Consider the following 71,670-nt stretch of genomic DNA (forward strand, 5'->3'; position numbering starts at 1 on the left):
TCGACTGTTTCTTTGTCAGGTATAACAGTCTCTAGTTTCTCATCGGCTGGGATGTCTTGGGTTTTCTCCTTTGTACTCGTGATGGTGATCTGCAATGTTGTGGCACTGGAAATATCTTGTGCGCAAACTTCCTGTTCTGTGACTCCTTCGTCTGTTTGGAGGTTCAATTTCAACACGGGTTGTCTCTTGGTCTTGTAGTGATTGTGATACCTGGGGATCAAACAATATGAGTTTGCAGTTCACTTTCTTTCCTGCCATTATGAGTTTCCGGTGTGGGGTGTAGTGGGCTGTGAAAGTTTACCTCCTCTTCGTTGTTTTCTTTTTCTTTATCATTTGTTATGCTAACGGTTGATTGTGGGTCAGCCTCTTGCATTTGGTTGATGGGACTGCTGACTTGATTGTTCTCCAACTGAGCCTATATTTTGTTGGAGGTTTGTTAGTTAACTTATAACTCTATCCAGTTTTGAAAGCAAAAATGGATGTTCATACTGACCTCTTCACTGGTTCTGACGTCGATCGTATCTTGTGCTTGTGTTGAGGTAGTTGTTGTTGTAGCACTGCCTGTTGTGAGGTTGCTTTGTTTGTTGTGTTCATTCTTGTTTTTGGGGTTGTTGACACCATCCTGCTGTTGGAGTTCATCTTGGCCTGGCGTGCTATTGGTACGTTCCTGAAAGTGTTGAGACAGTTCTTTTTAGTTGAGGTATGAAAACAGGGGTTTGCTTTAGGGTGCGGATGGCACCATGCATTACTATTTATTTACCTGTTTTTGTCGCTTTATCTTCTTCTTGTCAATGCCCACGTCCCTTGATTTTGTTCTTCTCTTCCTCTCTTCGTCTTCTTCTTCTTTCTTTCTTTTTCTCCTTTTCTCTTTGTTCTGTTGTGGCTACGATTTCATTTGTGCGGTTGGTATCGACTAGTCTACTTAATGCTGCTGGATCTGCTTGCTCTAGTGTCTGTAGGGTCGCGTTGTCTGTCAGGTACCTTGTGCAAACTATGTCCTGAAATTGTCTGAGTTGTTCTAGAGAATCCATCAGGGCCATTTTTTGTTGCACGACTTTATCCTTGTTTTTTCATCCAATCTCTCTTCTTTTTCGTTGCATTGGTGTTTAGCCCTGGTGGTTACTGCGGGTAACTGTTCTGCTTCATGGAGCACTTTTTCCAACAATTTGTTTATCCTTTGGAATCTTTCTTCTGGTCCTGTGCTGATGCTTTTGTTTGGTTCCGTGCTTCCACTGGTGCCGATACGTGGTTCGCACCGGCGTTTGGGTGGAGGTGGTAGTAGTTTGGTCGTGTGCTGGTGTTATTGTTCTTTATGATGTTCTCCTGCTATCTGGTGAATTAAAGACAAAGTTGATGTTGTGCTGGTATAGAAGATCCTCTCTGCTATTCCTTTCCATGTCTGCATCGTTTCGGTGGAATGGAGTTGATTAGAATGGAAACTGTTTTCAAAAAGGGAAGGAATGATTTATGTACAACAGAGCTATACCTGTATCTTGCCAAATTCATAGTCATCTGGTCGTGCTTTTCCGTCCATTTTCATGTCTGCTCTAGCTATTTTCGCTAGGTCACTCTCTTTGAGATGGTTTGCTCGTGGTAATGAGGTCGTGTCCATTATCTTTGCAATCTTCCGCATTTCTCTTGTGTCGGTTGGCAGCAGCAGGGAGTCAAGGTACATGATTACTGGTCCCTGTGCCAAACCATTGGCATGCTTTCTGTTCTTTTCTTCCCGAGGCAACATCCTGTGCTTCTGCCATGTCTTGGCTCCTTCCTTAATACTTTCGACGATTACCTCGCAGAAATCCATCTTTGCCATTTCTAGATAGTCTATGTCCTTGTCCATTATAGCTTGTCGGGCGAAGATAGCGGCGCTTGACCCGCAGACAACATTGTGGAAAAAAATAGGGAAAAATATTTTAACTGATTTCCTGTTTGACTGTTCTTCATCTAGTTCCACCGATATTTCTAGCTTCTTGAATAGTTCTTTTGGCGCGAATTTTGTATCTTTGAAGCCAAGGTTTGACATCAATTCTTTCATTGAAGTTGGGCTAGTCTCTGGCCTTGGTGCTGACCTTTGCGTGTCGTTTGGGTATCCAAACACCTTGTGGATAGCTTCCTTGGTAATCTTGATTTTTTGTCTTCGGTACCATCACTGAAGGTTATTGTCATGCTTTCTGTGTCGAGGTTGTCGTAGATGTGTGCTGCAAGCGGTCTGCAGATGGAGCCCTTTATTTTGCAGTTCTCTATGCTGCCAAATCATGCCGTCCTAATATCTTGCTTGTGACGGTCTTTAAGTAAATTACATGCTTTCTTGACATGAGCGAATGCGGCCCCTGCCTTGATTTGGCATTTCTCTTCGTTTGTTTCTTGATGTTCTTCATCAACTGTTGGTGCTGCCAATTCTTTCCCGCTTGTCTTTCTCCTGTTTCTGTCCTTCTTGCCTAATTTGGGCTGTTCCAGAAGAAAAAAAAGAAAGAGTTTTGTTAGAAAGGAACGTTAGATCCCGAGTCCTGAATAGTGGTATTCCAAATTAGTGCATAAGTGTGTTTTTACATCATCGTCATGTTCTGCGTCGCTGTCCTGCTCTTCGGCATCATCGCCGTCTGTAGGAATGAAATCTGCATCATGTTGTCTGTCATCGTCGTCATCATTGGTATCTGAACCTTTGCTATTGGTATCGTCTTGTTCTTTTTCTACCCATTGTTGTTTGTTTTTCTTCTTGCGTTCACCTTCTTTCTTCATGCCGGTTGGTTCTATTGGCGGGAGTACCATTAGAGGTAATGGCTGATGCTGCAAGGTACTAGTGTCGATGATGTTTTCAGCATTGTCCTTTTACTTTTGCATTTTTGCTCCAGGAGTAAAAACAGTGCTGGTATCTGATTTTCTCTTTTTTTTTGCTTGTTGCTAGATGTTTAATCCTGTTGAGCCTGGTGTAAGTTACCATCTCTGCCGTAGGTGAATTGTTCCTCATGTTTTGTTCTGTGTCCTTTTCTGATGAATGAGGAGACATGTTGTGTGTTTGTGTGCTTTCAATATCACCGTCTTCGTGTCCTGTATAATGACCAGGTAACAAAAAAGGATATTGTTTTGTCCGAAAATAATTGATACACATTTAAAATATATATCTTCCACGATTATGCATAAAGAATGTGAAACTCCAAAAGGGGATTTTCAGTTTTCGTTTTTGGGTTAAGAAAGGTTATTTCTACTGTTACCGATTGAGCTAATTAGGGGATGAAAAAAAATAATTATTGTTATGAGTGGAGCTGGGGAAGTCAAGTTAGGGTGAAGCATTTCCTGAGACAAAAATGCACTCTACAGGTGATATTTCATAATGGGAGGAATATCATCAATGGGAGTTGAAGATTTATTGGGTAAATTAAACTATTTTTTAATTAAAAATAAGATGGTGTTCGAACATTTTTAATGTTTTCTATAAAGAAATATATAAAAAGTGGCAGGTAGTTTTATTTGTAGACATAGTTAAGTTATTGTTGTCAAGGATAGCAGTTAAGTTATTAATGTCTCAATATAGTTTTTTGTAGATAGACAGTGGACTCTTTTGGTCAAACCTTTGACAGGAGCTTGCTGGATTGCATGCTCTTCAGCAGGGTCTTCGTTAGTATTTTGCTGGGTTTTAGCTTCTTCGTGAGGATTTCTCATTGCTGCATAAAAAATGGGCAGGTGTTAGAAGCAGAGTTGGTGTCACAGAAAAAACCCTGCATGGTGTGAAAACAAATTTGTATGGATAGAGAGGCACGGGTTGTTTTACCCTAGAAGCACAGGGTACAACTATTCTTTGTTCACGGTTTTTCAGACCAGAGACACTTAATTTGAAAAACGGTTACATTGAAGGGACAAGGGATGTAGAAAATCTCGTATGGTTATCAGGTTTGCCCTCTCAGGATGCTTGCAGGGTTTGGATCTATCGACGTATTCTAGTTAGTGACGTTTCAGGTTTAGTACCTTTGAGCACATATCGTATGGCAAAAATTCCAGGGCGGAGAGCTGTAGCATTTCTATTAAATCTCATCTCTGCGCTAGTTCAATTTGTTGGACAAATTGATTTAGGTTATTGGAAAACTCCTTGGTAGTGGTGGCTAGGGTTGCTGTTCCTAGAAGTGAAAAAATCACTACGATCTACCCGGTGGAATGGAGTGGGATAGAATGATAATTACCTTCAATTAGTTGTGCGGTGTTCTTCGGTTCCATCCGCTTATTGTGTCGTTGCTCTTTTTTGTTGCGATTTTTGCCGCCGCTGTTGAAGTCCTTGCCGTCGGTCGTCGTAGTGGGCGGGGTTATTGGTGTTCTCGCGGGCAGTGTGTGGCCATGTGTATGTCGGATTGGAGGGTGGTTGGCGAACACGGTGGTGGTTTGTCCGGTGACGCGAACTCGATTTCGAATTTGTGTTTGTGTGCAGAAGGAAGGAGGAGAGCGTGCGGGAGTGATGAAGGTTTCGAGGTTTACTTTATGGAAGGGGAAGCAAGCTAGTAGAAGAGGGAGGGAGAGATGGAAACCATCGAACCGTCTCTAATCTTCAACGTATGTTTGTGCATCAAGATCCGTTTTTGTGATGTTAGGCTCGGAAGTGTAGGTTCTACAAGCACGTAGGGTATTACACCACAATGGTGGCCTGAACCAGTATATACCTTGCGTCCCTTGTGTTGTTCATCGTGTAGCCTAGATCCTTTGCGAGGCGAAGAGACGTGAGTTGGTAGAGGAGAGATCTTCACGCGCACCCCAGAGTTTGAACCTTAAGGGTCTGCCGGAACCCGAAATCCAACAGCGAGCAGCAGCGTTTCTATTAAATCTTGTGTGTACGGTGGCAGAGGCAAGTGACCACGGTTGTGAAGTCACGTGGTAGTGCTGAAGTGGGGCCTGTCTACCTACAGGCATGTGGATGCAGACACATGAGACACGGAAGTGCAAGTTCTACAGGCACATAGATGCAGGCACAGGAGGCACGGCAGTGTAGGTTCTACAAGCAGTTAGAGAACCACGGGACAAGCAAGAGTCGCATGAGGCACGTGGATGTAAGCATCAAAGGCACGGAAATGAAGACAATACATGCACGGACTTGCTGCTTTTCGCGCCACGGGTATCAACCATGTCGATGTACAAGAGTGCTGTGGCAGAGGCATGTGTTAGAATGGTCGGTTAAAGAGGCATGGTTGTGAAGTCTCAGGAGCGACGTGGGTGTGGCAGTGGGGCCATGTAAGAGTCACGGCGTATGGTATGTTAGGCATGTGGGGCACGTGGGTTCAGGCACGGAAGGGAGAAAAGGTGAATCCACAACAGTCACATACGTGTGTTTTCTCAAGTCACAGGTGTGCAGCCTCTGGATGCACAAAAGTGTGGTGGCAGAGGCATGGGTCTGACTACTCGGTTATAGAACCACGGTTGTGAAGTCACGTGGGTGTGGCACTACGGGGCACATAAGAGTCTCGGCAAGTGTCACGTTGCGGACGTGGGTGCAGGTACGTAAGGCACAGTAATGGAGGCACTATAGTTACGTACGTGCACTCTCTGGATGCAAAAAAAGTTTTGTGGCAGAGGATGGGTCCGAGTAATCGGTTAGATAACCACAGTTGTGAAGTCACGTTGGTGTGGCACTACGGATCACGGCAAGTGTAACGTTGCGCATGTGGATGTAGGCACAAGAGGCACGGCATTCAAGGCAACGCAGGCACGGACTTGCGGCTTCTCGAGGCATGGGGTATCAACCCTGTGGATGCAAAAATAGTGTTGTGGCAGACCCACGTGTCAGGATGCTTGGTTACAAGGGCACGTTTGTGAAGTCTCAGGAGCCACACATGTCACATTGCGCACGTGGGTGTAGGTACGTGCAGGCACAGAAATGAGGCACCACAGGCACGTACATGCACTCTCTGGATGCACAAAAGTGTGGCGGCAGAGGCATGGGTCCGATTACTCGGTTACAGAACCACAGTTGTGAACTCACGTGGGTGTGGCACTACGGGGTACGTAAGAGTCTCGGCAAGTGTCACATTGTGCACGTGGGTGCAGGTACGTAAGGCACAAAAATGAAGGCACCACAAGCACGTACGTGCATTCTCTGGATGCAAAAAAAGTATGGCGGCAGAGGCATGAGTCCGAGTACTCGGTTAGAGAACCACGGTTGCGAAGTGACGTGGGTGTGGCACTACGGGGCATGTAAGAGTCTCGGCAAGTGTCGCATGAGGCACGTAGGTGCAGGGACGTAAGGCGCAGAAATGAAGGCACCATGGTTGTGAAGTCACGTGGCAGTGCTGTAGTGGAGCCTCTCTACAGGCATGTGGATGCAGGCACATGAGGCACGGAAGTGCAGGTTCTATAGGCACGTAGATGCAGGCACAAGAGGCACGGAAGTGTGGGTTCTACAGGTAGTTAGAGAACCACGGGACAAGCAAGTGTCGCATGAGGCACGTGGCTGTAAGCATCGGAGGCAAGGAAATGAAGCAAACACAGTCACGGACATGCTGCTTCTCGAGGCACGGGTGTCAACCCTGTGGATGTATAAGAGTGCGGTGGCAGAGGCATGTGTTAGAATGCTCGGTTAATGAGGCACGGTTGTGAAGTTTCAGGAGCGACGCGGGCGTGGCAATGGGGCCATGTAAGAGTCACGGCGCATGTTGTTACGTTAGGCACGTGAGGCATGTGGGTGCAGTTACGGAAGGCAGAAATGTTGAATCCACAACAGGCATGTACATGTGTTTTGTGAAGTCACGGGTGTGCACTCTCTGGATGCACAAAAGTGTGGCCGCAGAGGCATGGGTCCGACTACTCGGTTAGAGAACCACGGTTGTGAAGTGACACAGGTGTGGCACGACGGGCCCCGTAGGAGTCACGACCAGTGTCATGCGAGGCGTGTGGATGTAGGCACGTGAGGCACGACATTGAAGGCACAGAAGGCACAGATGCAGACACAGGAGGCACTAAAGTAAAACCACATGCAGTGACGGACATGAGGCACTTAACTTGAAGATAGTTACAATTAAGGGACAATGGGCAGAGAAAATCTGGTGTAATTACCAAGTTTGAGCTCTTAGTATGCTCGCAATATTTGAATCGTTTGAGGTATTCTAGTGAGTGATGTGGCAGGTATAGTACTTTTAAGCACATATCGTGTGGTGAAAATTCCGTAGCGGGGAGTGTCGGCGTTCTGGGAACGGGGGTACCTAGACTTGCCTGCCTGCGGCCTGCAGCGTGGCTCAAGGAGTGGCCCAGTACGGCCCATCTTCGTCAACACAAGCTCAAGACCCTCGCGAGGGGCCAAGCCTCGCGGGGCGGACAACAGGCAGCTTCCTCAGGCACAGCCTCGTCAGGAAGGCTCGCGAGGAGGCGAAGAGATCAAGGCAGGGGTACCTCATGAGGTGCCCGTGACGCAAGCCATGACGACCGAAGCCAAGCGGGCGCCAGGCGGGCGCTGGCCTGTGCAGTGTCCTTGTTTCCTCTTTGGCGCAAAGGGGGCAAGCGCAGGCCAAGGTATCAAGCAAAGACTACCATTTCGGTGCAACAAGACCAAGACCAGCAGAATGGCAGGATGGAGGTCACCGTGGAGCCCAAGACGGTGTCATCGTCAGAGTCTTTGGCAGGCGAGGACCAACTTTAGTCAGGATAAGTGTACTAGATGTTCCCCTTCAAAATGGCCAATTGTTGGTGCCCTTCCCGCTCAATATTTGGGAAGAGGACCAGGGCCTCGCTCTATAAATAGGGCTAGCCACCGCAGTAGAAAGGGGCCGGATCCAGTCCTCCCCAAGAGACAACACCACCACAAGAACATCCCTCGCGAGGTTGTTCTTCCCTTGTACTATTCATCATTAGCCCCAGAAGCAATCCACCACACCACACACTGGAGTAGGGTATTACACCATAATGGTGGCCTGAACCAGTATAAACCTTGCGTCCCTTGTGTTGTTCATCGTGTAGCCTAGATCCTTTGTGAGGCGACGAGATGTGAGTTGGTAGAGGAGAGATCTTCGCGCGCACCCCAGAGTCGAACCTTAAGGGTCTGCCGGAATCCGAAATCCAACATTTGGAGCCAGGTAGGGGTGCGCCGGAATCGTGTCTTCCGCCATCTTGCGTTTCGTCGTTTGTCGCATCCATGTGTGACGCTCGTCGAGCCCGTGCCGAGCGCCGGGCTGCCCTCGCGGCCCATGTCGCCCAGACGGCCCCCGTCCGTGGGCCTCCTCGTCGTTCCCCGTCGCCTGCCGCCCACGCCGCCACCGGCCCGGCGGGAACGAGCAGCAGGCGTCGTCTCTGCATCCCTCGGTGCGGCAGGAAGGCCGCACCGCCACCCCATTGCTAACTCCAGTAGGCTCATCATCGCACGCCCGTCGCGCTCCTGCGGACGCGCACGCCGCGTTGCTCCTGGCGCGAGAGCTCCTGCACTACTGTCCCGTCGACGACCTCTACGACGAGTGGCTCGCTTGCATCACCGAGTTCGTCAGCGCCGCAGGGGGCTCCCCTGCACCATCCCTCTTGCTGCATCGTCCTCCGCCCTGCGCAGGAAACGCAGCTCCGGAGGCGCCTCCGCCGCCTCCCCCTCAAGAAGGCGCCCTGGTCCCAAGGCACACGGCCCTTGGGCGGGACCCGCTGCGTCCAGGGCCCGCGCAGCAGGAGAAGAGCTGCCAAGAGATCCATCGCCCTCAGGAAGGTGCTCGCGTGCTCCCTGCACCAGCACGTCATGACCGCGCTCCTGCTCCAGCGCGCCAAGACCCCACGCTACTCCTGGCGGCAGCGCGCGGAGACCTCCAAGATCAAGCCCTTCATCACCAAAGGCCCCCTATGGCCACTGTGGGCTGCCGTGCCTTCACCGCCGAGCTGTGCAGCGTAGCCTGGCCGGGCAAGTTCAAGCCCGATCTGCCTCCTCGCTACGACGGCACTGCTGACCCTGCGGAGTTCCTCTAGCTCTACGAGTTGGGCATCGAGGCGGCCAACAGGGACGGAAAGGTCATGGCGAACTGGTTTCCCATGGCCCTCAAGGATGGCGCCCATACATGGCTCCTCAACCTGCCTCCCAGCACGATCTCCTCTTGGGACGAGACGCGCACCCGCTTCATCGCCAACTTCCAGGGCACTCGTGACCGGCCCCCGGCCATGAGTGACCTGCGCCGCATCAAGCAACAGCCAGGAGAGACCCTGCAAAAGTACATCCAACACTTCAACAACGCCCGCCTCAAGATCCCCAGGGTGACTGAGGAGGCCATCATCTCGGCCTTCTCCGATGGCGTTCGAGACATCAAGATGAAGGAAGAGCTAGCAATCCACGAGGACCTGTGCACCTCTCTAGAGTTGTTCAACTTGGCAACCAAGTGCGCCAGGGCGAGGAAGGACGCCTCTCTCTTCTCAAGCTTCCAGCTGCTGACCCGGAGGAGAAGAAGCCCAAGACCAAGGATGTGAAGCGCAAAGGAGCAGTTGTGCTCGCAGCCGAGCCAGATACCAAGCATGGCAGAGATCAGCCGGAGTCGTCCAAGGGTAGCCGGTACTGGGTGTACCACGACCTCCACACTCACAACACCAACGAATGTCAAGAGCTCAGGGCCGTGCGAGAAGGACGAGGCGGCTGACGCCCCGAGCGCAACGATCGGGGCTATGGCCGCGGAGGAGGAAGAGGTGGAGGACGATGGGAAGACCGTGGCCCTCACCAAGGGTGGCGTGACCGTCCTTGTGAGGATCGCTGGCAGGACCAGCCTCGCGAGGGGTCTGGAGGGACCAGCCTCGCGAGGATCGCCCACAAGGCAACGCAGGCCTCCCTCCTCTGCCACCACCGCCAAGGAGAAACGAAGACCACCATTAGGACGAGGGGGCTGGGGGCTTCGAGGAGCCGCGAGCTATCGCTTGCATCTTGGGCGGAACTGAGGCTCCAGCCTCTCAGCGTGTCTTCAAACAGTTCGCTCGCGAGGTGAATGCAGTCCTCACGAAGCTCGAGGCCTCGCGCCCTCTCCGGTGGTCCACAAGCGCCATCACGTTCAGCTCGGCGGATCAGCTTAAGTGCGCAGCCACAACCAGGGTCCTCCAGATGCTCTGTTCCCCAGTCATCAGCAATGTACAGGTTACTAGGACCCTCATTGATGGTGGATCAGGCCTCAACGTTCTGTCCGTCGAAACTTTTAAAATCTCCAAGTGTCGTATGATCAGCTTCATCCAACCAAGCCCTTCTCAGGAGTCACTGATGGTTCTACCACCCCGATAGGGCAGGTCTGCCTCCCTGTCACCTTCGGACAGCGCAAGAACTACCGCACAGAGCTCATCGACTTCGACGTCGCCCACATTCGCCTGCCCTACAACGCCATCCTCAGATATCCGGCCCTGGCCAAGTTCATGGCGGTGACTCACCATGGCTACAATGTCCTCTAGATGCCAGGAAGCGGTGGAGTCATCACTGTCCCCTGCAAGGAGAAGGATGCAGTGTGTTCTCTCGAGCGTGCCTTCCAGGCCGCAGCAATCGAAGACCCAGATCACAGGAGCGGAGGTCTCCCCGAGGTAGTCCCTAAGAAGAAGAAAGCATCACCTGATCCGAACCATCAGGAGGCAGGCCCCTCCAGTGGCGTTGTGTCAGGATCCGCGCCCGTTCAAGGGGCACCTCCTTCTGTCGCATAGGAAGGCGCGCCCGGCGCCCTCCTCGGGCAAGGCTCGGGGGCTCTCTCCTGGAGGGCCACCGACTTTGCCAAGGTCACGAGGGAGGCGCTCGGGCACCACTTGGAGGGGTGCTTCAAAGCACGTTTCCCTCAGGAAGGTACGGGGCAAGGAGGGCCGAACCCTCAGGAGATCATCAGTGAGATCATTCAGGAGCTGCAGGAGTCAAGAGTCATGTGTGGCAGCCGCCGCTTACCCGCCATAGCTCCCCATCCAGGCGAGGATGGTGGGCTGCGTGTCTGCATCGACGTACCAGGGCTCAATCGAGCCGCCTCTCAGGAGCGCCTCTGGCCCTCACGCGTGGGACGCTGCGAGGGTCCGCCCCACAGCTATGTTCGCATGCCTTTCGGCCTGCCGAACGCGGCTGCTGCTCATCAGCGTCTTCTGAGGAGCATTCTGGAGGCTCAGGAGGCCAGGCACAACGCGGTCCTGGCAGATATGGAGATGGTCCTCGAGGAGCTGCCTGCGCCCCTGGAGCCTCCCGAGGCTCCTGGACCCGAGAACTCGTGAGGATCGGCTTCCGCGGCGCACGTCGTCCGCTACTTCAGCATTCCACATCTCCGACGTCATCAGGTGACATCTTTCAAGTTTCATTTTCAGCTGGGAGCGCCCTCGGGGCTGCATCATTCCCAGGCCGCGTGGGTCCGTCCCTGCAGCATGTATCCCTTTGGTTCATGTCTTTAGGTTACTTTGTTGGGGGCGCCCCTCGGGCTGCATTATCCCCAAGCCGCTCGGGCCTGACCCAGTGGCGTGTATCACTCTCGCATCTATCCAGGTCGTGCATTTGACCCGCCATGATTATTACCTGATGCCTGCGACGGCGCCCTTCTTCCCTCATGCTAACTGCTTGCACGTTAAAAGGGGGGGGGTACCTGAGCATCACGACTCACGGGCTCTTACTGGCTCTCCAGCCCTCATCTCCTGGCCTTGTCCATGGCACCGCGACCTGGCATACCAGCGACGACTGATCTCGCTCGAGGGCCGGGACCTGAGGACGTAGAGTGTTGGCATCTAACCAATTTTGCAGGAGCACATTACAAACAAAGGCCCAGAGCCAGGCGCAACCCGCCTTGAGGTAGGGCCCCGTGAGTCCCGCGCTAGCTCATGGGTGCCCAGGTACACCTCGTCAATCCCTACCGTGCCGGCCACGTGTCAGGGCGGGGTTGTACACGCCCCAGGGGCTCCTCCCGGAGGGCCCCCCCTCCCACGCACCAGTGGAAGCACCATGCTCCGCGCTGGCTGACAACACTGCCGAGGAGCGGCTATGCCCGTACACATATGGAAGCGCTATGCTCCGCACTGGTGATAAACAACTGAGGGCGGCCCACGGCCGCATCAACCTTAGGGAGCCCAGAGCTCAGTGTCTGGCCCTATCGTAACGCCTCCCCTCGGGAGTGCCCCGCGAGGGGGCTGGACACGGGAGCTACGTCCGGGCCATGCTCGGGTGCACGCCACCCAGCCAGGCCCCTCGGGCCTGGTTCGTCGTGTGCCCCTCCCCGAGCGGAGCCAAGGTACGAAGGCCGTTTGAGCGTCAACAGGGACTCCTGAGCATCTCGACTCAGGAGCCTAACTGGTCATGTAGCCCCTCACTCCTTGGTCTCGTCCTGGTTTCCGGTCGGGGCTAACGGCGGTTGAGGTATGCGCGGGGTCGGGCCCTGCCGACGTAGAACGGCAGATCCACTCCTATGCCTCCCCTCCCTACTTGCTGTTCGCGCGTTAAGGGGGACTCTTGAGCATCGCGACTCAGGAGCCTAACTGGTCATGTAGCCCCTCACTCCTGGGTCCCGTCCTGGTTTCCGGTCGAGGCTAACGGCGGCTGAGGTATCCGCGGGGCCGGGCCATGCCGACGTAGAACACAAGCAAATAGGAAGGAAAAACACAAATCCTAAGGAATTCAAAAGCAAATATTACAGTCCATAGGTTGTTTTCACAATGCCAAACACAAGTTTAAATGCCTCCATGAGGCATGATGCATGTTGCAGGAACTAAAACAGGACAGAAGCCGCGAAGGGACCACTTTCCGGCGGTGCTATCGCTTGTGGTGGGGTTGCGCTGGGCGGCTCCACCTCCCGAAGCCCCGGAGCTAGCAGCATCTCGCCTTGACCTGGTGCTGAAGGTGTGGAACCTTGCCAGCAAGGCTTCTGCTCGACCCTTCACTGCCTCAGCAGCGGCAGCGGCAAGCTCGCCACTCACGGGTTCCAGCAGGCTGTCAAGGTCGACATTGGGGTTGCGAAGATAGACGTGGGTGAGGACACGCGTCAGTGCTGCAGAAGAAAGGACACGCGCCTCGGCCTCGGCTGTGGGACCAAGGCCATCCGCGACATCTTCAAGTGCGCGGACCAGGAAGGGAAGCAGCTTGGCGGGGCCATCCTCGGCGCCAGCTAGCGGCTTTTCCAGGCCGCCATCATAAAGTGTCTTCAGTGCGGCGCGAGCCCTCTCCTCCAGCTGCACGAAGGCCACTCGGTCCTCGACTAGAACCTTCGCCTTGCCGTCCAGCTTGATCCAGCGTCTCCAGCCGGCCACGACGCTCATCAAGCTCGACATCCCGGTCCCTGACGGCAGCTTCTCGAGTCTTCATCTCCTTCTCCTTCTCCTGGTGGTCACGGACCTCCTTGGCGAGCTCGTCGTGCAGGCCTTGCAGTTCGTTCTCCAGCGTCTTGCAGCGGCCCCTGACATCCGCAGCATCACCCAAGGCAGCGTCGCGAGCGGCCTTGGCTTGGAAGGTGGCCTGCTTCTCCTCATCGCAGGCCGTCACGGCCTGGCTCGGCGTCGCTCGAATGGAGGCGTCTGAACGGACCCAGCCAGAGGCCAACTCTAGGCGCCCGGCCACCAGGCGGGGGTCGGCGCCCTGGAGATCTTCTAGCAGCCGGTCTAGCTCGGCAGCAGCACGATCCAAGACGGTGGAAGGAGTCGGAGAAACGGAGGTTGGCGGAGTAGGAGGAGAAGACGGCAACATGATCACAGCATCAAGCGTCGGGACCTTCTGAGCCCCGGCGGCCTCAGCAGTGGCACTGGGCGTGGACGCCTCGGGAGTCGCCTGGGCCATGGGGGCTGGGCCCACGCCAATGCGCCCCACCTGGCCTCGCGAGGACGACCGGGCAGGGGAGGCTCGAGCCTCGCCACCTCCTTCCCCCGCAGATGAAGGCATTGCCCCAAGCGGGGCCGCTGAGGCCCCTTTCAACCTTTTTGCTGCAGGCACCGGCCTAGCCAAAGGATGCAGACGTCAAGCTTTGGCGATAGAAGCGGGAAGCAAAACAAAAATCAAGCACTTACTGGTCATTGTTCACGGACTCAAGCAGCCTCCGGCCGAACTTGAAGCCCGAGAGCCGACTGTTGGGGTCAGCTTCGGGAGGCTCGGAAGTAGGGGGCGCGTCAAAAGAGTTGGGGCTGGCTTCAGGCCGCCTCGGAGCCAGAGCAGACCCGCGGGGAACCAGCCCCGTCCTGTCCTTCCTCGGGACCAAGGGCGAGCTCTGCCCGCCTCGCCCGTCGCCAGCCTCGTCGTCATCCGGCATGAGGCGGAGGGCACGGGACCTGCACTGAGGGAAGGACTCCCCTGACTCTCCGTCGGTCGCCTCAGAGTCGGACTCTTCTTCCTCCTCCTCTTCTTCCTCGTCCCTGCCGGAGTCACCGGAAGACAAGTTCATCACCGCTAGCGCCGCCAGATCCTCGGGAGCTTCCGCAGGCACTAGCCCCTCCCCGTTGAAGGTGGGCATGGAGTTCACCACCTGCGCCCAGTCATCACAAAGGAAAAGGGGGACAGGAGCACCCTCCAGTCTCGCCACATCTCCTCCGACCAAGGAGTGGAGGGCCGCGGCCAGATCTTCGTCGGCCAGAGCTGCGGAGCTCAGGCGGAGGGCGACATCAGCTTCCCCGAGCCTCCACAATGGGAGCGAGTGTTCCCGAAGCGGAGCCACCCGGTGCTCCGGGAACTCCCTCAGGAGCGTAGCCCCGGTCAGCTTCGCCGCCACCAGGTTGCCTGGCTTCAGGTCTGCATTCATCCTCTTCAGCACCACCTTCGTGCGGGGGTCGACAAGCTCCGCGCGAGACCACACGTCGACGGACTTGGGCTGCGCCATGGGCAGTTTCATCCGAGGGTGGATGCGCCCAGCGTCCACCATGACCCACTTGCTCCGAAAGCCCTCGATCCTCTTCCCGGGCTTTGATATGGCATTGGAGTTGGAGTACGCGATGAAGCTCACGTATGCGGTGATGTGAGCGCCAGAAACCCGTAGGGAAAAGTAATGGCGCAGCAGAGCCACTGAGGGCCTCACTCCAACATGAGCCTCGCAATAATAGGCGAAAATCGCCAGGAGGAGAATAGAGTTGGGGTGGAGGTGCAGAGCTTGCAGGTTGTATTGACGAAGAACAGCGAGGAAGAACTCGGAAAAGGGAGGCACCAGACCGGCAACGATGGCGCTCACGAAGAGCGGATAGAAGGTGCTCCCCTTGTCTTCAGGCAGGGCAGAGCTGACCTTGAGCATAGCCGCCCCTCGTTGCCTTGCGCCACCATCATCTGGCGCGTGAGGGCGAGATTCTTCTCCAACACATTCGGAGGATCCAGAGCGCGCGAGTACCAGGCCCTGGCCGGAGTCTTGCGAGGCGCCATGGTTTGCCGAAGGCGAGGGATTGAGGCAGATCTAGGGGATTTCGGAAGCGAGGAGGAGAGCGAGAAAGGGGATCTGGAGCAATGACTGGTGAAGGCAAACAAGGTAAGCCTGGTCCAGGGCCGCCCTTTTGTCAGACAGACAGTTGCCGAGGCGACGTGGGGAAGCGGAGACGCCCACGTCCAATCAACCACCACGCGGCGCCCAAGGCCGCAGGCTGTTGGGGCCCGCGGCGCTTCGCACTTGCCCCTTCGCTTCTCTGCTAAGCCAAGTCCGGGCGTGCCTTGGGCCCGGGGGCTACTGTCAGCGTTTTAGGAATGGGGGTACCCAGACTTGCCTGCTTGCGGCCTACAGCGTGGCTCAAGGAGTGGCCCAGTACGACCCATCTTCGTCAACACAAGCTCAAGACCCTCGCGAGGGGCCAAGCCTCGTGGGGCGGACAACAGGCAGCTTCCTCAGGCACAACCTCGTCAGGAAGGCTCGCGAGGAGGCAGAGATATCAAGTCAAGGGTACCTCACGAGGTGCCCGTGATGCAAGCCATGACGACCGAAGCCAGGCGGGCGCCGGCCTGCGCAGTGTCCTTGTTTCCTCTTTGGTGCAAAGCGGGCAAGCGCAGGCCAAGGTATCAAGCAAAGGCTACCATTTCGGTGCAACGAGACCAAGACCAGCAGAACGGCAGGATGGAGGTCACCGTGGAGCCCAAGACGGCGTCATCGTCAGAGTCTTTGGCAGGCGAGGACCAACTTTAGTCAGGATAAGTGTACTAGATGTTCCCCTTCAAAATGGCCAGTTGTTGGCGTCCTTCCCGCTCAATATTTGGGAAGAGGGCCAGGGCCTCGCTCTATAAATAGGGCTAGCCACCGCAGTAGAAAGGGGCCGGATCCAGTCCTCCCCAAGAGACAACACCACCACAAGAGCATCCCTCGCGAGGCTGTTCTTCCCTTGTACTATTCATCATCAGCCCCAGAGGCAATCTACCACACCACACACTGGAGTAGGGTATTACACCACAATGGTGGCCTGAACCAGTATAAACCTTGCGTCCCTTGCGTTGTTCATCGTGTAGCCTAGATCCTTTGCGAGGCGAAAAGACATGAGTTGGTAGAGGAGAGATCTTCATGCGCACCCCAGAGTTCGAACCTTAGGGGTCTGCCGGAACCCGAAATCCGACAGGGAGCAACGACGTTTCTATTAAATCTCGTGTGTACGGTGACGATGATGATCATGGCGCCCGATGGAGATCAAAAGGAGCAAAATGATATTGGCCATATCATGTCACTATTTGATTGCTTGTGATGTTTATCATGTTTTTGCATCTTATTTTCTTAGAACGGCGGTAGCATAAATAAGATGATCCCTCATAAAATTTCAAGAAAGTGTTCCCCCTAACTGTGCGCCGTTGCGGAAGTTCGTTGTTTCGAAGCACTACATGATGATCGGGTGTGATAGATTCTAACGTTCGCATACAACGGGTGTAAGCCAGATTTACACATGCAAAACACTTAGGTTGACGCCTAGCATGTACAGACATGGCCTCGGTACACAAGAGACGGAAAGGTCAAACATGAGTCGTATAGAAGATACGATCAACATGAAGATGTTCACCGATGATGACTAGTCCGTCTCACGTGATGATCGGACACGACCTAGTTGACTCGGATCATGGATCACATAGATGACTAGAGGGATGTCTATCTGAGTGGGAGTTCATTAAATAGATTAATTAGATGAAATTAATTATCATGAACACAAGCTCAAGGAGTGGCCCAGTACGACCCATCTTCGTCAACACAAGCTCAAGACCCTCGCGAGGGGCCAAGCCTCGCGGGGCGGACAACAGACAGCTTCCTCAGGCACAACCTCGTCAGGAAGGCTCGCGAGGAGGCAGAGATATCAAGTCAGGGGTACCTCGTGAGGTGCCCGTGATGCAAGCCATGACGACCGAAGCCAGGCGGGCGCCGGCCTGCGCAGTGTCCTTGTTTCCTCTTTGGTGCAAAGCGGGCAAGCGCAGGCCAAGGTATCAAGCAAAGGCTACCATTTCGGTGCAACGAGACCAAGACCAGCAGAACGGCAGGATGGAGGTCACCGTGGAGCCCAAGACGGCGTCATCGTCAGAGTCTTTGGCAGGCGAGGACCAACTTTAGTCAGGATAAGTGTACTAGATGTTCCCCTTCAAAATGGCCAGTTGTTGGCGTCCTTCCCGCTTAATATTTGGGAAGAGGGCCAGGGCCTCGCTCTATAAATAGGGCTAGCCACCGCAGTAGAAAGGGGCCGGATCCAGTCCTCCCCAAGAGACAACACCACCACAAGAGCATCCCTCGCGAGGCTGTTCTTCTCTTGTACTATTCATCATCAGCCCCAGAGGCAATCTACCACACCACACACTGGAGTAGGGTATTACACCACAATGGTGGCCTGAACCAGTATAAACCTTGCGTCCCTTGCGTTGTTCATCGTGTAGCCTAGATCCTTTGCGAGGCGAAAAGACATGAGTTGGTAGAGGAGAGATCTTCATGCGCACCCCAGAGTTCGAACCTTAGGGGTCTGCCGGAACCCGAAATCTGACAGGGAGCAACGACGTTTCTATTAAATCTCGTGTGTACGGTGACGATGATGATCATGGCGCCCGATGGAGATCAAAAGGAGCAAAATGATATTGGCCATATCATGTCACTATTTGATTGCTTGTGATGTTTATCATGTTTTTGCATCTTATTTTCTTAGAACGACGGTAGCATAAATAAGATGATCCCTCATAAAATTTCAAGAAAGTGTTCCCCCTAACTGTGCGCCATTGCGAAAGTTCATTGTTTCGAAGCACTACATGATGATCGGGTGTGATAGATTCTAACGTTCGCATACAACGGGTGTAAGCCAGATTTACACATGCAAAACACTTAGGTTGGCTAGACGAGCCTAGCATGTACAGACATGGCCTCGGTACACAAGAGACGGAAAGGTCGAACATGAGTCGTATAGAAGATACGATCAACATGAAGATGTTCACCGATGATGACTAGTCCGTCTCACGTGATGATCGGACATGGCCTAGTTGACTCGGATCATGGATCACATAGATGACTAGAGGGATGTCTATCTGAGTGGGAGTTCATTAAATAGATTGATTAGATGAACTTAATTATCATGAACTTAGTCTAAAATCTTTGCAATATGTCTTTTAGATCAAATGGCCCATGCTAATGTTGCCCTCAACTTCAACGCGTTCCTAGAGAAAACCAAGCTGAAAGACGATGGTAGCAACTATACGGACTGGGTCCGGAACTTGAGGATCATCCTCATAGCTGCCAAGAGAGCTAATGTTCTAGATGCACTGCTAGGTGAAGCACCCATTTTCCCAGCAACTCAAGACGTTATGAACGCCTGGCAGTCGCGTGGTGATGATTACTCCGTGGTTCAGTGCGGCATGCTTTACAGCTTAGAACTGGGGCTCCAAAAGCGTTTTGAGCAGCACGGAGCATATGAGATGTTCCAAGAGCTGGAAATTGTTTTCCAAGCTCATGCCCGGGTCGAGAGATATGAACTCTCCGACAATTTCTATAGTTGTAAGATGGAGGAGAATAGTTCTGTCAGCGAGCACCTACTCAAAATGTCTGGGTTGCACAACCGCTTGTCTCAGCTCAGAGTTAATCTCCCGGATGACGCGGTCATTGACATAATCCTTCAGTCGCTCCCACCTAGTTACAAGAGCTTTGTGATGAATTACAATATGCAGGAGATGATGAAAACCATTCCTGAGGTATTTTCAATGCTGAAATCAGCGGAGGTGGAGATAAAAAAGGAACATCAAGTGTTGATGGTCAATAAAACCACTAGTTTCAAGAAAGGCAAGGGTTAGAAGAACTTCAAGAAGGACGACAAGGGAGTTGCCGCGCCTGGTAAGCTAGTTGTCGGGAAGAAGCCAAAGCATGGACCCAAACCTGAGACTGAGTGCTTTTATTGCAAGGGAAACGGTCACTAGAAGCGGAACTGCCCCAAGTACTTAGCGGACAAGAAAGCCGATAACACCAAAGGTATATGTGATATACATGTTATTGATGTGTACCTTACCAGTACTCGTAGTAGCTCCTGGGTATTTTATACCGGTGCAGTTGCTCATATTTGTAACTCAAAACAGGAGCTGCGGAATAAGCAGAGACTGGCGAAGGACGAGGTGACGATGCACGTCGGGAATGGTTCCAAGGTCGATGTGATCGCCGTCGGCACGCTACCTCTACATTTACCTATGGGATTAGTTTTAAACCTCAATAATTGTTATTTAGTACCAGCTTTGAGCATGAACATTGTATCTGGATCTTGTTTAATACGAGATGGCTACTCATTTAAATCCAAGAATAATGGTTATTCTATTTATATGAGAGATATGTTTTATGGTCATGCCCCGCTGGTCAATGGTTTATTCTTAATGAATCTCGAACGTGATGTTACACATATTCACAGTGTGAATACCAAAAGATGTAAGATTGATAATGATAGTCCCACGTACCTGTGGCACTGTCGCCTTGGTCACATTGGTGTCAAACGCATGAAGAAGCTCCATGCAGATGGACTTTTGGAGTCTCTTGATTATGAATCATTTGACACGTGCGAACCATGCCTCATGGGCAAAATGACCAAGACTCCATTCCCCGGAACAATGGAGCAAGCAACCAACTTATTGGAAATCATACATACTGATGTGTGCGGTCCAATGAGCCTTGAGGCTCGCGGTGGCTATCGTTATGTTATCACCCTCACTAATGACGTAAGTAGATATGGGTATGTCTACTTGATGAAACACAAGTCTGAGACCTTTGAAAAGTTTAAGGAATATCAGAGTGAGGTAGAGAATCAACGTGACAGAAAAATAAAGTTCTTGCGACCAGATCGTGGGGGAGAATATTTAAGTCACGAGTTTGGTACACACTTAAGAAAATGTAGAATTGTTTCACAACTCACGCCGCCTGGAACACCTCAGCGTAATGGTGTGTCCGGACGTCGTAATCGCACTCTATTAGATATGGTGCGATCTATGATGTCTCTTACCGATTTACCGCTATCATTTTGGGGATACGCTTTAGAGACAGCTACATTCACTTTAAATAGGGAACCATCTAAATCCGTTGAGACGACACCATATGAATTATGGTTTGGAAAGAAATCTAAGCTGTCGTTTCTAAAAGTTTGGGGATGCGATGCTTATGTCAAGAAACTTCAACCTGAAAAGCTCGAACCCAAGTCGGAAAAGTGCGTCTTCATAGGATACCCTAAGGAAACCATTGGGTATACTTTCTGGCTCAGATCCGAAGGCAAGATCTTTGTTGCCAAGAACGGGTCCTTTCTGAAGAAAGAGTTTCTCTCGAAAGAAGTAAGTGGGAGAAAGTAGAACTTGATGAAGTACTGCCTCTTGAACCGGAAAGTAGCGCAGCTCAGGAAGATGTTCCTGTGGTGCCTGCATCGACTAGAGAGGAAGTTAATGATGATGATCAAGATACTTCCAATCAAGTTGCTACTGAACTTCGTAGGTCCACAAGAACACGTTTCACGCTAGAATGATATGGCAACCCTATCCTAAAAATCATGGAACATATAAAGAATGAGCCAATGCACCTATCTAGCGGCCGTGGCCACGTCTCCTTTTTTGCGTCTATTAACAGTGGGAGAAAGGGATAAGCCCCGAGCGATCCGTTTGGCTCCACTCCTCTCTCTTTCCCTTTTCCTCTGCCTCGTGCTCTCCTTTCCTCGCCGCCGCCACCCCAACCTAGGCGGCTCCTCTCCTCGTCGAACCAGCAGCCTCCTCTCCATCTTCACGCGCAGCCTCCTTCCCACCGGGCTTCGCCTCTTCGGGCGGCGGGACGCAGTGGCTCTATTGATGGCAGATGGGGCGACAACGGCGACGCTCCTCGTCGCCCATGGCGGTCGGCGGCGCTCTGGCCGTGGAGGCCTGCTCCTCATGCTCCTCCTCTACCCGCTCCACCTCTCCGCGGCCGCGCCCGAGTCCGAGTGCGCCAAGTTCGCCGGCCCGCGCGCGCACCTGCGCTGGCTCCGCTTCATCCGGCCCGTGCCGCGCTGCGTTCGCCGCGTCGCCTCCTCCTGCGCTACGCCGGCTCCGCCGCCCCCGACCACGCCCCTGCGCATGCCGCTGCAGCACCCCCGCGCGATCGTCGGCTCGCTCCGGCCGGCTCCGCCTCTGCCCGGGGCCGGGTGCTCCTCTCCTCGCGCGCCCTCGCGGTCGCAAGAGGCGGATATGTACGGAGGATCCACGAGCTTGGTGCCATCCATCCCGTCCGGCGACGCTCACCCCCTCTTCTCCAACGTGTCTGTGATCTATTCACTTGCGTCTTCACTGCCTCAAGTGCGCAGGTGATTCTGCAAACCCCTCTCTAATTTCTCTCTCTCTCTCTCTCCCTCTCTTGATTCGGTTGTTGCGTTGCAAGAAATATTATTGTGCAGAGGTGGCTGCAGCTATGCACATCTGTTTTTGAGGCTGCAGATGCGACCACCAGTTGTTTGTATAAATGCTCAAGGAGGACTGCTCTGGAGAGGACAACACGTGTGTTTGAAAGAGAGGGATGGAAAAGAGGGGGCTGGAGTAAGAGAAGAGGAAGGAGTGGAGCCACATGTTATTTCTTTGTCATCGACGTCATCCCACCATTATAGAGACTTTCTTGGATGACATGCCTCCCATACTCTCGCCCCTTGTGCTCCATCTGTGTTGGTACCCTTTCATGGTTTCTTGTCTCCTCTTCTTTCATGATTCATTCATTTCAAATACTAATTCAGGTTGTTATACTAATTTGATTGATGTGGATGGTGTAATAATTCAGGTCGTGCATGATGGTGTGCTGATTTCCTTGATGCCTCATCAGGTTTCACTTTTTTGATACATTGATTGGTTACCAATTTGATGCAAATAGCCAAAATGAATGGATATTACTTGTGGTCAGACTAAATTTTCCATGTTCTTTGTGTGTGATTATGCTCAAGTTTTGGAAGAATTGGGCTAAGGGGTGATTGTGCTCAGGTTTTGATGCAGGTTCTTTTGAATTCTGAAACTTTGGTTTGGTATGACAGACAATGCTATTAATATTTGAACAGACAATATAGTTACTAGAGTCACTTCATACTAACACGCAAACTCATTTTGTATTGCAGTGAGATTCAGACAATTTTAGGAAACACATGGAAAGGAGTCCAAATGGGCTCGGCGTACATGGTTTTCAGTTAACATGTCCTATTTTTGCAGTGAGTGATCGACGAGGGAAGCACAAGGAAAAGAGCAAGCCATGAAAGATGCAGTGATTGATGGATTGGGCAACTTGTTCCTGCTAGTTTCTCTATTGGCAAAGAACAAAATCCTATTAATTATTTTTTGTGTATGCATAATGTATAGTTAATCAATTGGCTGTGTATGGTGACATTAGTAATGACCTTGACAGTTACAAGTGAAAGGTCATTCTCAGACCGAAAAAGCAGCTGCGTTGCGCGAATCCCAGATCTTGTAATGACCTCGAACTGTATTTACACCGGCTTAGAGACCCCTCAGCTGGTGAATCGGTTGTCCATGGTGCGTCAGCCATGAAAGATGCAGAAGAAAAATCATGTGAGTTCCTCTAATTTTCTTCCATATTTTTTCTCCCTTGGGTATATATAAATACTGCACAAAAGTTAATTTCTTTACTTCTGGACCACGTCTAATTTTGGGGAAAAGAGAGGGATTTGAGAGAAATAGGCAACATGAAGAGCTTTGTTTTGTCTCTTTGCGTTTTCAACCGCATGTCCGCATCTAATTTTGGAGAAAAGAGAGAGGAATTTGAGAGAGATAGACAATCTGAAGGGATGTTGTGGCTACATCATCCTTGTAGTCACAAGGGATACTTTTTGTGGTATGATTTCTTTGCATGTTGATAAAATCACACACACACACCAGGTTTAGGTTGCTTTTCTTATGTAGATTTGTGTTGCTCTCTTGTTCTGAGGTTCTTCAGTTTTACTTTGTAGGTTGATAAAAGCACACACACTCACCAGGTTCATCAGGTTGCTGTGAGTGTGGCCATCATGGCTATCCCAGGAGCAGGTTCAGCTTCTGTACATCCATTTTTTCGGCTACTTTGCATCTTTCAGATATGCAATTACATATGATGTTAGTTCCCTTCTGCCATACGATGTACTGCTACTTCTTCTCAGATGTGTTGGTTTCTGCAGGTCCATTGGTTGCTTCATTTTCAGCTATATGATAGCTCGGGCATGCTCACCAGTTGTTCCGTTAAAATGACAAAACCGACTGAATTTTATCTCTTATATGTGTTACTAAATACTAGAGGTGATTATTTTCTTTCGGGGGATTACAGTTTTATAAGCTTTATGCCTTTTGAGACTTTGAGGTCCAAACTAATTAGTCTTTGAGATCTCAATGCTTCTATATAGATATAATTAGTATTTCTCACAATGAGCATCTCCGAAGCTGCAGCCTATGCTAAAAGTAGTGCTTATAGCCGTAGTAGGCGATACATCATTAGAACTAATGTGTGACACTTATTTTGCAACAACAACATCCAAGTTTTTCAACATTTTACAATCTTACTAATGTGTGCCGCCAAGTTTCTCTATTTTAGATGGTTCTGTCTTTTTACTTCTGAAAATGGGTGTGTGTTCTATTTAGCTAACTATAATTCATTGTTGTAGTCGAAGATGTTCCCAGGCTACCATCTGGTTTAGAACTCTACAATTCACATCAATACTGAATTTGTTTTGCAACTGAATTTGCATATTATTTCCAATATTGCATCTCATTGCACTTTGAAGATACACCGGACTATCAGTGGCGATTTAATTCCACTTATTTCTTAGCTACAATATTCCATAGAAAAAACATGAACTTTAATATCTGAGTGATTAGTGTGCTTTGTATATCTGATGTATCGGGGAACTCTAATATCTGAGTTATATATATGGTTGTCTGGCAAGATTGGTTTTCACCTATCTAGCTCCTCAGCTCAAGGTTTTTAAGATGATACATTTCTTGATACATCAACTACCCATAAACGTACCTCATGTTTTCTTAAAGGACAACTGATATCTCAATCAGCTCACCCTTTTCTGCCAAAAACCTATCATCATGTTCCTTACAATAAGTTATGCTTCTGTTTGTACATTTGCAGCTTATGGTGCTGCATCTTTGGTTCTTTTTATTCAATTCAGAGCAGGTGACAATGCCTTATATTGATTGTTCTGGATAGGTATTTAGTCGTAAGAGATATCACCTATGTGTCTCCAGAAAAGCAAAAACAACAATTCACTGTTGATTTACTTTGCTATGATTGCTCCCATTAGATTGTCCTTAAATCATGTGCAAAACTGAAGTATTGTGTTGGCTGACTGTCAGCCTGACAAATGAGATGGGATGATGATGCAGAGTGCTAAAAGGCCTAATGGGTTATCTCCTTGGTAGATTAAGTTTGTTGGATTGATTTCAGGCCGTTGAAAATAGATGACACTATGCCTCCCCCAATTACATGTGTTGCTTCCAAGTAGGACCCATTTGCAAGTAAGAAAGTAATAATGAATTTTCTACTCTTTGTTCTCTGCTGAACTTTCTTTTCTCTTGCCATTTTGTATGGTAGTCTTTCATAGAATTTTGTGATATCTACCTGACTCCACAAGGTCATGCAACATTAAGAATTGCTGGGTTTGAAAAATGCAGGATGGAATTTATTGTTAATTAATTATCTCTATCTGAAGCAAGACATTTTTAGTACACTGTTGAATAGAGTTGATGTATTAGCATGAGTAACATTGCGGCATTCTAAGGGTTGGTGCTAGAACCCCACCTAGAAACCACTGTTTTTCCAGCAACTATGTGGTTCATATGTTGATGGGAGGAGAACCAGGAGGTAGTGCAATATCCTTATTAGTTATACTCAGGGATGCAAAATCTTCATCTGATGATTCCACCCCTTTACATGACACTAGCTACCGCACAGTAGAAAGTGTCTCGCCGATTCTCTTTACGACACCAAATGACCGATTAATGACTGCACTCATAGAGAACATAACAAGGTATTTTAGGAAGTGCTTGGACCAGGTTCAAATTTTTGACAGTCTTAGGCACATTTTTTACAGTGTTGGTTTCAAGTTTTTTTCTGACATAGTTAAGACTTTCTAAAATGCAGTCTTGAACTACACGTGCTCTGTACAAAGCTTGTTTAGTTCTCTAAAATCTGCACATGTTAGATACAGTTTGAGAGAACATGTGCAGATTTGTGAGAACTAAAAAAACTTTGTCCAGAACATGTCCATTGATAGTAAGATTGTTTGTGATAATGAAAGGAGACAATGCGTTTGATATAGCTTGTCATGAGATAATGAAACAATAGTGTTTATTTGGTCACCTGCAAGATGATGATGTGAAACGAACGGCTATTTGCGCCTTTCAGAGTTTCTACCATTTAATAGTTTCCCATAACAAAATATTTGCTAATAGTTAGACGACCTTGTGATTTTTGTTCCTATGGGTAAACAGATATAAGGTTAATCGTGTAAGCATAGCTTGAGCAAAAGCACATGAGTTAGCTTCTGGATTGGTAGCTAAAAATGAGATACTTATGGTTGTTGATGCCTTCCTTTTTTGTAGTAACATCCATGTGTCCAGCATATGTAGAACATTAGATTTTTCTTGGCTGATTGTTGTAGTTCGTTCTCAAGGTTTGGAAATCTTTAGCTATATTCCTTGTCTCATGCAAGCAGGAGCAATATCTTCTTTATGCTGTGTGCCGCCAAGTTTCTCTATTTTAGATGGTTGTGTCTTTTCGCTTCTAAAAAGGGATATGTATTTTATTAATCTGACTATAGTTTGTGGTAGGTACATGCTGAAAGATGTTCTGAGGCTAGCACCTGTTTAGAAGTTTTGCAATTCACAACAATACCTCATAATTGTGATTTGATGTCCAGAATGTTAATTGAAGAATGAGTCTATAAACTGAACTGCATTGTATTTTGTAATATATCCTTATATATGGTGCTTGTGGCGTTTTTTTCGTAATTATAAGTTTTTAGAACAATTCGCCTTCAATCACTTGCGACCTAGACCATCTTTTTCTGGACTAATTGATTCTAGTTTATTTATATTTGTAAAAACCTCATTGATTCAGGTTTCTTTATATTTGTTCAGGTTTCGGTCAACGGAAACAGGACTGTTGTATGCACTTCTTTTACGAAGATGTACTTGGTGTTGCTTGGTAGGGAGAAATGAAGTGTGTGCCTCATTCTGAATTCTATCGAGAAGCAACTATTTTAGTTATATGTTAATTTCTAGGGCACACGAGGTCAGCTTAAATATGGAAGTCTGCTGATAGTGTTCCCACGCTTATGCTTCATCCAGGGGAGTGTGCTGACAGTGGATGATTTTTTTTTTTTTGTATAATTGGTTTGGACATCATAAGTACATACTACTCCCTTCTTCCCAAAATTCTTGTCTTAGATTCGTCTAGATTGGGATGTATCTAATACTAAAAGGCGACTCGATATCTAAGACATGTATTTTTGGACGGAGGGAGTATTTCAGTACAATTTAGGCTATGGCAGTGTGTTGGATCCCTATGCTTCATTTAGTATACGCCCTCCCTCCTCGCCTTTTGTCTAGCTTCTCAATCAATACCTGGGTAATTATGGGGGAATGTAGCCTCTTCTCTGGTCAAACTATCGGTCCTTGTTGCGTGTATCCTTCTTAATCACCACCTGGGTAATCAATTAATTAGTACATGATCATACATGTTGATCTCCTATATTCTCAGTGCCTGGGAAGTGATGCATGCATGCATGCATGCTCTCAAGTTTAGATAAGCTAAAACCCCTATTATATTCAGATATTTTGTTATCCTGTGGTGTACACACAATTTTAGCATTACCTAACCAGCATACAACATCAGTTACTATCACCGTCATATATCTCACAACAAATTGAAAGATGCATAGACACATGTAGAATCATACACTGCACTTGCTTACAATGTCTTCCTCTGTTGTCGGCAAACTCAAAACCCCTGTCAATTTTTCTGTTTTCTCATAAACGTCACTTGCTTACAATGTCTTCCTATTTGTTCTCAGTCCGCCATGATGAAAAATGTTAGGATCCCAACAAAAGTGCTTCTCGATGCTATGATGCAACAACTTGGCCTACCAAATGTAGTGTAGTCAACTCAACACAAAAGGCAACGGCCATTGGTCTTGACGCAACGATTCAGTTCTATCCATCAGTTCTATCCATCTAAGGAGCAATTACGCAATGGTCTTCCAAAGTACTCCCTCCGCTTCTAAATTTTTGTCTTAAATTTGTCTAAATACGGATGTATCAAGTCACTTTTTAGTATTAGATACATCCGTATCTAGACTAATCTAAGACAAGAATTTTGAGACGGAGGAAGTAATCAATATCCATCTCTGTCTATGGAAAACTCAAAGCCGTAGAAGATCCACTGGCACATGAAGCTCTTAAATGCATGATAGCCCCTTACAGCAAGGTCTTGCAAAACCACAACTATGGTAAGTTGCAGTTGAACAAAAAAAATCTTTACAACACGAGCTCAAAGAAAAATAAGGGATAATAGATTATCTAAGCAGCAACTGGTGTAGTGGTCTGGGTAGAGATCACACAATGCCCGAAGACAACAACCTCATAACACCCACCATTTTATATACCGATGGCACGTGCAGACTCTACTGATATTCCTCACTACTCACCATGAGCAAATGATCAAAGCTATCTATTTGATGCATCTCTACATATGTATCTTACTCCCTCCGTTCCTAAATGTAAGTCTTTGTAAAGATTCCACTATAAACCGCATACGGATGTATATAGATGCATTTCAAATTTAGATTCATTCATTTTGCTCCGTATGTAGTCCACCTAGTGGAATCTCTACAAAGACTTATATTTAGGAACGGAGGGAGTACTTGATAAAGGCAATGTAAATATGTATGTATCGACTTTATACCTAAATATCTATTTACTTGTGCTCCAATCAGTACCTACATATTTTAACATGCATGGTTTGAATGCTTGGTTTGCCCTCGCCCTTTGCGCCATGGGCGCAACAACTAAGTCTTGGCTGGAATACCTCACCTCGCGGCTTGCCGCTCCTCTGTAATTGTGCTCTATATATATCATGTGACTAGAATCAAGGTTAGTGTTTTCTTTTGGTGCCCATTTTCTACTTATTTCCAGATCTTTGTGTTTCGATGCGATCCCACATGCTAATACGAAGTTTCTCATGCTACATGGCTTTTCTGGGAGCAAAATCTGATACAGTCTGCACTTCCATGCTTTGGGTAAGGCATTATTAATCTTTTTCTGCCTTTTTAACAGAACTAAAATTTTCATCATATGATCTCTTTTTTCCTGATGGCTGATGCTCGGAAATATAGCATATGACAAGCAGACAGGTAAAGAGGTTGAAGTTGGATTAGCAGGGCATGGTCCACTAGCCAATTCTTTATCTCTACTAGGTGGCGTCGAGTGACTTTGTTAAGCAGACATTTGACCTCCGCATTATGATGTTAATTTTCATAAATGCAGAAATAGGTTGATCTGTTAATTCGCACTGGAATTTCGGTTAATCCGTTCCTGGTCTCTTGCTATATTTGCATAACGTTGCAGGCCGTATTGTTCTTATGATAAGGCCATTCTCGAGGCGATTGTACCAGCAGATGAACGTATTCCTGGGCGAGTTGTTATGGCTTCAGCTGATCTGGCTTGTGGGCTGGTGGTCAGGTATTAAGGTATGTATGATATTGGAGCAAAAAGTCAACCATCTTTTCTTCTTTATACACCACTTACATATCAAATCTGAAGTTAAATCAAAGTGTAAATATTCATATGGGCTACAAGACCTTTCTTGTTTATCTTTTAAGTTGGTACACGGATAGCGACCTTAGGGTGACTTTTCTGCTTAATTGCTTGCATAAAGTTAGATCGCATGCCTTTGGATGATCCACAATTTAATCTGGCATGATGATGGGATTACCTAGCACCTTGCATTGACTTTTATCAAAAGGCAATGCTAAGTGTTGGTTGGGTTGATCACATCACAATCAAGACCATCAGTTAGCATATACCAGATGATTAAAGTCAACATGCTTTTTCAAAGTGGTTAAAGTCTGAATAGACAAGATGGCTCCTAACATTTAGCATTTCTAAAATTTGCCTTTTTTAGTTAGATCTAAAATGCAGAGAAGCAAGGTTTATTTTCCTGGAGCTCCTCCCCGTCCTCTCCTTCTCTCTTTTTTCCTCTCGCTCTAGGGTTAGGATTTCATCATCTTTAAGAGAAAAAACAGCCCAAGTGTAACTGAATTCCTCTCTCTTCTTTGCAGGATCTAATTCTCGATTCTTGCTTCGGTCTGAGCTGTGCGATTTATGTTTCGTCAGAGGTGAGATTGGGTTGGTTTCTCTGTTGATGACTATGTTATCCCAAATGATCCCTTTATTTTTTTGCATGTTTCAGGTTTCTGTACTAACCATCGTTAAATAAGGTGAGGTATGTACTTTAGCAAACTAGGCAACACTCAGCTCTACATTCCTGTTTTTTTTTGGGAAAAATAATAATTAGCAATACAGCTCCTAACTTGCATATGCTTCGTTTGTACATTTGAGTTACTGAAACTGTGGGTCCTCACCTGATGATCAGGAAGTATGGCGGTTGAGATGCAAATAAACAGACATAATCTGTATAGTCTTACGCTTAGTTCGTATAGTCGTAGGCTTAGTTTATTTATTTACTTCAATGGCGCCATTTGAATTGGTTGACCGTAGTTATCTGTTTCTGGAATTAGCATTATTTCATGAGTGATGAATGGTTGTGCCATGATTTCACATGTCCACACTTCCACTTCAACTTGTGTGATTTTATTATTGGGCATTTATGAAACTCATTGTCAATTCTGTTGTACAGGGTACCTCAGCTACTTATGCTTTGCTAGACAATGAGGGTATGTAGATAGCATGTATGGTTTTTACATTGTTTTGCGCAGGTTGAGATGCATCACATGATGTTTTCCTTTTACATTTATGGGTATTACAGAGTCCTTTCTTTTTCCACTAGGGGCAGTAGCAGTGCCATTCGATTCGAAGGGCAAAGAGTTGATTACAAAGGGGTAGCATTCAGGATATATACACACAAGAGTATAAAACCAAATTATATGATGTAATTGACCACTATTTCTGTTAACTTCTCCTGTACACAATGTTCACAAGTTCATGTATTAAGTACATTTTATTATGTCACTTGTGTTTACTCCCTTTTTAATGCAAGTTTACAGCTACTCGGAGTTTCTAATTGCAGAATCAACTATCTTGACCTAACGACGATCTAATTTGTGGCATTATTACCTTAAGAAAATATTTCCATTTAATTTCCTTTTTATATAGGGGTATAAGTTCTTACCAAATGTACTCAAATATACAATTATTAAAAAAATGCAAATATTTTCAACACGGACGTGGTTTAAAACGGGTCTTTGCGCCATTTGGCGCAACTGGTCATCTAGTGTTGTTAGACAACGGTGAACCTTCAAACTATGAAGAAGCAATGGCGGGCCCGAGCTTCAACAAATGGCTTGAAGCCATGCAATTCGAGATAGGATCCATGTATGAAAACAACGTATGGACTTTGACATACTTGCCCGATGATTAGTGAGCGATAGAAAATAAATGGATCTTTAAAAAGAAGACGGACGCGGATGGTAATGTTACCATCTATAAAGCTCGACTTGTCGCTAAGGGTTACCGACAAGTTCAAGGGATTGACTACGATGAGACCTTCTCACCCGTAGCGAAGCTGAAGTCCGTCCGAACCATGTTAGCAATTGCCGCATTCTATGATTATGAGATATGGCAAATGGACGTCAAAACGGCATTCCTTAACAGCTTTCTTAAGGAAGAATTGTATATGATGCAGCCAGAAGGTTTTGTCGATCCTAAGAATGCTAACAAGGTATGCAAGCTCCAGTGCTCCATCTATGGGCTGGTGCAAGCATCTCGGAGTTGGAACATTCGCTTTGATGAAATGATCAAAGCGTTTGGGTTTATGCAGACTTATGGAAAAGCCTGCGTTTACAAGAAAGTAAGTGGGAGCTCTGTAGCATTTCTCATATTATATGTGGATGACATACTGTTGATGGAAAATGATATATAACTTTTGGACAGCATAAATGCCTACTTGAATAAGTGTTTTTCAATGAAGGACCTTGGAGAAGCTGCTTACATATTAGGCATCAAGATCTATAGAGATAGATCGAGACGCCTCATAGGTCTTTCACAAAGCACATACCTTGATAAGATATTGAAGAAGTTCAATATGGATCAGTCCAAGAAGGGGTTCTTGCCTGTGTTGCAAGGGGTGAAATTGAGCTCGGCTCAATGCCCGACCACGACAGAAGATAGAGAAAAGATGAGTGTTATCCCCTATGCCTCGGCCATAGGGTCTATTATGTATGCCATGCTGTGTACCAGACCTGATGTAAACCTTGTCGTAAGTTTGGTAGCAAGATACCAAAGTAATCCTGGCATGGAACACTGGACAACAGTCAAGAATATTCTGAAGTACTTGAAAAGGACTAAGGATATGTTTCTCGTTTATGGAGGTGATGAAGAGCTCGTCGTAAAGGGTTACGTCGATGCTAGCTTCAACACAGATCTGGATGACTCCAAGTCACAAACCGGATACATGTATATTTTGAATGGTGGGGTAGTAAGCTGGTGTAGTAGCAAACAAAGCGTCGTAGCGGGATGTACATGTGAAGTGGAGTACATGGCAGCCTCAGAGGCAGCGCATGAAGCAATCTGGATGAAGGAGTTCATTACCGACCTAGGAGTTATTCCCAATGCATCGGGCCCGATGACCCTCTTCTGTGACAACACTGGAGCTATTGCCCTTGCCAAGGAGCCCAGGTTTCACAAGAATTCCAGGCACATCAAGCGTCGCTTCAACTCCATTCATGAAAATGTTCAAGATGGAGACATAGATATTTTCAAAGTGCATACGGATCTGAATGTCGCAGATCCGTTGACCAAACCTCTTCCGCGAGCAAAACATGATCAACACCAGAACTCTATGGGTGTTCGATTCATCACAGTGTAACTAGATTATTGACTCTAGTGCAAGTGGGAGACTGTTGGAAATATGCCCTAGAGGCAATAATAAAATGGTTATTATTATATTTCCTTGTCCATGATAATTTGTTTATTGTTCATGCTATAATTGTATTGACCAAAAACTGTAATACATGTGTGAATACATAGAACACAACATGTCCCTAGTGAGCCTCTAGTTGACTAGCTCGTTGATCAACAAATGGTCATGGTTTCCTGACTATGGCATTGGATGTCATTGATAACGGGATCACATCATTAGGAGAATGATGTGATGGACAAGACCCAATCCTAAGCATAGCGCAAGATCGTGTAGTTCGTTTGCTAAAGCTTTTCTAATGTCAAGTATCATTTCCTTAGACCATGAGATTGTGTAACTCCCGAATACAGTAGGAGTGCTTTGGGTGTACCAAACATCACAACGTAACTGGGTGACTATAAAGGTGCACTACAGGTATCTCCAAAAGTGTCTATTGGGTTGGCACGAATCGAGACTGGGATTTGTCACTCCGTATGACAGAGAGGTATCTCTGGGCCCACTCGGTAATGCATCATCATAATGAACTCAATGTGACCAAGTAGTTGGTCACAGGATCATGCATTACAGAATGAGTAAAGTGACTTGCCGGTAACGAGATTGCACGAGGTATTGGGATACCGACGATCGAATCTCGGGCAAGTAACGTACCGATTGACAAAGGGAATTGTATACGGGATTACTTGAATCCTCGACATCGTGGTTCATCCGATGAGATCATCGTGGAACATGTGGGAGCCAACATGGGTATCCAGATCCTGCCATTGGTTATTGGCCAGAGAGCTGTCTCGGTCATGTCTGCATGATTCCCGAACACGTATGGTCTACACACTTAAGGTTCGATGACGCTAGGGTTATAAGGAAGATTTGTATGTGATTAATGAATGTTTTTCGGAGTCCCATATGAGATCCCGGACGTCACGAGGAGTTCCGGAATGGTCCGGAGGTGAAGATTTATATATGGGAAGTCATCATACGGTCACCGGAAATATTCGGGGGTATACCGGTATTGTACCGGGACCACCGGAGGGGTTCCAGGGGTCCACCGGGAGGGTCCACCTGCCCTGGAGGGCCTTATGGGCTGTAGGTGGAAGGGAACCAGCCCTAAGTGGGCTGGGCGCCATCCCCCCTAGGGCCCATGCGCCTAGGGTTGGGGAGGGGACCCTAAAGGGGGCGCCCCCCTTGCTTGGGGGGCAAGCCCCCTTGAGGGAGTCCTGGATTAGGGGGTGTCCGGATGGCCGGACTATGACCTTTGGCCGGACTCCCGAACTATGAAGATACAAGATTGAAGACTCCGTCCCGTGTCCGGATGGGACTTTCCTTGGCGTGGAAGGCAAGCTTGGCGATACGATATGAAGATCTCCTCCCATTGTAATCGACTCTGTGTAACCCTAGCCCTCTCCGGTGTCTATATAAACCGGAGAGTTTTAGTCCGTAGGACGAACAATAATCATACCATAGGCTAGATTCTAGGGTTTAGCCACTCCGATCTCGTGGTAGATCTACTCTTGTATTACCCATATCATCAATATTAATCAAGCAGGAGTAGGGTTTTACCTCCATCGAGAGGGCCCGAACCTGGGTAGAAACATCGTGTCCCTTGTCTCCTGTTACCATCCGCCTAGACGCACAGTTCGGGACCCCCTACCCGAGATCCGCCGGTTTTGACACCGACACCCCTCCCCCTTGGCCGCCGCCCCCCTCTAGATCTCATTTATACCCCTTCCCCCTATAAATAGAGGGGTGGAGGGAGGGCCGCAGCACCACATCCAAGGCTCAGCCCCTCCCCTCCCCAACACCTCTCCTCCTCCGCGTGAGCTTGGCGAAGCCCTGCCGGAGAACTGCCAATCCATCACCACCACGCCGTCGTGCTGCTGTTGGAGCCATCTTCCTCAACCCCTCCCTCCTCCTTGCTGGATTAAGGTGCGGGAGACGTCACCGGGCTGCACGTGTGTTGAACGCGGAGGTGCCATTGTTCGGCGCTTAGATCGGAATCCTCCGTGATCTGAATCGCATCGAGTACGACTCCTTCATCCGCATTCTTGCAACGCTTCCATCTCGCGATCTTCAAGGGTATGAATATGCACTCCCCTCTCTCTCTCGTTGCTAGTTACTCTATAGATTGATCTTGGTGATGCGTAGATTTTTTTTTAATTTCTGCAACGATCCCCAACATATCTTTGATGAAGTGGTTGCCATCAAAGAGATGCGCTAACCTTAGAACAACAAACGGGGTTTCACCTTTGTTCACCTTTGGAACGCCCTTTAAAAATTGAACTTCCCATCTAGTCTTTTCCTTTTTGAATTTTTCACCAAGTAATATTTCGTATACTTCTTTAAACCTGGGTACCTGGGAATTGCATTTTGTTTTTGTTTTAGAGAGACATGTAGTGTAATTTGGAAAACTGAAAGATGGTGTTATTTTCAATTCTTACTAGTTTGTCTTTATGGTTGTTTTATTTGTTATGCTTCTTTTCTTTGTTGGCTTCATTGATTTCCATCTCAGCAATTTGCTTACTTAGTTTGCGATCATGCACGTGGTGAACTCGTTGATTTTTCAGGTATTTTTACCTCTTCAATTCTTCGAGAGAGGTTTCTTCAGGCTCGATGATTTGAAGCTTCCTTCTATATTTGTCGAGCACTAATAGTGTGTATCGGTCTTCATTTTCAAGTGGCATGAATACCTGCGGTAGAAAAGTCTTATTGTTAGAGGAGAGTTTAGAATATAGTATTCTGTGTGAAATGCTTATTTTTATTTTGTTGTATGGATAACACTATTACCATTTTTGCTGTTTTGAGCTTCTCTGATTGACATTTCTTAAGGAACAAAGGAACCAAGATATCCTTCTCTTGTGTGAAATCATCTCTGAAGTTCGCCATTGATTTTTTTATCCTTTAAACCCAGAATATGCTGCGGGAAACAAATAAAAAACGATAAGAACGAGTTAGAAAAGAATAGATCGGTATCAAGAGATTATACAATCGTTGCAAAAAGATTAGTTTATATGATCATTGTGGATTTTTTTTAAAATTTACCTCTGCAGAGCTTGGGCCTAATAATAGTCTATGTCTTTTCTATCTAGTTTGGTTGCTGCTTTCCCATACTTCTGCTAACTCATCGAGCACCTTCTTTTCCATTCCTTGACGTTTTTTCTTGTTTGCAGGCCCAAATATTTTCTTTAGGTTTGATCCAGTGAGAGTTGTGTTGTTGCTCTGTGATTGATCTCTCGAGAATACTACTTTTCTGCTTACAGGCAAAATTGTAGATGAAAATTTTGTTGAGTAAGTCATTAACAAGCAAGCTGATAAACAAGAATTCATGGTTCTTTCTAGTTTCCTGCCTTATTTGTGTGATGATTGCCGACTAACTTAAAATAGTTTCAGTTGCAAAAGGAACCAAGTCACCTTTTGAATTTGGCCTACCACGTGTCACTCATGACTATGTCGTAGAGCTCGTTCGCCTTATGCACATGTTTAAACGAATGTCGGTGTTGCGGGTATTTGTTGGTGGTCCCTGATTGATGCTGGTTTTTTTCGTCTCGCTATGTCAAAACAAATAAAAAATTATGGCTGTTGTTTCTAAAAGATATATTTGAAGCTCCTGTCATGTTGACTGATGGTAAAAATGAAAATAGTTATATTACCTTTCATGGGCGAAAAAAGGTTTGTAGTCTCTGGTTTCAAAACCTTGATTTTTTCACGAAGTTGATGGTGCTTTATTTGGTTGGTTTTACTGAATATGAGTGTGAATATATACTCTGGTTTCTATTCGGCATCCACCTTGCTGGGCTGCATGCATGTCAAAATGTATGTTTTATAGTTACGTGTTGTCCACCATTGTGAATAAACTAATTACGGTAATAAAGGAATCAAGTTATTTGACGTGTTTGTACTGGTAACTTACATGACCAGTTCTTTCCCATTCCAGTATTTCGCAAATTGGGCCGTGAAGTGTCCGCATTGTGTTCCTTCTTGCTTTGGTGTGCAGACCCTGTGAGGCCTTTCTGCTATCCTTCCCAGTCTGGTTCATTCTTGTGTTTTAGTTGGTGGTACTTGTTCATCAGCACGGACATCCTCCTCATCTGTGATTGCATTTTGGTTTTGTTGTTTGGGTGCAGCATTGATAAAAGTAAGAGTATCATACTATCACGAGGAAAAGAATAAATCAATGTACAAAAAATATGTACCAGTTCTGCTCGATGCACATGGTGTTTACTCCAAGACAAATCAGCGTAGTTTACATAGTTCAGTGAGTCAAGAATGTCAATGCTATCTCTGTAGTTGTTCATTACATAGAGCGTGTAGTGGCTGTCTGTGTGATGAGTTATCATGATCTATGTTGAGAGAGGAGATCGTTGTTGATGTAAAAATTGAATTTCATTTAATTGTTGAAGCTGAAGGAGAATAAGTCATTTATTCAATAATAGTTCTGAACTTACCATCTTCGAATGCAGGTTGTTTTTACCTCGCATGAGTTGTTCAAATTCTTGTAGTGCATTGTCCTCGTTGAATTCTGATAGCTCTCCTCTATTATAATTGAGACCGAGCACCATCTTCAAGAAAGAGAGTGAGTGGTTTTAGTTAAATATTATACCATAGTAATGACAGTGGTGTTTTTGTGGGCTAGGTATGCATACATTTGCGAATTCTGCAGGGAGTACAGTTGTGACGTCTGGGTTGAACTGTTCCTATTCTGTCCATTTGTCCAGTAACGCATTTAGCATGGAGCCCTCCATTTGTGTATCTCCTTTCCTTGCTTGTTCAATGAAGGATTTTCCTGAAATGTAGCCTTTGCCTTTTGAGCTTTTATATAGCTGTTCTCTGCAAGCGAGGAGGGTTTAGAAGTAGTTGAGTGAATGGTTAGTTGGATCTTAGAGAATGTGCAACTCTATGTAATCGTTTCGATGGAACAAGGAGAATCTGCTTACTGTCCGCATTCTTTCTGTCCTTGTCGGCTCATCAGATATCTATAGAGTTGCATGACCTTTTCTTTGTAAATGAAATCTCCTAGAACAAGTGCTGCAGCGTTGACTTTCTTAAGTTCCTTGCTTACTTTCTTGAATGGCCTCTTAGTCGAGATTATGTTTGCTGAGCTGATCTCACATGATTGAATCGTCGAGGGTTTTGGGGAACTTGTCTGCACTCTTGCAAGATGCCTTGCCTTTTTCTTGTCGTGACCTAACTACGCTTGCTCGTTAAGCTGCCTAGGTGTTGGTGTTTCCTTTTGTGTGTTGTTGTTTTTGATGCTCGGTTCTACTGAGAGTACAGCATCGCGTTTCCTCTTTTGAAGTATCTTTTCTACCAAGTCCTTCTCTTTCTGCTTATTTTCTTCTTGTGCATGTTCTGCCTCGGGTGATGTTCCTGATATGCGATCTTCGCCAACAGGGTTCATGTTCTGTTTGGAAAGCCGTTGTTGGCGAGTTGGTACGCTATTTGTCCTGTTATCCACTTCTAAAGGAGAGCGTGTTATGCCTTCGGTGTTTTTATCTGGGGGTGGTCTGTCTGGTTCAGTTGGTGGATTTTTCTATTCGTCTTCCTTTTGTAAATCAGTGTCTGGCTGCGCGTGTTGTTCCGTCTGTAAACCAGTATCTGTCTGGGCATGTTCTTCCATGAGTGCTTCTTCAGACACCTTGGTGGTATAGTTGCTGCTCACATGATAATCTTCTTTCTCCTCATCACTTCTTGTGTCATTAATGTCAATAAGTTTTATCTCTTGAGTGCTCGTCCCAATGTGCTCGGGAGTTGGAGGAATCTCTTCTTGAATTATGTCACAATGTATTCGTTGCATTTCTCTGTCTTCCATATCGATTTCACAGTTTAGCATATCTGTTAAAATAAAAAATAAAACTTATTGGTGTGTCTCTGAAAATTAGATAAGTACAATTTTACTTTGTTGTCTTTAGAAAGAGAAACATGTGGTGTAGTTGATTAATGACAGCGCGGCCGTATCTCTGTATTGGCTGATTATTCGATAGAGAATTTTCTTCCTCAACTCTGGGACTTGTTCTTCTGTTAGTAACACTGTTTCTCCACTGTCGGTGTAGTGCTTTGCGTTCATGAACATATAGAACGCACAATACAGTCTGCAGGAAGAAGAATGATTGGTTATTGTCGCTGTCCAAAGATGGTTGGGCAGCTTAGGTGAAGTTGTCCTAACGTCCTATGTTTTTTATGGATTGCATTAATAATTTAATTGTTACAGTGAGTAAGGAAAAGGAGAAAGGTTTGTAGTGCTTACGCTTCTCCCTATAGTGGCACCTGCATTTTGACCTTTTCGAAATGGTCAATACTACTTGGAGACAGTTGGAGCAATTTGCTTATTTTCTTCCATATCCTCTTTACTCTGCTTGTTATTGTGTTGAAGTAATCCATTGTGCCTGGATATTCATCTGTTAAAGATCCAGGGAGTTCAAAGCGCTCTTTTTTCATGTTAATTGTAACAATGAAGTAGTGGCCCACATGTCCTTCATGAACAGGCCCGCCTATGCAAACTGGTAGAAAGAACTGCAAAATGCAAAATAAATAAATAAGGGATCCTTCTTGGATTTAGTCATGATTTGTTGATTGTTAGACGGAATTGTATTGCCGAGATTGTATCTCTTATCCATAACATGAGATGTGCTTACCATGTCGAAATCTTGTAGTTGCTCTCCTTCTTGCACATCAAGGAATCTTTTAAGCCTTTTAGGCACTGTCTTGTCTCTGACGTGTGCCTCGTCTTTATTTTTCAACTCCAATGGATCTTCATGGTTGGCCGTGTGTATTGATGCCTGCTTGTTTTGTCACATGTACGTAAAAGAAATTTGTAAATTCAATTGTACATAAAGGTTGATTGATCGATAGAGTGATGTTCATTGTTGAAACTTGAGCTTTACTTATGGTGTTGTATGTTGATAGAATCTTTCTCTTTGTGCCCCTGAGTTGCTTTTTCATTATCTGTAGCATGACTGCCATGGTTTCGCTGTGCACTGTCTCTCCAATGCTGAAGCTTTGTGCCATGTGGCTGACCGTTACTGTTGACGTCTCTGTATTTATTAAAATTTCATGCTTGCAACATATATATATATATATATATATATATATATTTACAGGTATACATATAAAATGTTTAAGGGAGGAAATCATTGGAAGAAAATAATTCTTTGGTGGTAACATGAACTTACCCTTTGTCCTTATTCGTTGCCATGACGTTGTTGTACAGGCGTTCGATCTCTTCATCTTTTGTGCCTTCTTCGATGGCCAGGTTTTGTAAGATCAACTGTTCACATTCTGTTTGAGTGCTATCCTAGGTTACCGTCGTGTTTGTGGCGGCAACATCTTTTACAGCACAATGTTTCTTGTCTGATGGTGCGGCCTTTTTCTTGTTGTTGCTGACTCTCTCTCTGGAATGTTTGCTGCATGGTTTTCCAATGCACTGTGGCCCTTTGCTCCTTTGCTTGTGTCTGCGTGCGTGTCTTGTTGAGGTTTCTGCGTTATCGTGCAAAAGCGTGGTTAATAAATAAATAAATATGCTCGTTACTTTCATTGTAGTTTAGTGTCCGTTCCCTAAGAAAAATACTCAAATTTTTAGTGTGTCTTTAAACTTTTTTATTGTAGCTTCACCTTTTCAGTCATTTCTGCCGGTGCTGCCTCTTCGACCTTTTCTTCGGTGAGTGGAGGTTTTTGGACCTCCTCTGGATCTTTTTCGTGTTGTTCATCCATGGTGTCGTCGTTTTTGTCTTGTGGCTGTTGAGACATAGAGGTAGGTAAATGAGATTGCATTTGTGACTTTGTTCACTCAAATTTCTAATTTCCTTAAAAGCAGGTTATCTCACTTCACCTTTTTGATCTTTTGCGTCGACGTTGCCATCCCTGTTATTTCTTTCCCAGACAGCGAAGGTTTTCTGGCTTGGTCTACGACGGTTAGGCTGTCCATTGTTGGAAGAACATATTCTGCTTGTTCCATTCCCTTGTGTTGTTGTGTTTGTTGGTCTTGAATATTGGTGCTCTCCTCTGTTTCTTGCATCTGCCGGAACGCAAAAAGTAATTAAAATGTGTATGGGTTTCTTTCTAGTGGATGCATTTTTTTATATGCTATAGAAAGAGGTTTTGTAGCTTGACCTCTAAGTTCAATCTCTGTAGTGTCGTGCCTATCACTTCTTCTCTGTCTTCTGGAGTTTTTGCACATTGTCGAGCGGTAGCAGCACTTTCTATCGCTTCTTGCGGCACATCTTCTGCTTCATTTGTTTCTTTTTTCTGTTCAATCAAAAAATGTAATTAAAGTTTGGAATTCATTTGTGCACGCATAACTTTTTTGTTTTAACGTTGTAGGAGCAGGTGCGTGTAGCTTTACCTCGTTGGTCTTTGATGCTGGTGGCATCTCTTCTTGGTTGTGTTTGTCACGTGAAGACTACTCTTTGGTCGGTGTACTGGGTACCATTTTAGTCACCATTTGCCCTTGTTTTTTGGTTTGTTCTGTTTGTACTCCTTGCTCTTCTTTGGCATGCTCGTCCTCGTTTGTTTCCTGCGTTTTATGAAAAAGGAAAAGCATGATTCATTGCTTGTAATTCTTGTATTACTGTGACAGGTTGTACTTGGCAGTACATTTCTTATAAATTTTGGAAAAATGGTTCTTGTTGAATTTTACCTTTGCGCCGGTGGTTGGGATATCCGTCTGTGCGTCCACTTTTTCTTTGCTTTGTATGCCAGCCTTGGGTGTGTCACTAGGTGGAGTGTCTGAGGCTTTCTCCCGTGTATTGTTCATCTGAAATGCTCTTGTGCTGAAAAGCTCTTCTATATCAACTTTCTGTTTTGCATGGGCATCCTCTTCTCTTTGTTGTGCTTGTAATACCTGATAGATGAAACAATATGAGTTGACGGTATTTCGGCAAAGTGGGTTTGGAAGTTTTACCTCTTCTTTGTTGTTTTCTTCTTGTTTTTCTGCCATGTTGTTAACGGTCGATGCTAGATCAGCCCGTGCCTCGTTTGCGGGAGCGTCGATATGATACTTGTCCGGCTGAGTGTATATTTTCTTGCAGATTTGTCAGTTAACTCAAGACCGTTTCTAGTTTAGAGAGAAGAGAGTTTTTAGAAAGAAGAGACTGTTTTTATACTCACGTCTTTGCTGCCACCGATCATGTTCATCACTTGTACTGCTCCTGTTGACGCTCTTGAGGGAGCATTATCTGTTGTTGGGTTGCTTGTTCTATTGCTTCCATCTTCTTGCTTGATGTTCTTGTCGACATGCTACCGTTGGCTTTTATGTTTTGGTGGTGTTCTGTTTCCGTGTCCCTGACATAATCAAAGATAGATTTTTTAAGTTCAAGCTTGAAAGCATCGCTTTCGAGTCACATGGATGATGTATTTGTTCTCATTTACCTGTTTCTCATCATAATTCTCTGCTTCTGCAGCTACTTTTTACCTTGTTCTTGCTGTCCTTTGGCACTTGTTGTGTTGGTTGATACATGCTCCTTGCTTTGCTCTTTTTGCACCTTGTTATGTTCTTTTGTCTCCCTCTGGCTAATTCTTGAGGTCTGTGTTCTTGATTTTGTTATTCTTTTCTTCCCTTCATGTTTGTTTTGTTGGTCTTGTTCTTCCTTCTTTCTTTTTCTCCTCCCTCCTGGTTCTGCTGCGGCTATGACTTCTTTCGTGTGGTTGCCATGTACAAGTGCAGCTGTGGCTCCTGCGTCTGCTCGATCCTGCAACTTGAGGGTCGTCTCTTCTGGTAAGCTCACTCTGCAAACAATGTCCTAAAATTCTCTAAGTTGTTCGAGAGAATCAACCAGGGCCGTTGTTTGTTGCACCACTGAGTTCTTCATTCTTTCATCTAATTCCTCCTCTTGTTCGCTGCATTGGTGTCCATCCCTGGTCGTTATTTTGGGTATCTATTTTGTTTCGTCGAGTACTTGTTTCAACATTTCTTCTATCCTTCTGAATATTTCATATGATCCTGTGCTGGTGCCTGTGACTGGTTCCTTGCTTCCACTCATGCTGACATGTGCTTCCTCCTGGTGCTTGGTTGGAGGTGGTAGTAGCTTGGTCGTCTGCTGGTGCTCCTGTTGTTGTGCTGGTATCATCTGTATTGAATAGGAAGGTGTTGCTGTGCTGACATAGAAGATCCTATCTGTTGTTCCTTTCCATGTCTGCATTGTTTCGGCAGAATGGAATTGGTTAGACTCGAAACCGTTTTTATAAGGGATAATGCATATATATTCAATAAGGCTATACCTTTATCTTGCCAAATTCATAGTCATCTGGTCGTGCTTTTCCGCCCCTTTTCATGTCTGCTCTAGCTATTTTCTTTAGGTCACTCTCTTTTAGGTGGTTTGCTCGCAGTAATGATGTCTTGTCCATTGTCTTGGCAATCTTGTGCATTTCTTTTGTGTCGGTCGGCAACAGCAGGCAGTCGAGGTACATTATTACTGGTCCCTGTGCCAAACCATTGAGATGCTTTTTGTTCTTTTCTCCCTGAGGCAACAGCCTGTGCTTCTGCCATATCTTGGCTCCTTCCTTAATACGTTCGACGATTACCTGGCAGAAATCCATCTTTGCCATTTCTGGATAGTCCAAGTCCTTGACCATAATGGCTTGTTTGCTGAAGGTAGGGGAGGTTGTTCCACAGACAACATTGTGGAAAAAAATAAGGAAAAATATTTTAACTGATTTCCTGTTTGATTGTTCATCATCTTCTTTCACCAATTTTTCTAGTTCTTTAAACAGATCGTCATGATGGAAATCCATTTTCTTGAGGCCAAGTTCCGTGACCAGTTCGCTCATTGTATAGGTGGAAATCCGTGGCCTTGGTGCTGACTTTTGCATACCGTTTGGGTATTCAAACACCTTGTGGATGCCTTTCTTTGTTATTATGATTTCTTTCTGCTGATCAGCTTCACCGAACGTTATTGTCATGCTTTCTATGTCCAGGTTGTCGTAGATGTGTGTTGCAAGCGGTTTGTAGATGGAGCGCTTTATTTGGCATTCCTCTATGCTTCCAAACCCGGTTATCCTAACATCTTGCCGGTGTGATTCTTCAAGTAATTTCCATGCTCTATTGACCTGATCAAATGCTGCTCTTGCATTGATTTCACATTTGTCCTTATTTGTTGTTGCCTCCTGTTCATCATCCGTTGGTGCTGCCAATTGTTTTCCACTTGTCTTTCTCCTCTTTGTGTGTTTCTTTCTTGGTTTAACCTGTTGAGAAAAAGAGGGTTTTGTTATGGAGGATGGTTTGGTTTTCATGGGTGAAAAGCGGTAGCAAAAATCTGTAGAGAAAATGTGTTTTACATCATGGTTGTTGTCCTCTGCGGCGCCACCGTTGTCCCCTGCGGCGCCATCACCCTCTACACGAATGACATCATCATCATGTTTTGTGCCATCATCGTCGTGGCAGCATCACGCTTTGACTCTTTGCTGGCATGATCCTCATCTTCTTCCAACCGTTGTCTTTTGTTTTTGTTCTTGGCTTTATTTAGTTCATTGTCGACGCGTGGAACTGCTGGCGGGAGTATCATTAGAGGACTTCGCCGCTGCTGCTGCAAGGTAGCACCGTCGCTGATGAGTTGAGTTTTGTCCTTTCTCTTTTGTCTTTTTGCTCTAGGAGGAATGACATTCTTAGTTTCTGATTGCTCCTCTTTTCTGTTGCTAGTCACTTGCTTTTTGTTGCCCTCCCTGCTGGAAGCTAGTGCTGGCACTTTCTCGGGTGCTTCGTTGTCCATGTTCTGCTTCGTTCTTTTTTCTAACGAGTCAGGAGAGATGACTGGTTTTTCTGGATATGCACTATTAAGTTCAGACAAAATCGTTTCAATATCTCCTCCTCCGTCACCTGCACGATGATTATGTAACAATAGGATTACGAAGTAACATGAAAATAAGTGGGACATAGTTTTAAAACTATGTCTTCCACGACTGCACAAAAAGAATCTGAAACTTAATCTACATAGATTCATAACATAGCCCTTTTCTTTCATTTCCTGACCTAAAAAGGCGATCAATCCATTGTTTTCTTGCTATATCAAGTCTTCCCACTAACTCTTGGTTGGGCCAATCAGTGATAGAAATTAGGGTCAGGTGTGAGCAGTATGTGCTGTCAAGTCCATATCAGTGAAGGGAGGTCTTTTTTTATAGGGAAAAATACACTACAAATGATATTCTGTAAATTGGAGCAATAACTGTAAGGTTTAGAGGGTAAGATAAAATGCTCTCGGATGAATAATAATACACATAGTGTGTGAAAAATTTCATCAAAGTGTAATTTCTTAGGATTGTGTGGACGTAATTGGTTAACTTACTGCTGCTGCTACATAGTTTTTGTTATATGGATTGTGTGAGCCTTTTATAGTACCTTGCTGCATGGCAGGCTGTTCTGCAGGTACCCTGTTTTCCTTATTACCAGTCCTTGCTGCATAAAAATGCCCGGGCGTTAGCAGCAGTAGAAGCATAATTGAATTTCACAGCAAAAAGAGGAGATGCATCCCATGGACAAAAAAAACGGCATTGTCGGAGAGGCACAGGTTGTTTCACGCTATAAGCACACAACTAGATCTATTATTGGAGCACGGATGTTAATACGAGAGAGGCACATAGTTTGAAATAGGTACAATCAACGGATATATATAATCTCTTGTAAATACCAGGTTTTGAATTTAAGGATGCTCTCATGGTTTGAATCTAGAGCGATGTCCTAGATAGTTCTGGCATGCATAGTACGTTTTAGGTAAATTTCTTGCGAGCAGATTTTGTGACGGGTAAGGGTAGCATGCTATTGCACACGTGCCTACCTTGTTTCAATTTTGCTAGAAAAGTCGAGACAGACTTTTTGGAAACACGGTTTTGTGTGGCGGTTAGGGTTCATGTCCGTCAAAAAGGGGGGAAATCGCTTTGATCGACGTGTGGTAATGGAATGTAATGGATTAATATTTTTTTTACCTACGATTGCTTGTGAGGGATTCACCGCATCCATCGGATCATTTTTATCCTTGCTCTCTGTTGGTACCTTGGCCGTGAGCACGGGTCATCGCCGTCAGCCGTCGCCGTCGCCGGGAGAGGTTTTTGATGCTTTCCCGGGCACTGACTGACTGTCTGTATCTTGAAGTGGATGGCGGCTGGTGGGTGAGGCAAACACGATTTGGAATTTTGGTTGGTCTGCTGGATTGGACAATGGGGGCAGAAGGAGAGAGGAGGGTGTTCAAGAGAGGGGAACTAGTGAAGTGTTCGAGATTTTCGGTGCGAAAGCAAAAACAAGAAAGTAGTGGAGGGAGAGAGGGAAATGGTCGAACAGTCTCGAATCTTCGACTGTCCGTTTGGACATCGAGATTGGTGTAACTTTCTATGGTCTTTGATGGGCTTGTTTTTTCCTTGCTTGCTCAACTACCGGAGCGTTTTTTTAGTTTAGTGTGGTGACATTCACGGGGTTGTGGTTTGGTGTTACCCAGAGTCACGTTCATGCCTGCGTATGTTACAGACTTTTTCTATGACGTTCCATGGTGAGGAGCATGGAAGTGAGGCCACCAGCGCCCACCCTCCTATGGAAAAATGCGAAGCGTCTCAAATCTTCGACCGTCCGTTTGGACATCAAGATTGGTGCAACTTTCTGTGTACTTCAATGAGCTGCTTTTTTGCTTGCCTTCTTAACTGTTAGTCTGTGGGATGTTCGCATTTTTTATTTTAGTATTGTTGTGTGATCCATAGGGGCATGGTTTGGCGTTACTCAGAGTCACGTTTCATGGCTCTTTGTGTTCCAAATGATTCCGTTCGCTAGTTCATTTGGAGAGCCATGGACATGAACCCAAGGGAAGCATGTTACCGCATTGGTCAGGGTCTCGTTACCACGGGTGTATGCTTTTTGTATTTCTAGATGATTCCGTTCACTCGTTTTCTTGGAGAGGAATGGGCGTGAATCCGGCGAAGGCAAGTCTTCTCATTAGCCAGAGTAACGTTTGGTCACGTTTGTTTTACATGCATTTTCTCTGGCGAGTCACTGTGAGGTGCGTCGAAGTGAAGCAGAGTTGGCACTGTGTTACTAATGCAAACAGGCACACTCCTGATAGTGTGTATGGAAATGTTTTCCTTGTCAACTCATTCCTTTGTTGTGGAGAGTTGCGGTGGTGCGTTCCAGGGAGGCACTGTTTGTTATTAGCGAGAGTCACGTTCGTGCCTGCGTGTGCTACGGACGTTTTCACTAGACGCGTGCAAGTTAATTCGCGGATATAGTAAGATTTTGATATAAATATCATTTCAAAATGTAGGACCTTGAAGTATGTCTAGAGGGGGGGGGGTGATTAGACTACTTGACCGATTAAAAACTTAACCTTTTCCCAATTTTAGTCTTTGGCAGATTTTAGCTATCTTAGCACTAGTCAAGCAATCTTCACACAATTCAAGAAAGCATGCAAAGAGTACATGAGCAGCAGAAATTAAAGCATGCAACTTGCAAGAATGTAAAGGGAAGGGTTTGGAGATTTCAAACGCAATTTGGAGACATGGTGATTTTTGAGCCGTGGTTTCGATAGGTGGTGCTATCGTACATCCACGTTGATGGAGACTTCAACCCACGAAGGGTAACGGTTGCGCGAGTCCAAGGAGGGCTCCACCCAAGAAGGGTCCACGAAGAAGCAACCTTGTCTATCCCACCATGGCCGTCGCCCACGAAGGACTTGCCTCACTAGCGGTAGATCTTCACGAAGTAGGCGATCTCCTTGCCCTTACAAACTCCTTGGTTCAACTCCACAATCTTGTCGGAGGCTCCCAAGTGACACCTAGCCAATCTAGGAGACACCACTCTCCAAGAAGTAACAAATGGTGTGTTGATGATGAACTCCTTGCTCTTGTGCTTCAAATGATAGTCTCCCCAACACTCAACTCTCTCTCACAGGATTTGGATCTGGTGGAAAGAAGATTTGAGTGGAAAGCAACTTGGGGAAGGCTAGAGATCAAGATTCATATGGTAGGAATGGAATATCTTGGCCTCAACACATGAGTAGGTGGTTCTCTCTCAGAAATGGTAAGTTGGAAGTGTAGGTTTGTTCTGATGGCTCTCTCCACGAATGAAGAGGAGCTGGAGGGGTATCTATAGCCTCCACACAAAATCTAACTGTTACACATAATTTACCAATCTCAGTGGGACCGAATCAACAAACTCGGTCGAACCGATTCAGTAAACCTAGTGACCGTTAGTGATTTCGGTGCGACCGACATGCAACTCGGTAGGACCGATATGGTTAGGGTTAGGGCATAACGTAATATCGGTGAGACCAATTACACAAACTCGGTGAGACCGATTTTGGTAATTAGCTAACTAGAGAGTTGGTCAGGTAAACTCGGTGGGACCGATTCGCTCTTTTCGGTGAGACCGAAATGTTACGGAAGGGAAACAGAGAGTTTACATTGCAATCTCAGTGGGACCGATCGCTCACTTCGGTTAGACCGAAACGTTACGAAGGGAAACAGAGAGATTACAATCCCATCTCGGTGAGACCGAGATCCCTATCGGTGAGACTGATTTGCCTAGGGTTTGTGGCAGTGGCTATGACATCTGAACTCGGTGGTGCCGGATAGAAAGAATCGGTGGGGCCGAGTTTGACTTTAGGTTTAGGTCATATGTGGATATGAGAAAGTAGTTGAGGGTTTTTGGAGCATATCACTAAGCACTTGAAGCAAGAAACTCATCAAGCAACACCTCAGCCCTCCTTGATAGTATTGGCTTTTCCTATAGACTCAATGTGATCTTGGATCACTAAAATATAAAATGTAGAGTCTTGAGCTTTTGAGCTTGAGCCAATCCTTTTGTCCTTAGTATTTTGAGGGATCCACTTTCATCATCCATGCCATGCCATTCATTGAGCTTTCCTGAAATATTTGTCTTGGAATAGTATTAGCTCAATGAGCTATATGTTGTTATGAATTACCAAAACCACCTAGGGATAGTTGCACTTTCAATCTCCCCCTTTTTGGTAATTGATGACAACATATAGATCAAAGCTTCGACAAATGATAATAAGATTGAAAAACATCGTCGCTTTGAGAAGTATGTGATAAGCAAGAGCTCCCCCTAAATTTGTGCATAGTTTAAGATTTGCTTTGGACTGCAAATGCACAAGGAATTAGGCTCATGGGTTACTCTTCCATGTCACATACATCTTGGTGGAGCGCTCAAAATAATAAAGATTGAATACATGCACTCATCACCAAGCATAAGTGTAGCTTATGATCAAACACATGATCATCAATGTCTCACAGATAATAGCATAGTATCTCAATCAAGCAAAAGCAAATACAGTTCAACCACGAAGACAAGAGAGAACAAAAGCAAACTCTCTCTCTCTCGAAGCCTTTGATCTATACATTTTTCTCCCCCTTTGGCAACAAGTTACCAAAAAGTTCCTAGAAAATGCATAGTACTATTCGTCTCTCAGGCTTGGTCTTCAGTTGGTGGTGTAGAGATGGCTCCTTGGACGAAGACTTCAGTTGATGTGGATGGAGCTGAAGGAGTTGGTGCTGGAGCTGGTTGCACTGGAGCTGTAGCTGGTGCAGATGAAGTGGCTCTGGTGTCTGTCACTGGCTCTGCAACTGATCTCTGAGCTCGAGGCACTCTGGCAAATGCATCAGTAGTTGTCCTGCCCTTCCTCTCCTGCATGTCATCCTGTAGCTGCTCCACAACTGACTGAATCTCAGTTACTTTGACATCTAAATCATAGAATTTTTGTTCCATGATTCTTTCCAGGCTCTCCTGGTTTTGAGTTAGGGTGGCCAACCCCTTCTCAATCCTCAGAGTTGATGCTATCAAGTAACCAAGCTGGTCCTGCTTGCTCTTCAAAAAGTACTCAGATGCCTCCTCTAGAGTTGGCATCTTGGCAGCCTTCTCCTTCTTTGCCTTCTTCTTCTCTTGAGCTTGCACTGAGGATGGTTCATTCTCATTCATGACAACTTGATTGTCCTCAAAATCTGGATAGATGACAAAATGTTCCTTATCCAACATATATTTGCATGTGCCCATCTTTGAGTTGATCAGCTCCTGGATTTGTGGGGCATACCCACAACTTCTCTTCTGGTCTGCTGCTGTCCTCTTGATGGTCTCAACTATGAGGCTCATGACCTTGAATTTCTGTGGCACATCAAATATGTGTAGCAAATTAATTGCATGCCCTCTGATCATGTTGTGGTCACCTGACTTGGGCAAAAGAGTGTGCCTTAGGATCCAGTTGATCGTTGGCAGCCCTGACAGAAGAAAATGGACAGACCCAAACTTGAAAGTCTCAAGTGCCTTGTCTGGGATCTCCTTGTACATATGTGACATAGAATTGTGATCCTTCTTCTTCTTTGAGTAGACATCCAAGTCATCTTCTTTCTCCTCTGGGGCATTGATCAGATTGGCCCATTCCTTAATAGTTGATTGGTACCTTGTACCTTTAGACATCCAGACTATTCTGCCATCAGGATAAAAGTGAGCTGTGGAGTAGAATTGCATAACTAGCTCATCATTCCAGTTTGTGAACTTCTGTCCAACAAACTCATCATCTCCACAAGCCTTAAAGCTGTCAAATACTCCTGGGTAGTGATCCTCATTTTCCTTCATGTATTTCCAATCTACCCACCTCATGTCACAAACTATGGGCTTCTTGTCCAACATCACAGTCTCATAAAAGTCCAGTTGTTCCTTGGTGTGGAACCTGTAATCAACATCAGTTCTCCTCCTGATTGCATATGGATCAGACAATCTCCACTGCCTGAGCCCAGCATCCTTTCTCAGCTTCATATTCTCAGCCACTGGATGAGCATCATTGTGGTCTGGAATCTTGGGTTTGAGCTTCCTCAGGACTTGTCCTTCATCATCTTCCTCAGCAGCAACTTCAGGCACTGGGGCCTTGTTCTTCTCAGCTGCTAGTATGCTCCTGGTATTCCTCTTAGGTGCAGAGTTGGCCTTGGAGGCAGGTTTGGGTGCTTCATTGGGCTTAGATGATGCAGCCCCTCACCTTATAGCATCACCCATCAGCTTTTGTGCCTTGGGTGCTGGTGCAGCAACCTCTTCTTCCTCCTCCTCTTCCATCATGGAAGGTTGTCCAACAACTCTGGCCATAGTCTTTCTGACCCTTTCCTTCCTTTTCTTTCCTTCTGCAGATGGCTCTTTGGGATCAGGTTTCTCAGGTTCTTGTGTTGATCCTCTGACCTTAAGCATAGGCGTCCTCTTGGAAGGGACCTTCCTGTTCAGTCCAGGCTTTGTGGACTTAGCTGAGCCATACTCCTTTTTGAGCACTACCTTCTTGGAAGTAGCCTCATCTTCAGCTGCCACATAGTCATCATCTTCAGAGTCTGAGGTTCTCTTCCTCCTGGCTCTTGTGGCTGCTTTGGGCAAATTGCTAGGAGTGCTTCTGCTGCCCTCATCTGAGGAACTAGAGGGACTAGTGCCCTCACTCATGTGAATCTGCTCTGCTTCCCTGTTCTGGCTGTCACTTTGGTCTGACATGCTGCAAACACTGACTGCTGACCCTATGAATAGTTATAGATGAGATAGAATGGATGAGCATCACAAAATGCAGAGATTTTTGCAAAAGAATGATTCAAAAACTTAGTTTTAGTTTTCCATAGAAAGCATTTTGGATCAACCGATTTGTAAACTCGGTGACACCGAAGCAGCTTTTGGAACCTAAACTAGTGATCTCGGTCAGACCGAGTCATAATTTGTGGCACCGACACTGCTAGGGTTTCACAGAGTTCTAAAATCGGTCACATCGATTAGTAATTCTCGGTCAGACCGAAAATCACTTGTGCAATGGCGTTAGCCGAATCGGTGGCACCGAGTTTTTTCAACTCGGTGGGTCCGAGATGGTTTTGGCGGAAACCTAACCCTAAATTTTCAAATCTCATCTAATCTAAGGATAGTTTTGACTGGATAGATGTGTTTCAATCGTGGCAAGAATCATAATCAACACAATGTGCTAGGAATTGGATGGGGATAGCACTGTGATCGAGTCCATACCCTAGTTTGGTGATGAACTCGCTATGGCGGCAACGGCGGGGATGAATTCCGTTGACGGCGGCGGAGACCAGCGACTGGAGGTGGCTGGCGATGAAAAGTCGACGATCCGGAGACCTAGGAGGCAGAGCGAGCTATGCGCGGGCGAAGAGGTTTGGAGAAAGTTTTCCAAATTTTTGCACGTGTGTATATATAGCCCGACCCTGTCGGTGTGACCGAGTGGAACAACTCAGTGGCACCGAGATGCATAACTATTGACAGTTACAGCAACTCGGTGAGACCGAAAAGTTCAAATCGGTTGCACCGAGATTGAAAACCTAGATCGACTTAGTGATCTCGGTATGACTGAAATGGAAGAATCGGTCAGACCGAAACACAGAAAGAAGTTTTGGAAGTTTAAGTCCATGACAAATCGGGGACTCCGAGTGCTCCTCACACAGAGTGGTTCAAATCTGACTTGATCAAATTTTGTGATGTAGCATGAATAGAGTTTGAGACAAGAAAAGCATAGATAGCTAGAGAAGGTTCTTAGGCATTCTTGTCCATCCACTTGGCAAAAGAAAAAGAAACCAATCAATCAAAGCAACAAGTGGATGTCCTCGAATGAGTTAAATATGCAACCAACATGCTCACACAATAAAATGGCAAATGAAATATGTGGCAAAGCATGCACAACCAATTCTAGCATCTATCAAACAATTGGCGATGACTAGGTCATCTATATATGAGTATATTGACTTAGGAGTCAAATGAGAACATTTGATCATAGGTCATACTCATCGTTTAAGCTCAAGTGGGGTTACCACTTTTACATAATGCATTGATGTGTTCACATCATTAGAGTTGCTTTGACTCAATTCTTAGAGTTAAGCTCCCCCTAGATGTGAGATCCCCCCTTAGAGGGATGAACTAACCTTGGGTTTTGTCGATGATGACTTCATGTAGGTGTTGAAGATGTGGATGCTCAATGTTGATGTAGATCATTTGGAGCAATCCTTTGGAGTGAGTTGCACTTTCAATACCTACACGGGTTAGTCCCACAAGGAACAAACAAGTATATCCATAGACATAGAGTGATGCACACACAAGATGATGTCCATGAAAGCATTAGGTTACCTTGTCCCTTGCCTTACCAACATGAGGGTTTGTGACTCCTTGAACTAGTGCAAGATGTGGAAGTTGATTGCACTTGTCCTTGCCATAATGATATGAGTGAAGAATGTTGGCGGAGTCACCCTCAAGAACTCTCTAGTTCTTCTTCTTCGGGATCCACATCATCTTGATGGGAATCCTGGGAGTTGTAGTTGTGCTTGATGAAGTAGAACTTGACGTAGTCTTGGGAACCCACTTGACCAAGGCCTTAGGAGCTTATTCAAATGCATCAATCTCCTCTTGAAGCTTGTCCTTGCCTTTGTGCTTGTGGTCTTGTGGTGGAAGATCATCTTGAGCTTGTGTTCCCTTAAAGGAAGTAGGATCATACTTCTCTTGTTGAGGAACAAACTTTCGTCTTGGGGTATTGATCTTCTTCCCACTCAACTCCATTGGCATTGAACTTTCGTTCAAAACCAACACATTGATTCTTCCGGTGCCTTCCTTGCTTGCGTACAATTTCCTCGAATTGCTTACTTCTGGCAAGGCTCTTGTAAACACCTTTCTCTACAATTCCCTTCAATAAGCTATTTTCTTGCTCAAGTGTAACTTGGCTAAGAGAATCATTAGTGGAATCAAGAGAACTACTAGAAGCAACAATATTGGATTTAGCATGATTATTGTTACTACTAGAGGAAGAATCCTTCTTGTTCTTGTTACTAGACTTGACTTGAGGCATGTAAGTAGATAAGAGTAAACGCTTGGCAATGTAAGAAGAACTTTTCTTGCGAAGATCATCATTGATTGCTTTTAAGAACTCATGCTCTTGCTCAAGATTGAGCTTTTCAAAGCGTAACTTCTCATGAGTCCTCAAAAGTTCTCGATGATCCCTAAGATAGTTTCATGAGCTAACTTAAGAGTGTTTAGTTCTTTAGTTAGAAGCTCAATCTTCTCCTTATCATTGTCATTCGTTTTATCTTGTTTAGCATGATTAATTGACGTTTCATCATAGTATTCATCACTAGAGTTGTCAATAAGTAAATCATCATCACCTAACAAGTCATCTTCATCACTATTGAAATCAACATACTCGGGGTGAGTTACCTTAGGGCCTTTAGCCATGAAGCATGTTCCAATTCCTTCATTTGGTGAATCAAATATGTCGTAGGAGTTGGTCTACACAAGTGCTAGACCGGCAACACCTTCATCTTGAGTATGTTCGGAGTTGAAGTGATAGATTCTCTCGAAGTGATGTTCAGAGTCGGAACCGGATACCCATTCACCAACATGAGCTTGATGTCTTCGTTTTGTGTAGCTCTTTGATGACTTGTCCTTCCTTTCCGAATCCTTGCTTCTCCGGGATGTTCTTCGTTCATAACGATCATCTCTACTCCTTATCTCTCTTGGCGGTGATTCTTCTCTTCTACTTCTTCTCTTGGGAGAATCTTCTCTTCTTTTGCAGGGTGTCGTACACTCATTGGAATAGTGTCCGGGTCTCCCACAATTGTAGCAATTGCGCTCTGACTGGAAGATCTTTTGTCATTGTAAGACCTTGACTTGGAGCTTCTTTCTTTGCTTCTACTCTTGTAGAATTTGTTGAAGTTCTTCACCATTAAGCTCAATTCTTCATTGAAGGTTTGTTTCTCACTTGATGATGTAGGGGCTTCACATGAGGCTTTGTAAGCACCACTTGACTTGTTGTGAAGTTCCTCTTTATCCTTGAGTGACATCTCATGAGCAACAATTCTTCCAATGACCTCCGTTGGCTTGAGATTCTTGTAATTGGGCATCATTTGAATCAATGTGCACACAGTATCATATTTTCCATCCAATGCTCTTAGGATCTTCTTGATGATGAATCTGTTGGTCATCTCTTCACTTCCTAAGCCCACAATCTCATTTGTGATAAGAGCAAGCCTAGAGTACATTTCAGCGACACCTTCACCATCCTTCATTTTGAACTTGTCAAGCTGACTTTGGAGCACATCCAATTTGGATTCCTTGACGGAGTCGGTACCTTCATGCATATCAATCAAAGTATCCCAAATTTCCTTTGCATTCTCAAGTCGGCTGATTTTGTTGAATTCTTCGGGGCACAATCCGTTGAAGAGGATATCACAAGCTTGAGCGTTGTATTGCAGCATCTTCAATTCATCCGCACTAGCTTCATGGTTTGGTTCCCTCCCATCAAAGAATTCACCTTGCAAGCCAATACACGCAATAGCCCAAATGGCGGGGTTATGTCCGAGAATATGCATTTTCATCTTATGCTTCCAACTAGAAAATTAGTACCATCAAAGTAAGAACCTCTACGGTGATAATTTCCCTTGCTAGACGCCATACTCTCCTAGGTTGTGAAACCAAGGCTATGACCACCAAAAGCTATGGAAATCAAAGCAAATGGAGATCAAAGCTCTGATACCACTTGTAGGACCTTGAAGTATGTCTAGAGGGGGGGTGATTACACTACTTGACCGATTAAAAACTAAACCTTTTCCCAATTTTAGTCTTTGGCAGATTTTAGCTATCTTAGCACAAGTCAAGCAATCTTCACACAATTCAAGCAAGCATGCAAAGAGTATATGAGCAGCAGAAATTAAAGCATGCAACTTGCAAGAATGTAAAGGGAAGGGTTTGGAGATTTCAAACGCAATTTGGAGACACGGTGATTTTTGAGTCGTGGTTCCAATAAGTGGTGCTATCATACATCCACGTTGATGGAGACTTCAACTCACGAAGGGTAACGGTTGCGCGAGTCCCCGGAGGGCTCCACCCAAGAAGGCTCCACGAAGAAGCAACCTTGTCTATCCCACCATGGCCGTCGCCCACGAAGGACTTGCCTCACTAGCGATAGATCTTCACGAAGTAGGCGATCTCCTTGCCCTTACAAACTCCTTGGTTCAACTCCACAATCTTGTCGGAGGTTCCCAAGTGACACCTAGCCAATCTAGGAGACACCACTCTCCAAGAAGTAACAAATGGTGTGTTGATGATGAACTCCTTGCTCTTGTGCTTCAAATGATAGTCTCCCCAACACTCAACTCTCTCTCACAGGATTTGGATCTGGTGGAAAGAAGATTTGAGTGGAAAGCAACTTGGGGAAGGCTAGAGATCAAGATTCATATGGTAGGAATGGAAAATCTTGGCCTCAACACATGAGTAGGTGGTTCTCTCTCAGAAATGGTAAGTTGGAAGTGTAGGTTTGTTCTGATGGCTCTCTCCACGAATGAAGAGGAGGTGGAGGGGTATATATAGCCTCCACACAAAATCTAACCGTTACACACAATTTACCAATCTCGGTGGGACCGAATCAACAAACTCGGTCGGACCGATTCAGTAAACCTAGTGACCGTTAGTGATTTCGGTGGGACCGACATGCAACTCGGTAGGACCGATATGGTTAGGGTTAGGGCATAACGTAATCTCGGTGAGACCGATTACACAAACTCGGTGAGACCGATTTTGGTAATTAGCTAACCAGAGAGTTGGTCAGGTAAACTCGGTGGGACTGATTCGCTCTTTTTGGTGAGACCAAAATGTTACGAAAGGGAAACAAAGAGTTTACATTGCAATCTCGGTGGGACCGATCGCTCACTTCGGTTAGACCGAAACGTTACGAAGGGAAACAGAGAGATTACAATCCCATCTCGGTGAGACCGAGATCCCTATCGGTGAGACCGACTTGCCTAGGGTTTGTGGCAGTGGCTATGACATCTGAACTCGGTGGCGCCGGATAGAAAGAATCGGTGGGGCCGAGTTTGACTTTAGGTTTAGGTCATACTAGTTGACCCGTTGCGCCAAATGGCGCAGAGACCCGCTAAAGCCATGTTGTCGATGAAAATAGTTTCATTTTGTAAGAACGTATTCGATATTGGTAATAGAAAGCTCATGTGTTAAACTATGATATATTGAAAATATGATTATGTGCTTGAAAATATTCGATGTTTGCTTGAAAATCCCTTGTGCCAAATGGTGCAGAGACAAGCTAAATCCATGTTCACATTGAAAAGAAAACCCATGGTTTAGTTGTGGGCAAACACATATGGTAACAAATTTAAAACCGCGCAGAGCCTCAATTGAAACTATGTGCGCGTTGAAAATATTTGCATTTTTTCAATAACTTTATGTTTGAGAAAACACAAATACCATGTCAACATGAAGTGTTTTAAAAATATTTGACTTGTAATAGGATTAGGTTTTAGCAACCACTTAGGTACTAATTCAAACCCGTGAAGATGAAAAATGAAGGATACTTTATCTTTGAAAAACGAAGTGTTGTGGGCATGCATATTTTGTTATCTTATTAGAATAACATAGAACCAAATAGCGCAAGGTCCAAATTCAAACACAGAGTGTTTTGAGACAATTTGCATTTCTTCACTATCTTTTAAGTTTTAAAAATCATTTAGGTGCATGGTAAGAAGTAGCTAAAATGCGCCATTCATACACCATTTTCAACTATTTATGCATATGATCGTTACATAGACAAATAAAAGAGGTCACTGTCATAGTTAAAATGTAAGGAAAGGTCTGAATGAACAAGCTACTCTAGTAGCTTGAATTATATTGTCTTTTTAATAGAGAGATTTTATTAAAATCAGTAACACTTTACAAAGAAGTGTGGAAGGATTCACAAAAAGATCAGAGGGGATATCTTTGCCTGGACAAAGTTCTACATGCTGACATAGACATCTAGGAGTTTGAATTTGATAGTTCTAATGGAAATACTTGCTATAGATAAATAGCTTTTAGTAAGAAAAGGTCTGAACGAACATGCTCTTGTCAGAGCGGAGGCAAGTTTATTATCTATCTTACGACAGCTTCCCTCCTTGCACTTGTCCGAGATCCCCATTTCAGTTTCGTCTTGCCTGCAAAAATAATTTTTTAGAGAACCCTTGCATAAGAAACAAATGAAATCAAGAGAACAAATACACAACTAAAAGACATCTTCTTATTAGAAAGAATTTGTAAGAAAAAAATGAAAACAAGACAAATGGATGGGTTTGAATAGCAAATAAAACCGGCTATAACTAAAAAAACAATGCGGTATGAACAAATAAAGCAAAGGACAATGCAAATGCCCAATATTGTCAGGGTATACACTTGAACATGTAGTGCAAAGCATCAGTTTGACATAGTATTACCCTGACACGGAAAATCATAGTGTTTTTTTCAGAATATAATGAAGGATCAGAGGATTACTGCGTTGGTTTGATCTGTCTTGCATTATCAGAAGTAGAGGATAAAGCAAATACACAAGGCATCTCAGGGGATCACAGTGAGAATGAAAGGCCTAGAGAAATGCAAAACGGCAAGATAAATTGAGACATTGGCATACAGGAGAAACTAATAGGAAAACATGCACCATCAATCACTCACCATAAGGGAAGCAGCTGGACAGTAGCTGAGCTGCAGTAGATGATTGCCAAATAATGAACAGAAGGACAATCTCTACAAAATAACCATGAGAGCACCAAACTATCTGCAAACATAAAGAAGACCCTTGCTTGGATTAGAAGGTTCATCATTGCATGAAAAAACGACATGAATGTGTAGGTCAAGACCATGAAGTATTACCTTGTTACTATCATAGTTTGGATCATTTCGGTCAAGGAATGTGGCTGTATCCACGTCGATAAGTCTTCCCCAGGTTACCACCAACACCATCTGTAGTCCTCACTCTATCAAAATATAAGACGTTTTGTAGTCTGGATTTGTACAAATATTTTGATAGAGGCAGTACAGAAGATCAACAAATCTGTGACCAAAAATACTGAAAGTCAAGCATACCGAAAATAGGGCTGCTCTTTTACCTGCCCACAAAAATTTAATGACTTAATCGCTAGTCAGGCCTGAGCCTAAAATAAGGTTGTTTTCTTACCTGCCTGTACCATGTACACTGCATACCGAAACATGTTCAACTCAGAGCATATCAAAAATATACAGTGCTTTCTAAACCCAATTAGCCAATATTAATATATAGCAAACAATGACTTCCATAGTGCAAAACTGACAGAAGGCATTGAAATCATTAACGAATATGCAGAATTTGGCATGTGTTGGTAATTGAAAAACATTCAAGGATACAATATCTTTGACTTTAGCAGAAAGCAAAACATTGGTGTAGTTTCAACTCTCAACAAAACCACTTTAGCAGTAATTTAGCAAAAGTATAAATTATCCCAGACAACCTGCCTATAAAATGCGAAGACGAGCACGAACAGGATATTAAAACCGATCCATGTTATGTGCTAAAGCCACAACACCATACCTAAGCTACTGCAAATCATAAGAACTACAACCACTATTTTGTAATCCAATCTACAATACATGTACAATATCATATTCTCAAATAAAGAAGATAGAATCATCAGCGTCAATGTACTATCCATAAGTGCATTGATGTTTAGCGAAAAAACTCCAGGAAAAGAAAAGGAAAGAATGACACATTACACATGATAAATGGGTGGCTTGTTAAGATGCAGGGACACTATTTGATTACATCAAAAAAATGCAAATCAAGTGCTTGAAAGGCCAAATGATGGTGCGAGGTAACTCAAGCATGCCATCAGCAAGGCTGTCGTGTCCAAAACAAGATCCTTTTCTATATTTGATTGCACAAATCAGTAAGTCGAAAGTCGACACCAAAAGGTAAACAACCATACATTAACAATGAAGTGTAAACATGTTAATAAATAATGAATGGATGAAGCAACACAAAAGTACAGAAAAGGCAATCTACTCTTAAGGCCTGACACACAAAATTTTAATAGTATGCTTAGTGTATTGAAGGAAATGATCGTACTTCAGTTATACATTGCACAAAGGTATATCCAGAAGAACACTTGGCTGACCATATAAGAGTATAATTATGTAGCCGCATCATATACCGTAACAACTTTAATAACAAGATTGGTACCTAATCACATTATAGCCAACGACAGCTATCCGGCGGCATCAATAACCTGATTGGTACCTAAGAACAACATAAATTTCTCTTAGTAACAGTCCATGCAAAGTATGGCATCTAAACCTTCTAACATAAACATAATTACATAAACCTTATAGAAATAAGGAATTGAACAAATATGTATGCGCAGAGTGCAGACCTATTCACAGGTTAGCTGAAGCAATATGGAAAATTCAAACATTAGCTGTTATGATATTATTCATCGCAAAGCAGTATGGGCTACCATCAGCGCGACATTACAGGGTGGCGACTTCGGCCTTTGTGGTCGCAAGTTTTCTAAAAAGCAAGATGGATGGATAGCTACCACAGCAGCGTTGCTCCTGGAGAATTGTAATCCGCTCTTTTAAAAATGAACAGAGAAAATTTGCAATGACCAAGATGTCCACTTCTTCAATTACGTAGTCATATATCAAGGTCTAGAGTATATCTATCCAGGTCATGACAAATTCAAACTGAAAGCAAAATAGATTTCAGGAAAGCTATATTGTGACCAAACATGTAAGAAGATAATTCTGCCGTGCAAGAGTACTTTTAGGACAGGGTTACATTTATAAAGAAGACAATTGACAATGATGTTTCATAACCTCAGTTTTGCTAGTTGTAGGTTGTTAGGGAAGTGATGCATCACCACTGCTCATTAATCCTGATGAAAAGGCTAGAATAAGGAGTTCATACATAAGTATTAAAATCAAGACAGCACAAAGTATGGTTCTATACATCATGTTTTGGCACATAACCTGCAAAATGAAATATATATCTATATTCCCAGCGAGCAGCTACTATGGTGTGGTAATAACCTGATGTTAGGCATACATCTATATCCCCAGCGAGCAATTGTGGTGCAGATACGTAGTTAGCTTGAGCCTAGACAAAATTTATAGAGTGAGCTAGTTGGTGTCAGTTTTTTCATTACCATCTAGGACTGTGGGTTTGTCCATTTTCACATGGTTCACACCTTTCTTCTTCATCGACAGCAAGCAAACCCAAAGGAAGCCGAGTACCGCGACCAACGCAACGGCCTTGGTGGACATGAACCAATCACAACACAATTGAGAAAGTGTGGAGTTTTGTTGTTGCTGGTCGGAGAAACACCTACTTGGTGACCAAAAGAAATGACGCACATCAGTTAATCACACATTCTACCAATTTTCAGAAAGTAGTCCCCAGATTATACTCGAAAGCATGGTTAACTGAAATTTGGTAGCTAACCATACACAGAAGCACATAATGGCACCATGTGGTTATAGCAGGCAAAAGGAAGGCCTGCCAGTACTAATTGCTCAGATACTAATTTTTTACTTGGCACAGCCTCTACAATACTCAGTGATGGCATACATGACAAACAAAAGATCGTGTAGGAAACACTACCATTCTGCATAGCAGAACTACTATCCATCCCATTCATCTGGATGTAGAAGAATTACTTTTCTATCTTGCCAGTTCACTAATCAGTACAAAAATGTGACGTTGCTGAAGGCAGCAGCTTGCTTATCTTCATGATAGCTCCAATGATCCACACTTTAAGAACAAAATGCAAGGCATTATTAACACTGTATCATTGCTAATAGACCCATCTTAGTGCTTATACACCCAGCCTAAAATATGAGAAGAGCAAAAACAAGAATCTGCATACGGAATGACAATTAGATTGGTCTGAAAGCTCCCTTCCCCAATTCAAATTTTGTTCTCTTGCACACACATCAGACCAACACATATGATATGAAACAAGAGGAACAGTGGGCTAGATACCTTGGAGACAATCCATTGCATCTGGACCTCGAGGTCAGCAAGAGAGCACGTTTTGTGTGGTAGCCACAAGCATCTGGCTGTCGATCTCTGACTCAGGCCACCACAATTGGTGGAGAAAACCCTCATCTCAGCCTGGGAGCAAGGCAAAACATCAACTACTGTAACTACCTCTCATTGATGAGAAGGGAGAAGAAGCTCACCCAGTAGCAGAAAGGAAGGTGATAACCAGAGGGATGACATGCTCCACCCCACGTCGTCGTCCTCGTCCTTGGCCAGGCAATGAACGCAGGAACACCCTCTTCAATCCCCGCGTCCTCGCCCTCTTCCTTAGCCAGCCCTCTTCCTCGGTGTTAGGCAGTGGGGAAGTGGAAGAAGAAGGATCCAGGAGTGGATCGAGCCGCCACCAACCACCAGGTCGCACCTGACCTCGCCGGCGCCGGTCGGTAACCCTCTCCCGTCCGCCACTGGGCCTCCCTACTCTCCTTCCTGCTCTCCCTCTCTTCCATCTTCTCTCTCCTGCAGGGACCGATCCATGTGGTCACCCTTTGCCGCCGCCACCGGAGAGGCTCGCCTCCACGGCCGCGCGCCTTAGATCCGGCGGGAGGAAAAGGAGGAAGCGACCCGCACTGGCCTGTTCTCCGACGGCGGCAACATGCGCGCGAGCGATGGGAAGGCGAGTTGGTGGAGGAGGAGCCGAGGGCGACGGCGGCATCCTTGGCCGAGCGCACGCACGGAAGGGAGAGGGAGGGGTGCAGCGGCTCGTGGGGGTCGAGGGGATGGAGAAAGGAGGCTAGGGTTCCTCGTTTGGTGGCTGGGGTGGGGCGAGAGCCGCGAGACACCGGTGATTGGGTGCGGAGCGCCCGAGCTGATTGGGAAAATCCTCCTGCACGCCGAAACAGACAACCCAGCCAACGAGCACCCGACGTGAGCCCACTTGTCATTGGACTACGAAAACGACCGTGACGTAAAATTAGGTTTGACTGCAGGTGAAGATCCGACGGTTCAGACACTCTAGATGGCCAGATCGGACGGCCGAGAAAGATCGAATCGGGGGAGCCTCCTGAAGGTGAGTTGGCTAGCCTCTTTTTTGTTTTATAAATGTGGATATGAGAAAGTAGTTGAGGGTTTTTGGAGCATATCACTAAGCACTTGAAGCAAGAAACTCATCAAGCAACACTTCATCCCTCCTTGATAGTATTGGCTTTTTCTATAGACTCAATGTGATCTTGGATCACTAAAATATAAAATGTAGAGTCTTGAGCTTTTGAGCTTGACCAATCCTTTTGTCCTTAGTATTTTGAGGGATCCAATTTCATCATCCATGCCATGCCATTCATTGAGCTTTTCTGAAATATTTGTCTTGGAATAGTATTAGCTCAATGAGCTATATGTTGTTATGAATTATCAAATCCACCTAGGGATAGTTGCACTTTCACAAAATAAAAAATGGCAATAGATAATTGTATGAATTCGACAGTAAGTTCTCTGGAATACAGACAGACGTACACACTAAGTTAACTGTGTTTGAGATGTTTTCTGTTGAATATATACATACCATTAGAAAGAAGTTGAGTGGTTGTGGTGTGGACGAACGCACGGGAAGACGAAATGATAGTACTGGTGTTTCCCAGGCATGCAGAGTTCGAGGTATTTAAGTGAGATTGGTAGAATTCGAGGCGGCGGTTACTCCGTTTGACCGTCTGACTCGTGTGCGTATGTTATAAAAAGGTACCTACTCATCGAACACCCCACATGCACAATTCTCCAAAGACAGGCACCTCTTTCTTGCTGGTAGCTCCTTGCTTGCGCCATGGCCGGTAAGAGGGGTTCTGGGTGTTCAAGCAACCAGGCAGCGAGGAAAAAAGCCACAGAAAGAAGGGAGAGGTGCCGCCGCTACGCTGTAGCGGCGGCAGGGATATCCTGCCCCGTTGCCCAGGTGTCGAACGATCTCTCGCGTGGATGCGATTCCTCCCACAAGCGCATTCGCCATGGAGACGATCTCGGCAAGGTGGAAGTACAGAATTCCTTACCAGCGACGACTTGCTCGATGAGCTAATTAAGCAGAAGTAGTTCATCGCTCGCTTGGAGAAGTTGCTGCAGCAGAGCAATGCCTTTGTGGAGAAGTCCATTGGTCTCATAGTTCGGTCTCTATGTGAGAATGAGAAGCTTCTCAACGAGCTCGACCAGAAGGATCAGGAGGCCCCCCGCTTGAAGAATCTGTATGAGGAGAGCCATGCATTCGTGCAGAAGCTGTCGGGCGAAGTGGGGCAGCTTATGGATGAGAAGGGTGAGGTCCTCTTCAAGTACAAGAGCCTGGTTGAGGATTCGTATGCTGGTGTGAAGGAAGGTCATGAGGCGACGAAGAAGGAGATCGAGGATGCGCTCGCCCACCAGCCGATCAAGAACGTTGCTGGAGTGTAGGCAGAGAGCTTGTAGCGTGTTCTTTTGTTGCGTTGGGGCATGTGGCCTTTTGTACTACAATGAATCTGTAAGACATTTATGTGTTGCATTGTCGTCATGTTGTTTCGTTCATTCGTACATGTTGATGAGTAGGCTCTGGGCATGGATCTTGCGTGTTAGCAGTAGGAGCACGATTGTGCTTCCACCAGGGGCACTTCGTGTGTAGTTGTGGTCCAAATGATTCCAGTTGCTTGTTCACATGGATAGGCACGGGAGTCGAGTCTTGTGAGGCACGTTTTTTTATTAGGCAGAGTCACCTTAGTGTGTGGGTGTGTTTACAGATGTTTCTCTAAGAGGATATACTTTAAGAGGCAGGGAAGTGTAGTCATACGAGCCACAATTTTAATACGAGTTGGCATTCCTTGCTTGTTAGGCGCACAGACGCGTGGATGTAGAAGGCACATTTTTCAAGCAAAGAATGCACATCACGATGCCACGTTTTTCAAGCAAAACACGGACCTGAAGTCCGTATAGCCACAGTTCTGTACTAAGTAGCGTCATGACTTGTACTCATAAACGCGTGGACTTTCATGCCTCTCGGCAATATTTTAGGTCACAGGCACTGGCGTGCGTCCCACAAAGGCATGGTGCTGTTTTATACAGAGTCACACTCGCCCGTGTTTCTGTTTCGAATGTTTCTGTCGACTCCTTCAGACGGAGAGACACGGACGGTCAGCCCACAGAGGCATAGGGTTGCATTATGCATAGTCAGAGTCTCATTACCATGGGTGTATTCTTTTGGTATTTCCAAATGATTGCACTCACTCATTCTCTTGGACAGGAATAGACGTGAATCCGGCGGAGGCAAGTCTTCTTATTAGCCAGAGTCACGTTCGTTTCTTTAGTTGGGGTAACCCAGCGGAATGGGTTCAGATGCGAATACTCACTGTTAAAGCTGTTTTTAAAAGCTTCTTTCCTTGTTTTCAAAAGCACTATCACGGTTTTTTGTTGTTATTACGTGTAGTACTCGATAAAGGCATTGACTCGATCTGATGGAGAGGCATAGGCATGGTGTGGTATTATATAGAGTCACGCTCGTCTGTGTTTGTGTTCAGAATAATTCTGTTGACTCGATCAGATGGAGAGGCACGGGCGTTAATCGCACAAAGGCACAGTTTGGTTCGAAGTCATGGTGAACACCCACTGTTTACTCTGTGAGGCATGGAATGGCCTATTCGAGAGACGCTGGTGTGGTATATTCTTCGCACGGTCATGGGTTCCAAGAAGGCACGGCGTGGTATTGTGTAGAGTGACGTTAGTTTGTCTTGGTGTTCCAGATGGCGTGGTTCTATAGAGTCACGTTCGGCTGTATTTGTGTTCAAAAAGATTCCGTTGACTCGTTCAGAAGAAGAGGCATAGACATGAATGCCATGAGGGCATGGTTGGGTCTGTCGGAGCGTCACATTAGGCAGTGACGACGTGCTGGATGAGCTAATTAAGCAGTAGCAGTTCATTGCTCGCTTGGAGAAATTGGTGCAGGAGAGCAATGCCTTGGTGGAGAAGTCCACTGGTCTCATAATTCAATCTCTGTGTGTGAATGAGAAGCTTGTGAACGAGCTTGACCAGAAGGATGAGGAAGCCACCGGCTGGAAGAATCTGTATGAGCAGAGCCGTGCATTGGTTTTGAAGTTGTGTGGCGAAGCGGGGGAGAATTCTCGTCAAGTACAAGAGCCTGGTGGAGGATTCCTTTGCTGTTGTGGAGGAAAGTCATGAGGCAACAAAGAAGGAGATTGAAGATGTGCTCGCCCACCAGCCGATCAAGAACATTACTGGAGTGTAGGCAGACAGCTTGGAGCGTGTTTATTCGTTGCATTGTCGTATGTGGCCTTTTGTACTGCAATGAATTTGTAAGGCATTTATGCGTTGCATTGTAGTCGTGTTATTTCGTTTGTTGGTACATGTAGATGAGTAGGCTAGGGTCATGGATGTCGCGTGTTAGCAGTAGGGGCACGGTTGTGCTTCCACCAGAGGCACTTTGTTCGCCCGCGGGGAGCACGTTGTTGCGAACCGTGTGTAGTTTTAGTTCAAATGATTCCGCTTACTCATTCACTTGGATACGCACGGGCGTCGAGTCTATTTAGGCACATTTTCCATTAGGCGGAGTCACGTTAGGATCACAGACGCGTCGATGTAGAAGGCACGTTTTTCAAGCAAAGAACGCACGTCACGGTGCCAAAACATGAAGGTGAAAGCATGGCCATTCGAGAGACAGGATCATGAAAAACACGGACCTGAAGTCCATGTAGTCTCGGTTCTATAGTAAGTAGGGTCATATTTGTACTCTTAAACTCGTGGACTTTCGTGGATCTCTGTGTTGCAATATTTCGGGTCAGAAGCACGGGTGTGAAGCCCACAAAGGCATGGTGTGGAATTACAAAGAATCACAATTCTGTGTTAAGTGGCGCCATGATTTGAGTACTCATGACGGAGTGTACGTTTCGGGCGACAGGCATGGCTGTGAAACTCACAAAGGCATGGTGCGGTTTTATATAGAGTCACACTCGCCTGGTTTCTGTTCTGAATGCTTCCATCGACTCAAATAGAAGGAGAGGCACTGCCGGTGAGCCCACAAAGGCATAGCTTTGCATTACGCACAGTTATGTTCGTTTCTTTAATTGGGGTAACCCAGCGGAATGGGTTGAGATGCGAACACTCACTGTTGTATCTGTGACGCACCGAATGGCCTATGTGAGAAATGTTGTTTTTAAAAGGTTATTTCCTTGTTTTTAAAAGCACAGCCACGCTTCTTTCTTGATGTTACGTATATTACTCGATAAAGGCGTGGACTTGATCAGATGGAGAGGCACGGGCATGGTGTGGTATTATATAGAGTCACGCTCGTCTGTGTTTGTGTTCCGAATAATTCTGTCGACTCGATCAGATGGAGAGGCACGGGCGTCAATCCCACAAAGGCACCGTTTGGCATTACCCACAGTCACGTTCGTTTCTTTAATTGCGAAAACCTAGCGGAAAGGGGTCAGATATGAACACTCACTGTTTACTCGGTGAGGCACGGAATGGCTTGTTCGAGAGACGCTGCTGTGGTATAATCTTTGCACGGTCGTCGGTTCCAGGAAGCCACGGCGTTGTATTGTGAAGAGTCACGTTGTTATTTGCAAGGGCAGGCACAACCGTGCAGCCCAGAGAGCCATGGTCCAGAGTCAAATTCGTTCGTTTATTGCGGAAACCCAACGGATCGACTGGCGTCTCCTCGTATTCGGGTGTGAACGCCATGTGGCGCCGCTCCGAAAACCCAATGGTCCGACGGGCGTCTCCTCTGGTGGCGCCGCTCTGGCTCGTCGTCCGACGTGATTCTCCGGCTATTTAAGGCGGACAGACGGAGTCTGGAAACCCTAGCCACATCCTACTCCTCCCTTTGTCCGCCGCCAGGTCATCCATTTCTCTTGCTCCTCTCTATCCTTTGACCATCTCCGCCATGGTCGGGTAGAAGAAGACTTCTCCGGACCGCCATGCCCTGTCACGGGAGGAGATCCCGGCCGGCGAGGGTTCCTCGTCTGTAAGTTCACCCTGTTACTGGTTCTCCTTCATTTGTTTTTTCTTTCTTTCTGCTAGTTGATTTAGTTTGTGAAACATGAATTATTGTGGTTAGCTGATTCCTAATTTGATGCGGGTGTGTCTTGCTGATACTGATTTACAGTCAATAGGATCTAAGGTTAGGTTGCGTCATGGTCTTCAACAGAAGTCCCCTGCTGTAGAATTGGGGAGCAGTTGTGGCTCGAGAAAGAAGAAGGGAATTGTGAGCAGGGCGGTGATGGCAAGTGCTAAGAGGTCCCGTGGCAATGGGGAGGCCTTGCGGGCTGGCTTCGCTTCAAGCCAGCTAACTCGTCTTGGAGGCGAACAAACTGTTAGCTCCCTGTGAACTACTCTCAATAACCTGCTCCATCAGATGAATGTCTTGGTTTCAAGTCCAAAGGTTGAAAACACTTACGAGCAGCTGATGGAGATCATCTACGGGTGGCAGAAGCTCTTCGAGAAAACAAGAGCAGATTTGGAGAAGGCGAACGCCACTATCGTAGAAATTATGGTTGAGAAGAAAAATCTCCTTAAGGAACACGTCCGGTTTTTGGAGGAATCGGTGGCAGCTGTTAAGCAACGTGGCGAGTATATGAAGGAGGTGATTGATGAACTATGTGGGGAGTAAACCAGCAAGAAGTTCGATGGGGAATAAGTATACAGCAGTGTGCCTGGCTGTTGTGTGCATCTGATGTTGTTAAGCAGTGGGCTGGAGTTTCTTACTTTGTCTTGTGAAATTTTGTTGTCAGTTACTTTGTTAAGAAGATGTATTTTGGTTTCCAGTATCTTTGTAATTAGGCGTTGTTACTTATGAAGAATGGGACCTGAAGTCTCTGCACCCACGGTTCTGGACCAAGTATGACATGTACGTTCCTGGCTTTTCTGTGTTGCATTGTTTCGGGTCACATGCACGGGCTTGCAAAGTCATGGTGTGGTTTTATATAGAGTCACCTTCGCCTGTTTTTGTGTTCAAAATGATTGCGTTGACTCGTTGAGAAAAAAGACGCACGGATTCGAAATGATTGCATTGACTTGATCAGAAAAAAGAGGCACGGTCGTGAATCCCATGGGCGCATGGTTTGGTCTTTCGCAGACTTACGTTCGTATGTTTATTATGGGAACAAAGGAGAATGGGCTTACATGTTAATGCTAACTGTTTATTTTGTGAGGGACGGGATGGCCGATTCAAGAGTCGCATGTTTTTAAAAGCCACGGTTCTGTACTGAGTTGCGTCGCGCTTCATTTATTAGAGGCACAAGTGAATACAGCCACGGTTTTGTATCAGGTAGCAATATGACTTGTGCACTGACGATGGCTTGGACACCATGTTCATATTTACACCGACAGAGGCACCGTCATGTTCGTTCTTTAACTGGGGAGACCCAACGGATTGGTTCAGATGTGAACACCAACTGTTTACTCTGTGAGGCACTGAATGGCCTATTTGAGATCGAAATGATTCTGTTGACTCGCAGAGCATGGACCTGAATGCCATGGGTGCTTGGTTTGGTCGTTCGCAGAGTCACATTCGTATGTTTATTATGGAAACAAAGCATAATGGATTTAGATCTTAACGCTAACTGTTTACTTTGTGTGGGACAGGATGGCCGATTCGAGAGTCGTGGTGTTTAAAAGCGTAAGTTCCTTGTTTTCAAAAGCCACATTTCTGTACCAAGTTACGTCGCGCTTCATTTATTAGAGGCACGAACGTCAAGTGAATATAGCCACGGTTCTGTACAAGGTAGCAATATGACTTGTGCACTGACGATGGCGTGGACGTTCGTTGCAGTGTTAAGGGTCACAAGCACGGGCGTAAAGCGCTAAAAGGCATGCTGCCGTATAATATAGAGTCATGCTCCCGTGTGTTTGTGTTCCAAATGATTCCGTCGAGTCGATCAGACGGAGAGGCACGGGCATTCAGCCCACAAAGGCACCGTCAACTTCGTTCCTTGCTTGTTAGGCGCATAGACGCGTGGATGTAGAAGGCACGTTTTTCAAGCAAAGATCACACATCAGGATGCCACGTTTTTCAAGCAAAACACGGACCTGAAGTTCTTATAGCCACGGTTCTGTACTAATAGCGTCATGACTTGTACTCATAAACGTGTGGACTTTCGCACCTCTCTGCAATATTTCGGGTCATAGGCACTGGCATGCGGCCCACAAAGGCATGGTGTTGTTCTATACAGAGTCACACTCGCCCGTGTTCTGTTTCGAATGCTTCTGTCGACTCGTTCAGATGTAGAGGCACGGCCGGTCAGCTTCAATAGTGAGTGGAGAGGCATATGCATGGTGTGGTATTATGTAGAGTCACGCTCGTCTGTGTTTGTGTTCAGAATAATTCCGTCGACTCGATAAGATGGAGAGGCACGGGCGTTAATCGCACAAAGGCACAGTTTGGTTTGAAGTCATGGTGAACACCCACTGTTTACTCTGTGAGGCACGGAATGGCCTATTCGAGAGACATTGGTGTGGTATATTCTTTGCACGTTCATGGGTCCCATGAAGGCACGACATGGTATCCTATATTTGTGTTCGAAATGATTCCGTTGACTCGTTCAGAAAAAGAGGCACGGACATGAATGCCATGAGGGCATGGTTGGGTCTGTCGGAGCGTCACGTTTCGTACGTTTATTATGGAATCGAAGCGGAATGGGTTTAGATGTTAACGCTAAAAATTTACTTTGCGAGTGGCCAGTTCGACAGTCGAGGTGTTTAAAAACGTAAGCTCCTTGTTTTTAAAAGCCACGACTCTGTGCTGAGTTGCATGGCGCTTCTTTTATTAGAACCACGGGAGTGAAGTGAATACAACCACGGTTCTGTACCAGGTAGCGACATGACTTGTGCACTAACGATGGCGTGGACGTTCATGGCAGTGTTAAGGGTCACAGGCACGGGCGTGAAGCGCTAAAAGGCATGCTGCCGTATAATATAGAGTCACACTCCTGTGTGTTTGTGTTCTGAATGATTTTGTCGACTCGATCAGACGGAGAGGCACGGGCATTCACCCCACAAAGGCACCGTCAGGGTTCGTTCCTTGCTTGCTTGTTAGGCGCATAGACGCGTGGATGTAGAAGGCACGTTTCTCAAGCAAAGAATGCACATCACGATGCCACGTTTTTCAAGCAAAACACGGACCTGAAGTCTGTATAGCCATGATTTTGTACTAAGTAGCGTCATGACTTGTACTCATAAATGCGTGGACTTTCGCGCCTCTCTGCAATATTTCGGGTCACAGGCACTAGTGTGCGGCCCACAAAGGCATGGTGCTTTTTTATACAGAGTCACACTCGCGCGTGCTTCTGTTTCAAATGCTTCTGTCGACTCGTTCAGACGGAGAGGCACGGCCGGTCAGCTTCAACAATGAGTGGAGAGGCATAGGCATGGTGTGGTATTATGTAATGTCACACTCGTATGTGTTTGTGTTCAGAATAATTCCATCGACTCGATCAGATGGAGAGGCACGGGCGTTAATCGCACAAAGGCACAGTTTGGTTCGAAGTCATGGTGAACACCCACTGTTTACTCTGTGAGGCACGGAATGGCCTATTTGAGAGATGCTGGTGTGGTATATTCTTCGCAGGATCATGGGTTCCAGGAAGGCATGGCGTGGTATCCTGTAGAGTGACCTTAGTTTGTCTTGGTGTCACAAATGATTCTGTTGAATCATTCACACTAAAAGGCATAACTATGCAGCCAGCGGAGGCACGGTTTTGTGTTACACAGTGTCACATTCGTGCATTGATTGCACAAACCCCACCGTTCGACGGGCGTCTCCTCGTATTCGGTGTGAACGCCGTGTGGATGCCGCTCCGGAAACCCAAGGGTCCGACGGGCGTTTCCAACGGTGACGCCGCTCTAGAGGAGGTGGAGGTATTTAATAGAGTGAACGCCAAGCATCGGTGCTGCGGAATCCAAAAGGACCGATAGCCGTCTCATACGTCGGCGAAGTGAACGCCGCGTGTCACTGTTTCGGCTCCTCGCCCGAGGTCAAGGACCAGTTATTTAAGCTGAGCGGCGTCCGCCACCACTAGATATCATCCTGCTTCTCCCTCTTTCGCCAGCAATCCTAGGAAATCATACATCTTCCTCTTTTTGTTTGTGATGGCCCCCGCCATGGTTCAGCACAAGAGAACTACTTACGCGAAGCTTAGTCCCGAGAGCCGCTTCCAGTTGCAGGAGGACATCCGTTCGAGGCGCGCCGCTCGGGTCGCAGCGGGCATGTCTCCGGACTTGCCAGGGCCGGAGGAGATTGGGGAGGTGGAGGAAGTGGAGGGGGATGCGTTGGAGCTCATGTAGGGAGTTGATCTAGTAGGGGGAGATGTGATGGAGGAAGAGGAGGGGGTGATCTAGTGGGAGGAGATGTGATGGAGGAAGAGGAGGGGGTTGATCAAGTGGGGGGAGATGTGATGGAGGAAGAGAAGGGGGTGACAAGGATGACGAGGAAGGCGTGGACGAGGATGACGAGGAGGATGAGGAAGGCATGGACGAGGATGACGAGG

The 71,670-nt window shown here is 45.9% G+C and overlaps 1 protein-coding gene and 1 long non-coding RNA gene across 23 annotated transcripts; one reads left to right on the top strand and one right to left on the bottom strand.

The window, feature by feature from the left end:
* Nucleotides 1-20,835: 20,835 nt before the first annotated feature.
* LOC123156901 (uncharacterized) lies at nt 20,836-30,531 on the top strand. 18 transcript variants are annotated; one of them, XR_006478516.1, is made up of 8 exons: nt 20,846-21,951; nt 22,065-22,106; nt 22,225-22,302; nt 22,393-22,840; nt 23,239-23,314; nt 23,443-29,016; nt 29,608-29,664; nt 29,739-30,486. XR_006478516.1 is itself a non-coding variant. In XM_044575093.1 (2 exons), exons 1-2 carry the CDS (start codon nt 21,110-21,112, stop codon nt 21,895-21,897), a joined length of 714 nt encoding a protein of 237 aa, XP_044431028.1. In that variant the 5' UTR covers nt 20,847-21,109; the 3' UTR covers nt 21,898-22,183. The 18 variants fall into 18 exon arrangements, 1 of the variants encoding a protein (XP_044431028.1); XR_006478514.1 differs by having other exon boundaries at nt 20,847-21,955; XR_006478515.1 differs by having other exon boundaries at nt 20,847-21,600; nt 21,731-21,955; nt 22,225-22,840; nt 29,739-30,485.
* A 26,455-nt stretch (nt 30,532-56,986) lies between these two features.
* LOC123162845 (uncharacterized) lies at nt 56,987-62,042 on the bottom strand. 5 transcript variants are annotated; one of them, XR_006481499.1, is made up of 7 exons: nt 61,375-62,033; nt 61,175-61,306; nt 60,339-60,517; nt 59,375-59,431; nt 58,033-58,213; nt 57,835-57,937; nt 56,987-57,323 (listed from the first exon to the last, which is right to left on the bottom strand). It is a non-coding gene; the product is annotated as an uncharacterized lncRNA (long non-coding RNA). The 5 variants fall into 5 exon arrangements; XR_006481501.1 differs by having other exon boundaries at nt 58,033-60,068; nt 61,375-62,042; XR_006481500.1 differs by adding an exon at nt 57,658-57,748 and having other exon boundaries at nt 58,033-60,517; nt 61,375-62,042.
* Nucleotides 62,043-71,670: the final 9,628 nt, after the last annotated feature.

This window comes from Triticum aestivum, chromosome 7B (genome assembly GCF_018294505.1).
Source record: "Triticum aestivum cultivar Chinese Spring chromosome 7B, IWGSC CS RefSeq v2.1, whole genome shotgun sequence".
NCBI classification, from domain to species: Eukaryota; Viridiplantae; Streptophyta; class Magnoliopsida; order Poales; family Poaceae; genus Triticum; species Triticum aestivum.

Bases quoted from the DNA above. Each gene is read 5' to 3' on its own strand.
- LOC123156901 (XM_044575093.1), top strand. From the start codon at position 21,110: ATGGCAGATGGGGCGACAACGGCGACGCTCCTCGTCGCCCATGGCGGT. The intron at 21,601-21,674 runs GTGATTCTGCAA...TTGCGTTGCAAG, and splicing joins TCACTGCCTCAAGTGCGCAG to AAATATTATTGTGCAGAGGT.